Source organism: Haliotis rubra, unplaced genomic scaffold (assembly GCF_003918875.1).
Source record: "Haliotis rubra isolate DU_JTF1 unplaced genomic scaffold, ASM391887v1 Scf8, whole genome shotgun sequence".
NCBI lineage: Eukaryota > Metazoa > Mollusca > Gastropoda > Lepetellida > Haliotidae > Haliotis > Haliotis rubra.
In genome coordinates, this window is record NW_025767523.1 from 670,042 (window position 1) to 742,130 (window position 72,089).

Sequence of the window (72,089 nt, forward strand, 5' to 3'; positions counted from 1 at the left end):
ATTGATATTTCTAAGTCAGCATATTTAAATACCAGTGTGGACCTGAAAAGGGGAAGAGGGATTCTAGTTTGGGAAGTATGTGGGGGAGGGTGGAGAGCAAATCTTGTGGGTAAGGAGTTGGGGTGCGCTTTAGACTATTTATGAATGCAAATAATGCTTTAAGGACAATTGGCGTTTGGAAACTAAAAACTAGCCGAACAGTGTTAGAACTCAATTGCATGTTTGGACCCGTGAAGATCCGGGTTTAGTAACATGCGCGTCGTAAGAGGCGACTAACTGAATCGGTTGGTCAGTCTCGCTGACTTGGTTGATACATGTAATCGTATGTGTTGTTTAACGCCTCATTCAGCAATATTCCAGCTATATGGCGGCGGTCTGTAAGTAACTGCGCCTGGACCAGACAATCCAGTGATCAACAGCATGAGCATCGATATACGCATGTGTCAACCAAGCAAGCGAGCCTGACCACCCGACTGCGTTAGTCACCTCACACGACAGGACCAATTTTAACCATGATCTATACGGGTCGATTTACACAGTCCCCAGGCAATTGGTATACGATGACATGAATCAGTCAAGTCAGCGAGCCTGTACCGCTGTGCTTCTCCGATCAGGTACGACCGCCTCCGTGGTTAGTGGTTAGTGGTTAGTGGTTAGAGCGTCCGCCCGGAGAGCGGAAGGTCGTGGGTTCGATCCCCAAACGCGTCAAACCAAAATACCTTAAAATATGGTACTTGTTGGTCTCTGCCTGGCGCTCGGCATTAATGGGTACAACAAGGACTGGTCGGCTCGGAGTCAGTATAATGTGTCTGAGTGGGGTATTCATGCTTCACTGCGGCATGGTATCTCAGTGTGCTAGCACTATAAAACCAGCTTAAGTCTGGACTAGTACAAGCAGCCGCACATACACATACACACGCATGCACGTCGTCATATGAGTGAAATATTCTCAAGCACGACGTTAAACCCAATTTCACCTCACCTCACCGAGTAACAACAAACATGTGTTCCTGAAGACAGCAACAATGTTCGTTAATAAACACTCACTCACTCAGTTCAAGAAACACTGAAGCGGTCGATAAATATACATTTTAACATTTCGCACTAAGAATCCAATACAACTGAGGGCGGTGGGGTAGCCTAGTGGTTAAAGCGTTCGCTCGTCACGCCGAAGACCCGGGTTCAATTTCTTACATGGGTATAATGTGTGAAGCACATTTCTGGTATCCCCCGTCGTGATATTGCTGGAATATTGCTAAAAGCGGTGTAAAACAATACTCAGTCAGTCAGCCAATACAACCGTTAAAGTTTGACCAATGAGATAAGATAACGGACAGGTGACGCGGTGCTGGCGTACCTGGCTCAACTTGTCACCTTCACACTCCTATAGTTCCAGCTGGTCTCGCCACCATGGACTGCTCTTATCGAAGGTATGGCTGTTGTTTGTACACTGAGTTTTTGTCAATGTATAGTTTTTGATTATTCACTCAGTTTCATCGGAAATTGATGAGACAGGCTCAGACAGTCCCAGTCTACAACACACGTGATGTAACTGGTGCATAGACTCGTCGATCAATAACAAATTATTTTAAAACAACGCCACTTGATAAGTTTCGAATTGAACGATATGGTAACCCAATACATAGCGTATGTCACACACTATTATCGCTGTAAGTGTCAGTTAGTGACTTCATTGTTAGTGTATGTAATTTATCCTGAAACAGTTCGCGATGGTCAATTTGTTACTTGCTTTATCTAAGGGTCATGAGGCATTTGTATCTCATAAATAATGTTCTGTTTGCGAAACCTTACACAGATTCGTGACATATTTTGTTTGTATGTGAGTTGACGTCTACAGAAAACATGGACGATGGACGATATGAATAGGTAATGTCACATATACACAAGATAAACGAGGCGGTGGGGTAGCCTCGTGATTAAATTTCTGGTGTCCCCCGGCGTGATATTGCTGGAATATTGCTAAAAGCGGCGTAAAACCTTACTCACTTACTCACTCATTAGACATACTTTACCCATGATTTAGATATACTTTACCCATGATTTAGATATACTTTACCCATGATTTAGACATACTTTACCCATGATTTAGATATACTTTACCCATGATTTAGATATACTTTACCCATGATTTAGATATACTTTACCCATGATTTAGATATACTTTACCCATGATTTAGATATACTTTACCCATGATTTAGATATACTTTACCCATGATTTAGATATACTTTACCCATGATTTAGATATACTTTACCCATGATTTAGATATACTTTACCCATGATTTAGATATACTTTACCCATGATTTAGATATACTTTACCCATGATTTAGATATACTTTACCCATGATTTAGACATACTTTACCCATGATTTAGATATATTTTACCCATGATTTAGATATACTTTACCCATGATTTAGATATACTTTACCCATGATTTAGATATACTTTACCCATGATTTAGATATACTTTACCCATGATTTAGATATACTTTACCCATGATTTAGATATATTTTACCCATGATTTAGATATACTTTACCCATGATTTAGATATACTTTACCCATGATTTAGATATACTTTACCCATGATTTAGATATACTTTACCCATGATTTAGACATACTTTACCCATGATTTAGATATACTTTACCCATGATGCGAAATAGGGTAACTGTTTCATTAAGGACGATTGAATCTGAGCTGTTTCGTTCGGATTAACAGAGTATAACTGGACAAGAAAAGTCGTTGATTCGAAGTCCTGAAGACTGTCAACAAATATCAAGTTGAGGTTAATTGGAGTTGTGCTATATATACCTTATCTTCAATGAAAATTCTGAAGTAAGATAATAAGGGAAATAGTTTTATGCAATCTTTCGATTTAATATGAGCAAAATAAGAAAGAAATTGGAGAAATATGAAACGGGGTTTACTATTACTTTGATGAATCCTTGTATCTACATTAGCATAAATTAGTGACTCAAAGATGTTTCTTTTAAATATCACAAACACAAACAAATACTGTAACTATATCACAAACTTTCTGATAACACTGCTGTTCTTCATCCAATTACCTTTCCAGTTTGGTTTTGCTCGCCGTCACATTGTGTCTGTTTGGCCTACACTATGCCGTTTGCTCCATCGAAGACTCTGGTGAATATAATTGAATATCATTGGGATTTATGACAAAGGTGATTGCGTCCCTTATCCGTGTCAGGATCTGCCGGGTGTTGGCTGAAATCTCCTTGATTACGAAATTGATGGTCCCTGGGTTTCACAAAGCTTTAAGCAACATGGTAAAACAATTGGAAGAGCGTCCCTTTACTCCAGTTCTAGTTTTATTGGCGATTTCAAACATTTTTTCAGAACTGAGATGTTTGAGTTATTTTGGAAAAGTATTCCGTTGTGTGTTCTCGATGTGTGATTGAAACAGGAAGTGGTAAAGGCATTGGACGTTTTGGAATTTGTAAGTGGTGAAAATGAACAGCTCCATTACACTCTCCTCTGCATATACATTAAGGAGCCTCCACTCGCAAACGTATTGGTGAAGATCTAAGTTAGAATTGGTCTTAAGCAACCTATGCAAAGCCGTAAGAGGGGTCAGGCTCACTGACTTGATTGATCCCAATTGCTAAGATCGATGCTCATGATATCGATCACTGGATTATTTATAAATTGCCGTCATATGGCTTGAATACTGATGAGTACGGCGTTAAACAACAACATGACTTAAATCGGTGGTGTAAGTGTAGATATGACTTAAATTAGTAGTGTGAGGTCGATATGACTTAAACCAGTGGTCTAAGTGTAGATATGACGTAAATCAGAGATGTGAGGTAGATATGACTTAAATCAGAGGTGTGAAGTTAAAATGACTTAAATCAGTGGTCTTAGTGTAGATATGACTTAAATCAGTGGTGTGAGGTAGATATGACTGAAATCAGCGGTGTGAGGTAGATATGACATAAATCAGAGGTGTGAGGTCGATATGGCTTAAATCAGTGGTGTGAGGTCGATATGACTTAAATCAGTGGTTTAAGTGTGGATATGACTTAAAGCATTTGTGTGAGGTTGATATGACTTAAATCAGTGGTGTGAGGTCGATATGACTTATATCAGTGGTATAAATGTACAAATGTAGATATGACTTAAATCAGTGGTGTGTGGTCGATATAACTTAAATCAGTGGTGTGAGGTCGATATGACTTAAATCAGTGGTATGAGGTTGATATGACTTAAATCAGTGGTTTTAGGTCCATGTGACTTAAATCAGTGGTGTGAGGTCCATATGACTTAAATCAAAGCTGTGAGGTCGATATGACTTAAATCAGTGGTGCGAGGGGTGTGGGGTGTGGTTGTGTGTGTATGACTTAACTCGGTGTTGTGAGGTTGCTATGATGTATATCAATGGCCTAAGTGTAGATATGATACATATTAGATAATTCAAGAAATCTCAGTCTAACACCACGTAACTCTGTGGTGTGATGACCTGTCTTTAACAAGCGGTCCAGTCTTGTGGTTTCACAAGACATACACATTTAACCCGTGATGGTTCGGGTTAGAATCTTGATCTTCAGTGGCCCATGCTTGTCGTAAGAGGCGACTAACGGGATCGGGGGTCAAGTTTGCTGACTTGGTTGACACATTCATCGGTTCCCCAATGGCGCAGATCGATGCTCATGCTGTTGATCACTGGATTGTCTGGTTCAGACTCGTTTTTAACAGACCGCCGCCATATAGCTGGAATATTGCTGAGCGCGGCGTAAAACTAAACTCATTCACTCACTCATACACATTTAAACTCTACACTTAAATGTTTCGCTGTGATATCTAGCATTAAAATGAAACTAACACGTATATATTACGTTTATAGACTGAATATACAATACGTGTTTGAACCTTACACACTGGACTGATGAAGTCTTAAAACTGATTGCTTGCACTTACTGCAAACTGTTCCAGTTGATATATCTATTTTATTTTCAATAAATACGGTCACAGGATGGACTTGTCAAGTCGGTGGCAAGATTTACAAGGAAGGCGAAAATTTCACAACCTCTGTGGCAGGCCCATGTGTCATCTATAAGTGTTATGGTGGCATCGTTCAGCAGGTCAAGGCTGGTAAGTCAAATTTTCGTACACACCAGTGTGATAGGTGTCATGACATGATGATGACAAAATGGTACGTGAATATCAACGTTGTAAATGCAGTTTACAACACATTGCTGTTTTGCATTGCCCCCGTGTACACATGATACACCTTTCTTTCTCCGCCCATTCTATGTTTAAAGGTGACATATCACAGAAAACCTATATGGGTTTTTCTCGACATTTGTGCAGAACGAGAGGCAATACTCTGTTATAGTAATACGTTATTATATAAAATGAAATTATACCGAGATAATGTGAATACAGTGATGATATTTTTTCATAATTTTAAATACTATTTTTTATCATGTCATCATGTAATTGTGAAAGGTTTTGTTTGTTTTGTGTGAGTTAAACACTACGTTCAGAAATACTATTTCAAATTGCTTTCTTTACCGTCTCCTCAGTGGGCAGTATGACTGCAGTCTGTATTTTAACATGAACGAGTTCGGACCAATCAGCTCGGTGATTGACATCATGAGCACTTTTCCCAAGCTAATTATGGAGGCGACGTGTAAATATTCTAAATATTTTGGACCAGACATTTCAGAGATTTTATAAACGACGTTCCGCACAGTCATCAAAGTCTGACATGCAGATACATTGAGTCATCAACATCAGGATAGGTAGAGATCAATTCTATCGGAAGCAACAACATTCAGGCACCGCGTCTTCTTATGCTTCATCAACCTGAACGTTTGTATTTCAGGATGCAACCATAACGGTGTGTGCATGAACATTAACCAGACTTGGACCAGCGGGTGTTTCGCTTACCAATGCCAAATCAACAATGGCGCTATCGGAATCAGTCTGGTAAACGGAAGTACGTACTGGCTCTGAATAACTCTAGTGTTACATACATGTGTACTGCATGTTATACTCATTAAACAATAATTATTTCATTCAATAATATAATTATTAACTAATTTAGTAATTTGCAACTAGAACTTTTTATTCTTTGTAAGGATCTTCTTAATTCAAATCAAATCGATTAAAATACAGTCTATTTCACGTCAGGTCATTACATGGCATGACATAAAAATCAGTCAAACACAATTGTACCGAATTTTCATTTGTCGAACTTACGTTGTCTCGAAGAAAAGGCTTGACACCTTTGTATCCGTATTTAGTTATCAATTTGTGGTTGTGTCGAACATCGGAAACCTCGAAGCATTTATGCATGTCCCTTCAGCTTCGACACAACACTGTTGTACAAATTTTCTAACAAATTTTTGACACACGATGGGTGATGACGTGCTCATAGGGGTCATATGGACCTTCTGTTTGTTTGTTTAATGCGTAGCCAGTCATATTCCAGAGTAACATAAACAAATAAACAGCAACACCTATCAACCACGACAAATTCAGAGAAAGCAGTACCTTGAAGTTTAAAGTGAGTGAGTGAGTTTAGTTTTACGCCGCATTGAGCAATATTCCAGCAATATCACGGCGGGGGGACACCATAAATGGGCCCATGTCGAGAAATCGAACCCTGTCTTCGGCGTGACGAGCGTACGCTTCAACCACTAGGCTACCCCACGCCCCTTGCAGTTCAAAGAGTACCTAAACATTTGCATTAAGAGTGTTAAGTTAATGGACCCGTGATGTGATATTTCTGCATTAATTATCTCTTCAGGTTGTGAGATCGCCGGTACGTGTCTCGGGGTGAATGAGACCTTCCGTCAGGGCTGCTTCAACTACACCTGTGACCTACAGATGCATGGGCGACATCGATCTTACAGGGTGCTGCTGAAGGAATGGGGTATGGTCAAACTTAAATAACAGCAATATTCCTTCTTGATGACGGCGGTCTGTAAATAATATTGCCCTTCTTGTATGGTTGTTTTGTTTTCTTGTCTGTCAAAGACTGCGTATAACATTCACACATAATAATTGTGATGTTATCAGTATTAAAGTGAATAAGTGAATAATGTATTAGGCCGCAATCAATGATATTCCAGTTATACAACAAAATTCTTTGAATAACCGATTCTGGACCAGGGAATCCATTTATACTTTAATTTACTTCAGGACATATATACGGCAAATTACCTACAGTTACCTCTTATTATATTAAATATAATAAAAAAAGGACTTGTCCGCTCCGAGCAGTATAATGTGCCTGAGTGGGGTATAGACGCTGAACTGCGACATGATATCTCAGTGAGATAACACTTTAAAACCAGCTGATGTCTGGACTAGTACAAGCAGCAACACATAGACACGCATGCGCGTCGCCGTACGAGCAAAATAATCTCAAATACGACGTTAAACCCCATCTCACCTCTCCTTCACAATATCACTTCGCCAGCTCTGCCAATGATACAAAAGCCTTAAAAGAAGCAAGTCTAGATTGTCCTCGGGTTCACGTCGAATCTCCTATCTCACTGGGGCACCTGTTTGATTTAAATGTGTTCCTCTATTTCTGCAGACTAAGCGTTAGCTAACTGTACCCCTGTGTCTGTTACAGGCTGTAGCAATGGCGTCAGTTGCCTCCCCGCTAACTTCACGGAAACCTACAATTGTGTAACGAGGCGTTGTGAGGAGAGGAATGGCAGTGTGGGCATGTTTGAAATAAGTCAAGGTAAGATGCAGGACCAGTCTCTCAAATACCAAGCTGTTGCAATTGATACGACGGTTAACGGAGTCGTGCACTGGTGTGTTGATGATGTCCATCAACGAAGACCATTTGAAAATATACTTCCTGAAACATCCCATCGTTCCTTCCGGGATAAGGAATTTACTGTTTGTGTAAACAATTATTCTTGTTGAATGGGTTTCGGTATGTGATCACTTGGTTGTGAGTTATTAACTCATTATTACAACTGTGTATACGACGACTACTACTACTGCTGCTGCTTCTGATACTACTACTATTACTACTACTAGTACTATTACTGCTGCCGCCACAACCACCACCACCGCTGCTGCTGCTGCTGCTACTACTACTACTACTACTACTACTACTACTACTACTACTATTACAACTACTACAACTACTACCACAACCGCCGCCACAACAAGCGCCACTACTACTACCACTGCTATCACTACTACCACCACAACTACTACCTCCACCATCACCACCACTACTTTTACTACCACAACTACTACTTCGTATACCACCACCACCACCACTACTACACCATGCCGGATACATATACTACTCACACTTTGCTAAGGATCACAAAAAATTCCCACTTTTTACTTAAACATGGATTTATAATTTGAAACTGTATACATTTAAAACTGTATAAATAAGAATATATTAACCCTTTTTTAGGCAAACAACCACATTAATCTAACCGTATGCACTTGATACATGAGTAACCATAAAAATGGTTTTCATGGCACCAATCAACCATTTTGCAAATCATGGAACGAGTCATTTACAAGTACACAACACCTGTCACTTTCAGGTATGGGATCCACAAGATGAAATGACATATTGAAACCTAGGATCCATACTTACAATAAGCTTAGATATTTAAACCAAATTAGACCCGAAATCATTCTGTTGAATCAATGATTTGATCCTTAGCAAAGTGTGAAAAGCATACAATAAACTGGACGCTATGAAATGTTACTCCTTTAAAGTTACCTTTGTTTTCTCGTCTATGTGCCCTCATGCTCATGACCTTTACGTGAAAATCCATGTCTAATTAACAAGTACGAGTTATGTACACTGACATGATTCAAGTTGGATGCCAGAACACCAAGTGGTGTGCGGACGCCAGTAGAGGGGTTCGGTAGGGTAGAACAAGCAGTTACACCAGGTGCAGTAAGCTTTTAAAAAATCATATTAAATCAGTATCAACTGTTTGGCAAATCTTCAACAATAAAGCACGTGTAAGCATGTTTTTCTGTCGACATCTTACCTGGTATTGATGGAGGAGTATCAGCAAGGTCACTATGACCTTTTTGCGCCAGGTGATGTCTTAATATCTACTTCAGATTCGCCAAGGTCGATACGTGTAAGAGTTGTAATATGAAAGTCTCTATATCTACTTTAACTACGCAAAGGTCGATACGTATAAGAGTTATTAGATGAAAAATGTCCAAGTGTCGTAATATACCCTCAAGGAGAAGTCAACACAGACGGTCGACCTTTTCTGTTTGTATTTGTGTTTTTGTCAATATATCTTTCAAAATGTAAGGGTCCAATCTTCGGTGTAGAGTTATCTCCCTTTGGCGTGTCATAAATTCAAATCCTAGATTCTTTCTGATTATGTTTCCGGGTTTGTCTGCACCGTGTCCTCTGGTGTCATAAGCGTGGCCTAAAATCTGCTCCACTTCGTGCTTTTGTCCCGCAAGATGACACACTGTGACCCATTGTTCAAAGGTTTGTTTGAACCAAGCCTATTGCACATAAATATTAAACAAGGGTACGGGTGACGCTATAAGGTATGGGGGGATTCAAAGATGTGAGTTCGAATCCACAATTCGCTGTTTATGATATTCCTCGGCTCTGAAATTATACTTCCGTCTCACATAAAGACCCTAGAGCATAGATTCATTATATATTTTAAATAATATTTTAATTATACAGTCATCATTTCATTCCACTCACCTTTCCATTCCATTCTCTTACCCAATAAAGATGATACAATAACCAATGATTGTCGTAAGATGCACCTAACGGGATCGGGTCTTCGTGTCTCAAACTGAAGCTCACGATGACACAGTGGAATTATAATTGCCTAAAAGAGTGTCCAAATATCCTTTGCGATCTCTTTGAACTGATTTTTGACATATTTTAGTAAAAAATTACGTTTTGAATAAGTTCCAGCCTTCAATATTGACATCAGATATTGAGTTGCGTAATTGTCCCCAGCTGGTATGTTCAGGTATTTAATCATACACAACAATCCACAATTAAAGGGCTGTCACAGCCTCCTGGTCGATCTTCGACAAAGAGTTCTTGTTTGCCTGCCCATGGTAGGACACCACATGGTGCTCATTGAGATCTCGATTACAAATATTTTTTAAAATTAAAGTCAATATTTAAAAAATCTCAGATGATATCACATTAAATTCAAGTAATTTTATTTGTTTAAATCAAAATTTGGCCGTAACGTCACACTACGTACTTAAAAAGGAGATTAATTCGGTAATTCAATATGATACTTCAAATATTTGTTCAGCTGATTTAGAGATATCGCAATTATGTATGTATCATAATGTTGAAATAAAAAAACAGAGGTTGTCTACAAACTGATAAGTGAAACCATTAACAAACTGGAGACAATCGGATGATCAGTCTCGGCATAATGTTGTTCGGCTCTTGGCGAATGTCAGATATCAACGTAAACATAGAAACAATATATCAAATAAATGTTTATACAAAACCCCAACAATTAGATGCAAATACTTCCAAATGCACCTTAACATGAATGTTTTATGTGTTGCAAATGCACCTTAACATGAAGGATGTATATGCCCCAAATACACCTTAACATGACAGTCTTATGTGTTCCAAATGCATTAGCATGAAGGTTTTATGTGTTCAAATGCACCTTAACATGAGTTTTATGCCAAATGCACTTCCATGATGCTTATGTGTTCCAAATGCACCTTAACATGAAGCATGAAGGTTTTATGTGTTCCAAATGCACCTTAACATGAAGGTTTTATGTGTTGCACAAATGCACCTTAACATGAAGGTTTGGTATGTGCACCTTAACATGAAGGTTTTAAATACACCTTAACATGACAGTCTTATGTGTTCCAAATGCACCTTAACATGAAGGTTTTATGTGTTGCAAATGCACCTTAACATGAAGGATGTATAGGCCCCAAATACACCTTAACATGAAGGTTTTATGTGGTCCAAATGTTAACATGAAGGTTTTATGTGGTCCAAATGCACCTTAACATGACAGTCTTATGTGTTCCAAATGCACCTTAACATGAAGGTTTTATGTGTCATTATGTGTACACCTTAACATGAAGGTCTTATGTGTTCCAAATGCACCTTAACATGAAGGTTTTATGTGTTCCAAATGCACCTTAACATGAAGTCTTATGTGTTCCAAATGCACCTTAAATGCACCTTAACATGAGGTTTTATGTGTTCCAAATGCACCTTAACATGAAGGTTTTATGTGTTCCAAATACACCTTAACATGAAGGTTTTATGTGTTCCAAATGCACCTTGAAGGTTTTATGTGTTCAAATGAAACATGAAGTTTTATGTGTTCCAAATACACCTTAACATGACAGTCTTATGTGTTCCAAATACACCTTAACATGAAGGTTTATGTGTTCCAAATGCACCTTAGGTTTTATGAAGAAGTTTTATGTGTTCCAAATGCACCTTTAACATGACAACATGTTTTATGTGTTCCAAATACACCTTAACATGAAGGTTTTATGTGTTCCAAATACACCTTAACATGAAGGTTTTATGTGTTCCAAATACACCTTAACATGAAGGTTTTATGTGTTCCAAATGCACCTTAACATGAAGGTTTTATGTGTTCCAAATACACCTTAACATGACAGTCTTATGTGTTCCAAATACACCTTAACATGAAGGTTTTATGTGTTCCAAATGCACCTTAACATGAAGGTTTTATTTGTTGCAAATACACCTTAACATGAAGGTTTTATGTGTTCCAAATGCACCTTAACATGAAGGTTTTATGTGTTCCAAATACACCGTTGACATGTGAAGGTTTTATGTGTTCCAAATGCACCTTAACATGAAGGTTTTATGTGTTCCAAATGCACCTTAACATGAAGGTTTTATGTGTTCCAAATGCACCTTAACATGAAGGTTTTATGTGTTCCAAATGCACCTTAACATGAAGGTTTTATGTGTTCCAAATGCACCTTAACATGAAGGTTTTATGTGTTGCAAATGCACCTTAACATGAAGGATGTATAGGCCCCAAATACACCTTAACATGACAGTCTTATGTGTTCCAAATGCACCTTAACATGAAGGTTTTATGTGTTCCAAATGCACCTTAGCATGAAGGTTTTATGTGTTCCAAATGCACCTTAACATGACAGTCTTATGTGTTCCAAATGCACCTTAACATGAAGGTTTTATGTGTTCCAAATACACCTTAACATGAAGGTTTTATGTGTTCCAAATACACCTTAACATGAAGGTTTTATGTGTTCCAAATGCACCTTAACATGAAGGTTTTATGTGTTCCAAATACACCTTAACATGACAGTCTTATGTGTTCCAAATACACCTTAAGATGAAGGTTTTCATGTGTTCCACCTTAAATGAAGGTTTTATGTGGTCACACCTTAACATGAAGGTTTTATGTGTTCCAAATGCACCTTAACATGAAGGTTTTATGTGTTCCAAATACACCGTAACATGACAGTCTTTATGTGTTCCAAATACACCTTAACATGAAGGTTTTATGTGTTCCAAATGCAACATGACAGTTTTACATGAAGGTTTTATGTGTTCCAAATGCACCTTAACATGAAGGTTTTATGTGTTCCAAATGCACCTTAACATGAAGGTTTTATGTGTTCCAAATGCACCTTTAACATGAAGGTTTATGTGTTCCAAATACATTAACATGAAGGTTTTATGTGTTCCAAATGCACCTTTAGCATGAAGGTTTTATGTGTTCCAAATGCACCTTAACATGAAGGTTATGTGTTCCAAATGCACCTTAACATGAAGGTTTTATGTGGTCCAAATGCACCTTAACATAAAGGTTATGTGTTCCAAATGCACCTTAGCATGAAGGTTTTATATGTTCCAAATACACCTTAACATGAAGGTTTTATGTGTTCCAAATGCACCTTAACATGAAGGTTTTATATGTTCCAAATACACCTTAACATGAAGGTTTTATGTGTTCCAAATGCACCTTAACATGACAGTCTTATGTGTTCCAAATGCACCTTAACATGAAGGTTTTATGTGTTCCAAATGCACCGTAACATGAAGGTTTTATGTGTTCCAAATACACCTTAACATGAAGGTTTTATGTGTTCCAAATGCACCTTAACATGAAGGTTTTATGTGTTCCAAATGCACCTTAACATGAAGGTTTCATGTGTTCCAAATGCACCTTAACATGACAGTCTTATGTGTTCCAAATGCACCTTAACATGAAGGTTTTATGTGTTCCAAATACACCTTAACATGAAGGTTTTATGTGTTCCAAATGCACCTTAACATGAAGGTTTTATGTGTTCCAAATACACCTTAACATGAAGGTTTTATGTGTTCCAAATGCACCTTAACATGAAGGTTTTATGTGTTCCAAATGCACCTTAACATGAAGGTTTTATGTGTTCCAAATACACCTTAACATGAAGGTTTCATGTGTTCCAAATGCACCTTAACATGAAGGTTTTATGTGTTCCAAATACACCTTAACATGACAGTCTTATGTGTTCCAAATACACCTTAACATGAAGGTTTTATGTGTTCCACATGCACCTTAGCATGAAGGTTTTATGTGTTCAAATGCACCTTAACATGAAGGTTTTATGTGTTCCAAATGCACCTTAACATGAAGGTTATGTGTTCCAAATGCACCTTAACATGAAGGTTTTTATGTGTGACTTGGTATTTCTGTTCAAGCTTGCATTACACCTAGCCGCGAGTGCGTCAAACCAGGAGAAACATATGTCGACAAATGCCGCACGCACAAATGCAAACAGCAAGTACTCCTTGGGGTGAAACTCTTCTCATTGGAACCAACCACTGCATGTGAGTCATTCTTAGTTCAGTGTTGTCACATCGAGACCGAACATTCTCAAACCTAGTATCGATTATACGGAAAACTTTGTCTACTCACAGCATTTGATAACGCGGATAGGGTGATGCCTTGGTTTTAAAGTTGATGGTACACTCGTTCGTGGTTGCAGTTATATAGCTGGAATAACTGCGGTGTAAAATAATATTCACTCATCCCTAAAAACCTTGACCTGTATTCGGTGTAGAATATTCTGTGTTAGTTATGTGCAATGCAGAGCGGTGGAGTAGAAGAATGGTTACAGCATTCGCTTATTAAGCTATCGATCCGTGTTCGATTCTCATCACTGGTACAATGGGTGAAACCTTTTCCGTCATGTTGCTGGAATGTTGCTAAAGGTAGCGAAAACCATACTTCCCCTCACTTTATCGACTCGAGAGGTACATATGGGTAAAAACAATTTCACGGAGGTCATGAACATCATAGTTCGGCTTCACTTCGTACGTTCCTCCAAGAACTGTCTTCAGCAACCCATGCTTGTTGTAAGAGGCGACTAACGGGATCGGGTGGACTTGATTGATGCATGTCGTAGTACCCCAATTGCGTAGGTCGATGCTCATGATATCAATCACTGGCGTCTGGTCCAGACTCGATTATTTACAGACTGCCGTCATGGTGGGAGTGCGGCGTTAAAAAATAAATAAACAAACAAACAAACAAAAACACATCTGACACGCTGTTTCGTTACTGATAACTGGGACGGTGGGGGTAGTCTAGTGGTTACGGCGTTCGCTCGTCACGCCGAAGACCCGAGTTCGATTCCCTATATGGGCACAATGTGTGAAGCGCATTTCTGGTGTCCCCCGCCGTGATATTCCAGCTAAAAGCGGCGTAAAAAACATACTCACTCACTACTGATTACTGTTCAAAGTGGCTACTCACTCACTAAGTCACGTTATATTTCCAGTGTGCGAGGACGCTAACGGCAAATGTCATGGGGCAAACGACGTCTTCAGCGTCAGCATGAATAATCATCTCATGCACAACTGCACGTGTCAGCTGGCAGGCATCAACCCACACTACAAATGCAGTGATGCGGTGCCTTAAGGCAGAAACCAGGCAGAATGTTCTGTTTGGGTAATATCTTTGAATTGTAGTATCAGCAATAAAAATGTCTTGATGTTCGTTCGCATTGTTTCAAGGTTGTTTCAGGTTATTGGTCGACTTGCACGTGCAAATCATTGACATTAAGGGCAGGAAATTTCTATATTGACAATTTGAATAAAAAAAGTGCCATTTGTAACAGACTGTATCTGACGATAAAGAACGTAATAATGACAATTTCAACGGCCTGGTGTGTTTTTCCATACTGTTAAGGAAGTTACAATATTCAGTTGTATATGTATCAAACAAAAACGAAGATTAACTTTTAAGAAATAGAGTTACCAATAGCTTGCCCCTCATTAATAACGCGGAGTATATAGTATTATGGTGGAAAAGTCTACCTGATGGAGGGGAGAGAGGTAGTAATTAAAAAACATTTGACTGGAACAGGTTGTGTATTGGACGGGTTGTCACACTGGGAGTAGCCATAATAGAAGTGAACCAAAATACAGTATCGATGAATAACCATTTCTCTCATGCATTTAATTACTTATGGGTGTATACTTTCGTTGGTTCACGGATATCACAGTTCTATTTTAAACCATTGCGTTTGTAATCTCTCGGCGACCTTTCACGCAGGTTATATTTTGCCAAATGCAGGTTTTACAACGACCATTAATTATCCCGTGTGTATCATCACCATTCTGTTATCATATGTACCCTGGACCAAATCACCACCTTATATTCCTTGCAGATACGACATCAACCCTCTGTGCATCCTATCTCCAACTTATTGTAGAAAAGTTCTCCCCCTTGTACAGTAATGCCAAATTGTATTCTGTTATTTTATGAATTTCATAACTTTTTGTTACGCGTTCTTCTCAATCATGACAAAAAGACTCACTAGAGTTAGCCAGTGTTCCAAATCTGAACCTGTGTAATACACTGGAAATCGAATGTGCGGCATTGTGAAAACGTATAAAGTGTAAAGTATATATATTTTACGTAAAGCATTCTGTTGAGCATTTCATTCCGGGAATTGATGCAAAGTTTTCTGTCTCAGTTTTCTCAGTTCAAATCAATGTGCTTGTGTGATAAACAATTCCCTTGTACACGTTTAAAAACAGGTAAACTAAATCTTTCTTAACCTACATTAATTATAAACATGTTCCCGAAGCAAGGATAAATATTATTTATTAATATTATACAATTATAGACAGGTAATGAGGTCAATACCTGTTTTTATGGACCCGCGAAAAGCAATATTGACCGAGGGCGAAGGTATCGACCGAATTCATCAGTCCATAATTGTTTTATTATGTAATTACTTCTAAAAACCAAAACATGTCCATTTAGTCAAGAAAAGTAATTTTGTTTTCGCTACAAACCAATAACGTTGTGTCAACAATACTGTGACATGTAAACAATAGAATGACGTCATAGCTTGACGTCAAGGTCTACTTTTAGTAACTCAAGTCAATATGACTTTTGGTCGGACCTGGGTTGGAGTCAATATGCTTTCCTGTCGACGGTCACGTGACCGCCTCTAGACCAATCAGGTAGCCGGAAAAATATGCTTACATAGTAATATTTATCATTTAAGAATTGACTTCAGCATGTGTTGCGTTTATGGAGGTAAAAACGCCGGTATTTACGATTGTACCTCCATAAACAACATATATTGAAGCCAGTGTTCATGAATAAATATGACAACTTCACAAACTGCTTATTTAATCATTAACACAAAAAACAGGGATGGTTGAATGTAGGTATGTGCAACCCATTCTTCAATGAACCGAAAACATACACAGTCAATCCTTGAATACATTAAACTGTTGTCTGTAAATTATATTTTGAACGACAAATGTTTCTGCGTGTGACATAAATATATGTCAAAGAAATGGACACCTAAACGAAACTATTTCTCATCGGTTGCACATGCCATGTAATCGCTTGTAATATATTCCTTACCAAGTGATCGAACTTTTACAATTACACGAAATAAGTTAAATAATTAGTGAAAAGATCAGTTATTTCGTTATAAGGGCGTTCGTTATGAGTGAGTGACTTTAGGTTTACGCCGCACTCAGCAATATTCCACCTGTAAATAATCGAGTCCGGACCAGACAATCCAGTGATCAACAGCATGAGCATCGTTTTACGCAATTGGGATACGATTACATGTGTCAACCAAGTCAGCGAGCCTGACAATCCGATCCCGACAGTCGCCTCTTACGACAAGCATGAGTTACTGAAGATCAATTCTAACCTGGACCTTCACGGGATCGTTCTTTATGAACGTGGTGTACTGTACTTCTAGTTAACATAACCAGATTAATGACAGCAGAAAAAAAACACTTTGCGGAACTATCTCTTCATGTAAATGTGAGCGACAAAACCCTTTCATTGTCATAAGAAATATCTGCTTGAAACAGAGTGCATTGTACGATCATAACACAAGCGTGTGCTTTAAGTAGAGATTTCTTATGGAAGTGGAAGTGGGTTTTTGTCTTTTTCATTTATGAATATCTATGAAACCGTGGTGATAGCAGGTTTTCTTGCCCTACGTCACAGCGGCAACGTCACAGACACATGCAAAGGTAAGTCAATTGTACGCCTGTCATCACAGGGAATTTTGTCAGGCATATTTTGGGGGTTAAAGTCGCATCAAATTACACAAAATCCTCTACACGTTTACCAAAGAACCTTTTGAAAGATCTTGCTTTGACTATGAATATAAACCTGATCAATTTCGTTTTAAAAGAGTCGTGTCTTTTGTTTGTACTTTGTGGTAAGAGCGTGACCGATTTTGCCGCAAACGTTTCATTGAATCTCTTTTCTTTTCCCAGATGGGTAAATTAGATGACGGTAGTTGATGATTATTGAACAATATCAGATCATCGATAGTTTGGAAGCTTAAGGTAAATGGTTTTGCTTAATTCCCAGACTATGTGAAATCGAAAACATGGATAAAGAAACAACAGCAATGAAAGGGGCACAATTTACGGTTATGGGGATACATTCTTCTTGAACCAAATATCGATCTACAAATTTGACTCGGATGAATATGTCCCTTTAATGTTATTGACATGGTCATTTCCCTCGTAAATGGAGTTACCGCGACTGAGTAACGTTTTTACCTATACGTTGTCCTGACACCGAATGTTTTCTGTATTTTTTGCCCATTATAAAATCTCTGTCACATTTAATTATTTTGTTGCAACAACTTAATATGTTCACTAGAGAAGGGCAGGCCTGTTTGACTTCACTATTGATTACAAATATATATTGACCCAAATTTGGCCTTTGATCGGTTAGCACAACAATTTAGCCACCTGATTGTCCACAACATTGAACAACATTTCTTGGAAGAAATCCATTATTACTGTAACATATAGTCAACTATATTCTGGCCGGTATTGTAGCACATTGATCTTTACGCTGAGTTGGAAGCTATGCATCTACTGGCGACAGATGTCGCCCTTATTCTGATTGGTTGTAAACAGGCACGTGACGCATTTTGAAGACTGCACATAAGTTCTTTTCTGAACTTATCTGGATAGTAGACCCAATGCGGGTTGCACGTCGTATCCATGGAAAGGTAGGTAGATACGTATTTAAATACTTGTGCGTAAAAATAAGCTATGAATTAAACATTAATGGCAGTTTCTCTTGTTTAAAAAGTCATTCATGGGGTTAATGTTGATTAACAATGCGCTTAGTATAGTCGAGTGAATTTGATCATATGGTTCATTATTTTACATATTTTAGAGAATGGGTAATTCGTGTGGTATTTAGGTTATGGGGAATGCTAACACACACACACACACACACACACACACACACACACACACACACATTTATACATAGGGACAATACCGCACACATGGCAAAATACAGTTACACATACCACATTTTACGGTCTCTATAATTCCCCTTTCAAGGATAAACAATTTGGCTTCTTATAACTGAATACAGTTTCTGTACATTGACAGAAAATTGATCAAGGCCATAAAGTCAATATATGATAATGTCCAGTACAGAGTTTATACTCGATAGGGTTAACGATGTAACGAGTTTTCAATGAGAACGATGCCGATCATTTTTCACAGTAGGATTCTGACTATTTCAAAGCGTTTGTATTGCTAGCTTCCAAAAGTGATGTTTCCAGGCGTTTGAGTTGAGTGCATCTTGCCTCATTGGTCACAAACACACACAAAGGCATAAAATAGGAAATACATAGACCAACAACAATAACAAAAATTAACAACAACAACAACAACAAAAATCAACAACAAAATAAACAAACATACAGTTTCTAACTGATTCGCCAAATTACGAAAAGTCCTCCATATGTGTACAATTTAGTATTTTGAGTTTTGATGAGACTTTGAATGAAATCCTAAAATCATCACAGAAATCCTAATAGCAAGACAATGCTTTAATTTAGTTGGTGTATTTTGTAGACTGACGATGCTCTTCCTCGTGCCTCTCCTGGTAAACCTCATCGTGGTGAGCGGCCAGCGTAAGTATTTTACGTCGACGTTCACGACTTTGTAACTAAACTGCCTGGCAAAATACACCCATGTTTGATGATGGCGAAACACACAAAAATGAAGAAATGGCTATTCTGTTGTGGTCTATTCTATACCGACGTCATAGTGTTGTGGACGTTACGTTTGCAGTGCTGTTTTCGGCCTTTCCGTGACGTCTGTAGTTATTAAATTTTTAAGTGTATATATACTTTTTTAACTCACAGTATATACATTCGTAAAATGTGTATGCTTAGCGTTATGTTTGTGCTTTATCATTTAATTTTCATACTGTGAATCTTTCATTCGGAATCCCATAACTTGATATCCCAGAAGTTCCAGGACGTACATGTCTATGGTCACACTAGAAGACACTAGTGCGTTCGTACTGAAAAGGTTCCTCAAAATTGAAAACATTCAGTTTCTTTCTTGTCCATTTACTTTAAAAGATATTTAGAAAACTGGTTTTGAGAGCAATAAAAAAGCACAAAATTATAACATCGGCAAATAAAATGATGAAGCAATCATAAAGTTTTAGAGTAAAGACAATTTTATCTAAAACTGTAAATGATGTACATCATGGTACTCCATTCTAGTATGATAAATCCCCGGACTTTAATAACTGTTCTTTACTAATTTCTGCATTAGAATTATCAAAGTGTATTAATGGTACAAGCGGCGAAGTGACGAAGTGTGTTGAGGACGGCTTTGGTAAATACGTGTTGAACTACTATTTCCAAGAGACATTCAGTTCAGACTCGAGAAATATTTTCCTGTGTAAATAATGTCAATTGTGCAAATACATAATTATGGCGCAAAGATCGAGAATTGTTATTTTTCACACATTAAAATAGATATATGCAGCAAAGAGGCCTGGTAAGATGATGAAGATGATGATAATGAATAATAATAATGATGCTGATCTGGATAATCAAGGTAGCGGTGGTTCTCATGTTAATCATGGACTTGTTTGTTTAGAAGCGCCATGCAACATCAACGGAGTGGTGTACCAGCCCGGGGAGCGGTACGTGGCACCAGGAGGTATTCCATGTAAAATGGTAAAATGTGGAGATCCGGCCGACATCGAGTATGGTATGTATTCGATCCCACATGTTTAGTAGAAATCTTGAGTTGTGTCTTTTAAATCGCGGTTGGGTTTTACCGAAGATTACACAACACGAAATATGCTTGGAACAGCGTTGGTGTTTATGCACACACCATGCACAAATTGGAAATGCTCTGGAAATGCAAAAATATATACTCTCCCCAAAAACGCATAATGAAAATAGCAATTTCATGTAGCAATGAATTAAAACGTGATTCATTTTACAAAAAGGTTTTGCTCTGTTTATGAGTCCTATGGTGTTTATGTTTTGAAACATAACAACAAAACGCACCATCCGTAAAATACCCGTATTTAACAGCATGATTTTCAATTTCGGCGTGTAGTGTCACAGAATACACAATTCACATGCAATGCACGTGAAAGTTGGGGATCAGATAGTCTCAATGATGGGTATAAAAGGTTGATCGCCGTCTGTCGATTATTCACTGTATTTGGAATATTGTTGACGAACGCAAAATACCACGTCTAAGTGAATCCAACCGCCATTGGTTGGCTTGAAGCTGACCAGTCTCAACGTGTAGTTGCCCAACGCGTGAATGTTCACCAAAGCACCATTTCACGGCTCTGGGAGAGATATCGCCGGCAGAATGCGGTAGCAGATGCCCGCGGCGCAGGATCGCTACATCTGGGTACATCACCTGCTACGGCGACCAGTACCGCTCGACAAATACCCGGATTGAGGAGGCTTTCTGCACAGACCGTCAGGAACAGGTTGAGAGAGGCTGGTTTACGTGCAAGAAGACCTTATTTTGGCCCTGTGCTTCGACAACAACATCGTCGACATCGAGTTCAATGGTGCACGAACGTTCAGGCCTTGAAAACACCGAATTGGCGTAGAATCTGGTTCAGTGATGAATCATGATTTCTATTGGAACGACGCGATGGAAGAATGCGGGTGTACAGACGTCGACGTGAACGTTTCGCTGGCGCTTGCGTTCCGCAGGTGGACAGATTCGGCCGGGGAAGTGTTATGATGTAGGGAGCGATTACCTGCCGTAGGAGAAGTGATTTGGTGATGATCCAGGGCAACTTGACAGCTCAACGGTACTGTGACGAAATCCTCCGCCCACACCTCCTTCCAATCATTGATCGCCAGAGGGAGTTGTTTCAACAGGACAATGCCAGGCCCCACACAGCACACTAGAGACTTCCTCCAGAACCACAACATCAATGTGCTCCCCTGGCCCTCAAGATCACCGGACTTAAACCCGATCGAACATCTGTGGGATGCCCTGGACAGACGGGTGCGGCGCCGTCACCCTCAGCCCCAGACACTTCAGCAACTCGCACAGGCACTACAGGCAGAGTGGGCTGCGATTGGGCAACACAAAGCCCTCTTACCGGTACGACCTCGTAAAGCAGGTCGTAGACCACCTCTTACTTTTTTACCCTGTTTCACAAAGACCTCGTATATTTACACTGTGCCGTAAACAGCCCAAAATTTAGGACCCCGATTGACCTGTCGTAAATGCTTTAGGAGGTCGTAAACACTACAAAGTTGGCGTCAACGATTATGGCACTGCAAGTGATTAAAACGCGCTAACAAAGAAGACCTGAGAAATTTTGAGACAGGTCGAACGTGCTCGACACTCATGTTGTTTTCTAACTGTGCAGAAAGTTAGAGCCCCGACTGAACAAACCTACAAGGCGTTCACATGCTATTCCAACCTCCCTGCAAGTGTTGTGTACACAGAGGTATTTGGCAAAAGGGGTTTTCCTCAGTGAAATCGGGGATATCCATGGAGTATCCCGAGCTAGTGTGTCAAGAATACTCCGCGACACCGCTAGTGCTCTGGTCGTGTATCTGGACTTGATTAAAACCCCCTGGGTGCCACAGGGACATATGTCCTTCCTCTTCAACCCTCACTTTGAAGTCCAATAAAGTTCTAAATATGTCACGCACAAAAATATACTTCCCGTATTCAGCGGGAAATTCCCTGTTTCTTGATACCATCCACTAAAATCTCAACTGGATATTGGGTGTAAAAACAAACGCTGTGCTCTGAAGACTGCGCTACTGTAGTTTGAAATGTAAACAAAGAAAAATTTCGATTTATACTGCGTAGCAGCCGGCTATTCATTGCTTGCAATGGCTCAATACCCTTAGAATATGTATTGGAAAGAGTATCATAGCAAGAAAGAGGAAATTGAAAATAGATACAATGCAATGATTTGATACTTCATAAGAAATTGTCAAAGTTTCCGTGCAGCGTGACGTCATAACAGACGCAAAATCACGCAGAACGACAACGGTAATTATCAGAATTTCTGGCTTTTTCTCTTACTTACAAAGAAAATATATAACAATACACAGATAGTCAGAGTCACTCTGATAACTTACATTTCATATTTATGTACAAACGATCCCTGAATCAAGGGAAGAGTCCCCGCAAAATCCTGTGTACCCTTGTCAGCGAAGCCGCCATTTCGTAAGAAATCGGTCATCGGTTGTGATGTCACACGTCTGTTGTGCCCTTAAACGCACAATGGTCTTAAGTGCACAGAAATCATAAATAAACATGAGTGGGCGGAGCTTATGTGACCACGTCATACGTGTTTCGTACGCACTACTTATCTCTTGAACACGTTACAAAAGAAATGGACACATTTAGAGTATCACACCATATTTTAAACCTTTACACACGTGTTAGTAGATCAAGCGTAGCCATAACTGCAACATTGACTTTAGGTCATATAGTGTGCAATATTCAATACATTGGGACTAATATTGCAGTTTCATATGAACAAGTTAATGGACAGCGATTTAATTCAAACCTTATAAGTAAAACTGATAATATTAATGGAAATGATTTATACAATTTTATCTTGTAATTTTCAATGGAATTTAGTGAGAGAATCCGAAATAATTCATTTATTGATATTTTTTTACGATAAGATAACCTGTACATTGAATTAAAAACATAACATTTGCATTGTTATTCAAACTGTATTTCTATTTTGAAATACTTTGGGAATAACAAGATAAGAGGGTGCCCGTTCGGTCTCGCTTTATGCGTTGCTATGCAACAAAGTACCTCTTATACAATGTACGACATGGATTTAGGACCGCGTCGTACGACATGGATATGACGTCTTTGTGAAACGGTCGTAAAGGAGGTCGGAAGAGGGTCGTAAACAAGGTCGTATGGGCTACGACCTCCTAAATTTAGGAGGCTTTTGTGACTAATGAGCGTGATGGCTGAGTCTTAATTCATCTGACAAGACGCAATCCGATGCCCCAGGCAGAAGCTAATAGAGAGAGGGAGCCGACTCTCCATCAGTACCATCAGAAGGATGCGACTTGTCTGAGGGCGATTAGACGTCCCTTCCTCTAACACAGGCATAGGTAGGAATGTCTGGCGTGGTGCAGGGTCTTCGATAATTCCGCATCTTGAGGACATGATATTTCCTACCCGTCACCTTCGGTTGTTGTCGCGTATGGAGACGTCGTAATGAGGCCTATCGCCAGGAAATGATCCATGCAGCTGAACCCTTTGGTGGTGGCTCGGTGATGTAGTTGGGTTGCGTTTCCTGTGACTGCATGTTGGATCCCACTACAGTACTTGGGGCACGCCATAGTAGACGTTATCATCAGAAAGTACCAGATACCGCCGTCGTACCACATTTTGATAACCATCCTCTTGCCAGTCGTCCGATATATTGATGGATGACAACGCCAAACCTAATTTTCCTTGAGCTGTGGTCGCCCATTTGCAGACATTACCTTGGCCCCGATATGAACCCTTCGAACATCTTTGGGACTCTCTGGACGCAAAGTTCGAGCTTATGATCTTCCTGTTCACAATCTGCAGGAATCCACATAGGAACTCCACGAAGAATGGCAGAGGATTTCGATGCTGAGAATCTACGCTTGATTGCCAGCTTGAGGAGGAGACTCGCAGATTTTATCTGTGCGAGGGTTGGCTACACTGCTACAACTGATGTGATGGTGGTTCATACAATGACAGCAATAAAAAAAATTAAACTGTGTGACAATGAGTCCTGATGTTTCCGGCATTGTTGATTGTCAGGTTTTTATGTGTTCCACTCTGATTGCAAGTAAATTGTTACAAATTTCAATTTTTGTTTTGATTTTGCTTTTATCAGATTGAAATATGTCACAGTACCCATTTTACTTTTCAAAGCTTATACTGACTGACTGAGTTTGGTTTTACGCCGCCTTTAGCAATATTCCAGCAATATCACGGCGGGGGACACCAGAAATGGGCTTCACTCATTGTATCCATGTGGGGATTCGAACCCGGGTCTTCGGCGTGACGAGCCAACGCTTTAACCACTAGACCACCCCAGCCACCCCAGCCACCCCCCAAAGCTTATACAACAACATGAGTATTTGTGTACCTATCATATATAATAATTGGGTGGTACTTGATTAAGGCTCATATGTACATATACTCTGTGTTCCTCAGTCTGTATGTTACTTATTGGCTTTCTGCTTAGGTGAATAAATTTTAATTTCCATTTTAACAAAATGTTATTGAGGGAAATATAATTACGTGAACGGGATTTGCTTATTCATTTAAGCACCTCTTCTTCTGAAGTTACACATTTTCAATACACTCAAATGGTTTACAAACAAGAGGTGATATCTATTTTTAAGCTATCGCTGAATGTTTCAGTTTAGCCAAGGTAAATGTATTTAAATTAGTCATGCTAAATCACTTCAGTCCGTTTGGGTTCAAATGAGAACGATGAATGATTAAATAACTCGAAATAGGAATAAATGCACAAAACATAAAATAAGACGCATGGTCCTGAAACCTCTGTACCCATCAGCATCTGAAATCTGACGCTATATGATCAGAAACCATCATGTAACATTGGTCTATTTTCACTCTTCACACCAAGGGGTGACAGACGGCTGGTGGAACAGCACCGGCCGTATCCTGACTATTAGCAGGCTGTGCTGAGTTGCACCTGAAGTGCGTGCCGGCGCTGTTCCATCCCGGGTTCGATTCCCTACATGGGTACAATGTGTGAAGCCCATTTCTGGTGTTCCCCGCCGTGATATTGCTGGAATATTGCTAACAGCGGCGTAAAACTAAACTCACCCACTCAATCTTCAAATGAATGCGCATACCACATGTAGTGAAACCTGACGAGCTTTTCCTTATTACCAAAATTGGGTGAAAACACTACCAGTCTTAGGTTACCTCTGTTGCCTTGTGGGTACTACTGATATCGGTACATGTGTGGTAGCCATGGACCCGTGAAGATCCGGGTTAGAATTGATCTTCATGAACCCATGCTTGTCGTAAGAGGCGACTGACGGGATCGGGTGGTCAGGCTCGCTGACCTGGTTGACACATGTCCTCGTATCCCAGGTCCGTAGATCGATACTCAAGCTGTTGATCACTGGATTGTCTGATCCAGACTCGATTATATACAGACCGCCGCCATGCAGCTGTAATATTGCTGAGTGCGGCGTAAAACTAAACTCAATCAATCATTCTGGTAGCCATAACTCTGACTGCACGCCATGTTACCAGGTTGCAGGAGCCAGGTGAACGCCACCACATGTCTGAAGCCTAACGATGTGGAGGAGATGGACTGTGTGACCTACACGTGCACCTATCACAAGGATGTAGCGCACGGTGTGCTGACAAAGGATCCCGATCAGAAAACACGTGAGTTTGAAAGTCAAGAGTAGAATGAAAGAAGACATCAGTATCCCTTTCTGTAATATACCAACAGTCTGGTGTTCAGTGTATACGTGTCTGATGGCATCTTTATGTTTTGCGAACTGCCAAATACCCAGTCAAGATCTTGCATGACGACAATCTACTGTGTGACATTCAGATTGGGGACTGCACTTGGTTATCGGGCAATGCATGGTTTTGATTTTCTATCCTCACATGCAGACCCTTGTTTACCCCTCTTCTCTCAATTACTCCTTGATTATTACCACAATAATACCCCTTGATTATCTATCACCATGAACATATCTTTTGATTATCTCAGAGCATACAAATACCAATCTAATATCTACCCTTAGATTATGAATCATCACATTAATTACCCTAGATTATCTATCATCATAGACTAGCCCTTGATTCTTTGTCATTCTATGAATACCACTTGATTATCTATTTTCATATAAATGTCCCTCAGATTATCTTTCATCACATGAATACCCATAGATTAGTTCTCTTCACGTGAATAGCCCTTGATTATCTCACTTCATATAAATATCCCTTAGATTATCTTTCATCACATGAATACCCATAGATTATTTCTCTTCACGTGAATAGCCCTTGATTATCTCACTTCATATAAATATCCCTTAGATTATCTATTATCACATGAATACCCATAGATTATTTCTCTTCACCTGAATAGCCCTTGATTATCTCACTTCATATAAATATCCCTTAGATTATCTTTCATCACATGAATACCCATAGATTATTTCTCTTCACGTGAATAGCCCTTGATTATCTCACTTCATATAAATATCCCTTAGATTATCTTTCATCACATGAACACCCATAGATTATTTCTCTTCACGTGAATAGCCCTTGATTATCTCACTTCATATAAATATCCCTTATGATTATCTATTATCATATAAAACACGCCTGAGATTATCTATTATCATATGAATACCTCTTAGATTATCCATCATGACATGATTACCACTGGAGTATCTATTATCACAAGAATGCCCCGTGGTTATCTACCATCACACATTATCCCTTTGTTGATGACATGAAAACCCTTTGATTATTCATCATCACAGGAACACCCCTTGATTAATACAAACTATATCTATCTATAATATCTATTATCGCGAGACTACTGATTTTATAACATAAGATATCTTGCTCCCACAGAACTAAAACAGGATCAATGTTATTCACATTTTCAAAACACCGAATGTACACAATGAGTAAGTGTGTTGAATTTCATCACGTACATTATTTCCTCTCCCCATGGCTGATGATGTTGTGCATTAGGTTGCAGCATCGGGGGGAAGTGCTACAGCGCCGGCGATGGGCCCAATCTGTGCACCAAGTGCCAGAAGAATGAAGATAACACGACGGGCGTAATGGCAGGTACGAAACAAACATATTGATAGTGGCAATACTACAGGAGAACCTCGTTGCAGCGAGCCATGAAGGCAGGAGACATTGTCGGCAACGATTCAAATATGTGCAGGTGACGTTAGTTTTTAATTGACGTTTTTTGTGTGACGTGGCGACAATGGCTGATGCTGCTGCTGCTAATGATGATAGACTTCTATCCCTATTTTCATACGAGACAGGTGTAGCAATAACCTCAAATACAGAGTACAGAAAAATAACCTAATAATTTAAAAAACTTAAGTAATAAGCACCTCTCATTCGTGACGTAATGTTGAGAAATAATTCGTAATTTCAGTACAGTGAAACCATTGGAATCAGAACGGTAGCATTTCCCATGAAATTAACACACTATCAGACTGAAGAAATAGTATTACTAGGCATTGTCGCCTCGGTGTCATCTCTTTATGATGGCGTCCATTCATGTTATGTTCACCGCCATTTTGCCTTTACACCCATTGGAGTCTCTATCGAGAGACAATCAAATTTTGTTATAGTCTTCTGTTGACGTTATACGCAATCGTTATCAGTAATGAAGTCTCCGGATTAACATAATCCTGATTACCGAGGTCTCACTGTACTAAGTAACAGTATCTTAATCAGTGATGTCAAAATGCAGGCCAATGGGTTATATCCCACATCCATGCTCGATGTAATCAATTCGGAATCTAATAACGTCAAGGTATTTTGTGACATTATCGAAAACATGTTTTTAGGCACTGATGTACAATTGATAGTACAATTAATAGTTTATTGTACAGTAAACTTTCATTTATGTGATGACCTGTTGGCGGTATTCTGTACCATTCTGTACCTACAGGCTGTTTGCTCAGTGACGGAACGTGTGCGTCACCGGGGTCAGAGGTCCAGATCGGATGTGAGATCAAGGCCTGTGCAGTTCTGAACAATGTCGTGTCGATCCACACAGTCTCAACAACAGGTACGATGGTATACCATGGAATATGTTGGCACGTGTGCGTTTAAGATGCAAGATAAGTTTTTATTATTTTCTGTATAGGAGAGGAACACATTCTTCAAATACAACCGAACAAATGGGAAACCCAAACATAGCTGATGGCTAAATAGAGATTCATTAAAACAGACAGCCCTAAGATTGCAATCAACGCCGTGAAGGTGACGCAGCGCAAATATACACTGTAACTAGTATTTAGATTAGTATCACATGGCTAGGGAGGGATTGGAGGGAGAGAGGTATTTGAATCGTGTGTGGAACGATAACGCAGAATTTGTCCACAATGGATGAATGTGAGGTATATAAACTAAACTAAGCTCGTCAACATCTGGCTTTTATACGGAAGGTATTCTGATCAAAAGATACATACATATAAAAAAATGTAAACCTTGCACCTTCAACAATGCGTAGAGTTTCAAGTCATGCGTTTCTCTGTAGACATAAAGTCATGATCAGTAATGCTGCAACTACATATATCTTAATAACACCATTATTTAGAGATTTGGACTACCCGACTACACAAATGCAGCCCAAATACTTAGTAAGAAGGGAAACAAGGATAAGCTTCGACTTTGATGATGGGTCGAAGAGTGTCCTTGTCAGAAAATGCATTGGACCAAACTCAGTGTCAGTGTTTCCAATGGTTAATTGGCTATTCCGGGTTGATTAGAATGGGTCTTGGCCTAGATTTTTGAAGCTCTCTTAGGGCTAAGATAGTCGTAGGTTAATGTTAATGTATGGCACTAACGACTATCTTAGTGCTAAGAGAGCTTCGAAAATCTAGATTTTCGAAGCTCTCTTAGCGCTAAGATAGTCGTAAGTTAATGTTAATGTATGGCATTTACGACTATCTTAGTGCTAAGAGAGCTTCGAAAATCTAGGCCCTGGGCCCCGTTTCACAAAGCGATCGTAGCGCTAAGATGATCGTAACTCCCATACGTTAACATAGACTTACGACAGTCATAGCCCTACGATCGCTTTGTGGAACGGACCCCAGGATCGCAACCTTGTAGTAAGAGGCAACTAACGGGATCTGTGAGTGAGGCTTGCAGAAATGGTTGATGGATCTCATCGTATCCCGATTGAGTAGATCGATGCAATTATTAACAATCGCATGATATTTTTAACCCTTTTATTGTCAGTAGGACAGATGTACATGCACGGCCAGTATCTGGTCGATTCTATGAAAGACCGATTGCCAACAACATGAACGATGAGTTGGTCTCTATACGAGGAATACCGTGATCCTGTGATCGTGTGTTCGGATCCTATACTTGTTCTGATTATGATCCTTGGTTCGTGACTACCATAGCCGTGTTAGTGAGCTGGTGAGTGCGGTTTTACGCCGCTTTTAGCAATATTCCAGCAATACCACGACAGAGGACACCAGAAATTGGATTCACACATTATAGCTATGTGGGGAATCGAACCCGGGTCTTCGGCGAGATGAGCCAACGCTTTAACCACTAGGCTAACCACTAGGCTAGCCGTAGTAAAGAGTATAACTCACTCAGTCTGGTATGAGGTAGTGAGCGAGGTTTAAGCCGCCTTAGTAATATTGCAGTAAAATCACTACAGAGGACAACAGAGATTAGCTTTACACATTGTACTTATGTTGAAGATCGAACTCGTACTCTAACTAGTGAGTGAGTGAGTAGGGTTAGACGTCGCTTGTAGCAATATTCCACTAATATCACAACGGGGAACACCAGAAAGGGGCTTTACACGTAGTACCAAAGATAGGAATCGAAACCGGGTCTTCGGCGAGATGAGCGAATGCTTTAACCACTAGGCTACCCCGCAACCCGTACTCTAACTAAGGGCATCTATGCCTACTGTTTATACATACATATGTCCCAGTATATTATGTATTTGTCCGGACAACATGACAAAACTTTCTGTGCAGGATGTTCGTATCAGGGCCAGTGCTATGTGGAAGGCAGGGTGAAGTACAGTCTTGGATGCAATACATGCAAGCGAGACTCAAAGACGGGGATGCACTACTGGCACGCAGGTGATTCTGTTTCCATTTAGTATTTGTTTGTTTATGTATATATGTATATGAAACATAAACACTATCTTTTACATTCAAAGATTAAATTATGTTGAAGATGAAATTTTACTAAATTTATATTTAGTCTTTGAATATCTCTATCTATCTATCTGTCTGTCTGCTGTCTGTCTATCTACCTATCTTTCTATAGCTATCTATCTATCTCTATTTCTCTATATCTATCTATTATATATGTCCTATCTATCTATTTATGTAAAGAAAGTATACTGATTTTGTGTTTTATGAAAATTATAGTCTGTTGTTAGATTGCATTATGTTTGCTTAACAATCACACAAGTGTGACAGATAAGCGGGGGCTGGATTAGTAGAAAATAATGCCCAGTCACTAGACGCATATCGTAACTTTGTGTCAAGAAACCAAAGTTGATTTTCAAAGCTATCATTCTCAGATAACAATTAGCAGTTCTGTATTTATACAATACAAAATTTTAATCAAATTACGCTTAAAATATAAAACTACGTATAAGCATTCTTTTGGTGCTAACTAAGAGCTAGTGCAGGTAATGTCTTTGGATATATCGGTTCAAGAAAAGCAAATAATTTATGTCTCCAAAGTGGCACCATTGGGATTTCGTAATAAAGGACGTATTTTCAGGAAAACATGATTTCCTGGTTATGAGTACAGGAAATGGATAGAATACGCTCTAAGTAATTGAACCAATCGAGTTGAATACTGGTGATATCGCCAATTGTTTTAATCATGCAATACGAGTGTAATTTGATTGGTCTATAATGAATAATGGAAGAATCGAATATCGGAAGGTATCCGCTTTCGCTTAATTCCGCCCCTATGATTTTCATATACTGTTCAACTCACCCAACACTTTCTGTTGTCTTCAGAGTGTCTGGATGTCAGGAACTACCAATGTTTCAAGAAAGGCGCCGTACACGACTTCTTCTGTAACAGCTTCATCTGCTCCAACAGGGGCGCTGTGGGATGGTGGTATCATAACGCCAGTAAGTTAACAAGCGCTTAACTAGTATATTAACTGTGGACTTGAAGAATCCCTTAAATAATGCAGTGACTGTGAACTTGGACTCGAAAATTAATTATGCAAGAACACTTTGGTAATACGTTGTGTCTCCCAGACCATGGGGAATATGTTAAAAAGAAGACACACGAAAGAAAGAAAGAATAATGTAATTTGTTTCACAAATAAGGGTTACTCCGCGCTATTTCACTTGGCAAACTACTGAAATGTTATTTTAAATTTACCAATACACCTTATCGAGGACTCGCAAATGCGATACGTACAGAATAACGGGGTTTTAATTGACAAATACGCAACATCAATGAATCGCACATCCGATGCCTACAGAATAACGAGGTGTAAATTGACCAATACCCCTAAACAAGGACTTGCAAATCCGACCCGTACCGAATAACGGGGTGTAAATTGACCAATGCCCCTAAACAAGGACTTGCAAATCCAAACACGTGCAGAATAACGGGGTTTCAAACGCGCCTTATCAAAGACTCGCAAATCCGACATGTACAGAATAACGGGGTTTCAAATGACCAGTACGCCTTTTATAAAAACTCACTCATCTGATAGGTTTCATTGTCTATAGTTCCACTGATATTTTTAGGCGCAAATTAGGAGATAACCCAACTTTGTTTTAAAATATGAGGTAGTCTCACTGTAGATTATTTTAGCTGGCAACCGAGGTGTGTTTTCTAGGGGATTCTACGTGCGCTTCAGTATACCCAGCACTGACGTATAAATGTATGTCTGGGATACCAGAAAGCGACCTATTCGCTGCGCCAACCGATTTGGATTCTATATGAGACTGGTGTCATTTTGTTGAAAGGTGACCGGGAAGTATTTGGTTATATGTTTCTACATGGTTGTGCAGGCCTGTACCAAACCTCTGGATTCCGGAATGTTTTCAATGATCTATATTTAAAGACGCCAAAAGCAGTATCAATCCAACAGAGGGCTAACGGGCTAGAGGTGTAATTCCACAGCAGGTTCCATATACAGCGGTACACATATGCCGTTTTTACGCATTGTAAATATGGATATTAAGAAAATGAATAAAAGCAGGATGAATTTTACTCCAGAAATCTGAATACTTTTCATGATTAGTATTATGTTATGGGATTGGTATTCTTATGTTGTTCGATTACAGATTTGAGAGTGACTCGTACATTCACTCGTTACTTGATTTCAGATTTACCAGTGTTATTATATTACCGGAATAGTTGGCTGGTTCGAGCGCTAGACAAATGCAGTTTTCTCGTAAATATTTTCTAGTAACTACAAAATAAAGTAAATTACTGAATCCCCATGTTCGTTCTGCATTCACTGAATGCAATCCTGTGGCATCGTTCTAAGGAACGGGTCCTTTATTACGAGGGTCTGTGGGCCAGGGTATTTTCATGTATTAAACAATGAACATCATCATAATATTTTCGGGAGACCATTCCCATTCATGACCTTCAAGAAAATACTCTATTCAGAAGAAGTTTATAGTTTACGGTAAATTGTCAATTTTACTTCCACCTTCCTCGATTATGTGGATTATTTTGTATGACCCTCACCATAAGATGTTTTGATTCTCTCTGACCCACCCACACCTGTAATAAATGACCAGCCCTAGCTTTGTGTTTCCAGCCAGCTGCCAAGTGTCGGAGAAAGACTGTGTGGTCTATAACACGACGTCGGTGAGAGAAGGGTTCTGTTACTACTGTGACCATCAAACCGGAGGGCCGCCAAGCGTAGGTGAGCAGACACGGTGTCAAAAAGTCGCGTCAAGATTTGGGTTCGATACCCCACGGATGATTATTGGTATTCCCCATCGTGACATCAGTGCACTGTTGCTTAAGATGAGTAGAATCCGTACAGCTGCTGCACTCGTGAGACACAATGTGGGAATTTCGGAAAGGCTTCTTGGCACTTCAGACAGAAAACACGGGTTACCTTTACGTGTTACGAATTCGACATTAGGGATGCCACGATACATCGATACATCGATTTAACGATACTTTTTCTAAGACGATACAATTATCGATACATTCAAAACTGTATCGACATTTAGTTTTGAATGTATCGTTTTAAATATATTTATGTATCGTTTACATTTTGCAATTGTATCATGTTTTTTAAGGTTATGAGAGTTATAATTGATTATATTTCATGCACATAGATGGGAAATTAGAATTTTTTAATCTGAGAATAAAAATGTTGATCTTTTCATGGACAGTTATAAAATATGCAATATTAATGTTCCAAATGTAACTAAATTTACGCAATAATGCCGCGAAAATAGGTATCGTGATACGTATCGAATCGTGGCATGGGTATCGTGATACGTATCGATTAATGAAACTTATGTATCGTGACATCCCTATTCGACATGCAGATAAGACGAACTGGCATATTAAAATGTAAATGAGTTTCTGTAACTTGACTGCAGGGATAGTTTTAAACGAGATCAACATGCAGTAAAGTACGTTTTTAACGAAAAACGCGTACGGCGAACAGATTACGAGCTGCCTTTTCTGGGCACCTCCTGTATGTGGTAGTCGAAATGCGTATAATGGACGGAATTTAGTAGTTCCTTTATGTTCGTTATAACCATAGTTTACTGTATTGTATACTTAAGTGTCATCGTGTACGTGCATGTACCAGCACATTCTCTTCCCACAGAGGTTACTTGTCATATCTTCCTGCGAACCTCTGTTCTAATACGACCATATTTCCCGGTTCTCGTAAAATCCGCTAGCGGCAAAAAATCGCAACACGAATTACCTCCCTTCTTTCTATCCAATCAGAACACGTGTTACATCGATGCAAGTAAAAATGGGGCCACAACTATCCCTCTTCTCTGCCGGGGACTTGTGTTGACATTTAATGGCAAGCTTGTCCGTTGTCAACGAGGGCGATGGTGACGCCATTGACCCGCCATTACATGACTGAGTTCTGTCTAGAAGAAACGTTTGCGTATCGCGCAGGGGAAGAGGTTCCAGTTTTCTCGAAGCCTACGGAAATTACCGAGTCCTTGCGAATGATCACTTTCGAAACAACGTCGCTGATTGCACAACTAAAACTGATTGCAACCAATCACGAATCATGAACACTCGCACCATGAAAGGTTCGTATTAGAACAGAGGTTCGTAGGAAGATATGACAAGTAACCTCTGTGGGAAGATAATGGTATCAGCATTACTGGACAAAATCAGGTCTGATCCCCACACAACAATATCTGATTTCTGAGGTTCGACCCACTGGTCATTATAATCGCACGATTTCGTAGTTATTACAGGTACGATCAGTATACTGTGATCTTTCCGTGATCCCACCTTTCTGTATATCTGTACATTTGATAAGCCTGCTCTGCCACCCTGACTTACCAACTGTTTTCGGTGTATCTCCTTTAGCCTGTAACCAGTGTGGCAAGTGCGTGCGGCCCGGAGAGTCAGTCACCTGCGGTGATGGCAAGAAATACACCTGTCAGGAATCGACCACAGGCGCTTCTGAGAGTGAGTACTACTACTACTACTACTACTGCTGCTACTACTACTACTGCTACTACTACTACCTCTATTACCACCACTGCTACCCGTGAAGAGCCGGGTTAGAATTGATCTTCAGAAACCCATGCTTGTCGTAAGAGGCGACTAACGGGATCGGGGGGTCAGGCTCGCTGACTTGGGTGACACATGAATTGATCTTCAGAAACCCATGCTTGTCGTAAGAGGCGACTAACGGGATCGGGGGTCAGGCTCGCTTACTTGGTTGACACATGTCATCGTATCCCAATTGCGTAGATTGATATTCATACTTTTGATCACTGGATTGTCTGGTCCAGAGTCGATTATTTACAGACCGCCGCAATATAGCTGAAATATTGCTGATTGCGGCGTTAACCAACAACTGGCCCAGTGACTTAGTTGATTGCGTCCTATCGAACCCCGATCGAACATCACATGCTGATTGCGGCGTTTAACAACCAACCAACTACTACTACTACTGCAGCTACTACTACCACAACAACAACAACCACTACTACTACTACTAGTACCACCACCACTTTAACTTTGAGAACTACAACATTACTAAATGAGTTAAAGGACACCCATCTATAACTCCAAGTGCTTGTATTTTCGTTTCAGAGAAGGTCATCTGCAAAGTCAATGGCGTTTCGTTTGAGGAGGACACAAACAAAACTATCAACTGCAACACCTTCCAGTGCACCAAGTACGGCATCAGACAACTGACAGCACGTACGTACACTAAGTCCATGCTTTAGCAAACCATTACCCGTTTCCAGTGGATGGCATTGTGACTCCAGTTGGTATGTGCAATAACCGACGATTTGTTTACCCCGTTTCTTTTCATTTCGATCAAGATTACCTCAAGGAAAAGATGTGTGAGTTATAAGCTTTTCGAGCGCTTTATTTGCAGTTTGCACAGATATTCCACACATCTTATTGCCTGGTATAAGTGACTTGGTTGTTCACGGGTCACCGTACCCAGTTGAGGTGATCGTCGTTCATAATGTCAATCAATAGACTGGCGATATTCCATAAGTGTGGTGGTGAAATTGGGTTTTACGTCGTGCATGAGAATATTTCGCTCATATGACAACGTGCATGCGTGTGTATGTGTATGTGCGGCTGCTTGTACTAGCCCAGATTTAAGGTGGTTTTATAGTGCTAGCCCACTGAGAGTACCATGCCGCAGTGAAGCATGAATACCCCACTCAGACACATTATACTGTCTCCGAGCCAACCAGTCCTTGTTGTACCCATTAATGCCGAGCGCCAGGCAGGGACCAACAAGTACCATATTTTAACGTCTTTTGGTATGACGCGGCCGGGGATCGAACCCGTGACCTTCCGCTCTCCGGGCGGACGCTCTAACCACTACACCACGGAGGCGGTCTTTTCCATAGGCATACGTTTGACACTGCTACAGTACTTCGTGGCTTTCCAACATTGCCTGGGGCGGTGGGGTAGCCTAAAGGTTAAAGCGTTGGCTCGTCACTATGAAGACCCGGGTTCGAATCCCCACATGGTCACAATTTGTGAAGCCCATTTATGGTGTCCCCCGCCGTGATATTGCTGGATTATTGCTTAAAGCGGCGTAAAACCCAACTCACTCACTCACTCACTCCAACATTTCCTATATCATGTGCTGACATAAATTATGAGTATCAGTGACGGCCTAAATTATGTGTATCAGTGACGGCGTAAACTGTGTGTATCAGTGACGGCCTAAATTATGTGTATCAGTCACGGCCTAATTGCGTGTATCAGTGACGGCGTAAACTGTGTGTATCAGTGACGGTCTAAATTGTGTGAATCAAATTATGTTCTTCTGGAAACGATTAATTACATACTGAGCTTGATTTTGTTCCTATTTAGAATGTGGTCTTGAGGGCAAATGTTACAAAGCTGGCGAAATTGTCGATCAGAGTCGATGCCTCACCTGTGTTGCTGAGGGAAATGAAACTCGTCTTGAAGGAGGTAACGTTGCCATAGATTCGGCGTTGTAACGTTAAACTGCATCATGTAGTTTTCTTGGAAACGTAATTCTCAGTATAAACATTTGGATATATTCACAGACAATGTAATCGAAGCAATATGAGAATACAAATATCAGAAAACCATTTTGGATTTGAAACGTTCGTAAAATCAGTAGAATAGTCTCGCTCTCGCTCTCTCGATTAATTTTACGAATTTTTCGACCGATCGATCGATGATCACAAAGACATTGATAGAAAATAATGGATAATGACATAGCTCTACACATATATCTTCATATACAAATAAAGAGGCTAATGCAGGTTGTCCTGTTGACAGGCTGCAGACATCAGGGCAAGTGTTACAACGAGGGGAAGACAGTCCGTCTCAACTGCAAGACCATGCAGTGCGTCCGACAAGCCAACGTCATGAGGTTTATTGAAGCCGAAGACCAACCAACACGTTAGAAAACTCCATACGACCTCTCGTAGCAGTCTCTAGTTATTATCATTATTATTTTATTATTATAGTTGCAGAGCTCTTGGAGAAACTGAAGTCAGAGGTTTGCAATGAACTGTTGTTCTCTATTGTAGTCGCAGAATTGTAGCATTTAGACAACGCCGTTATCAACGTCACTTGAAATCACGCTTGGTTGTGAATATTTCGAAAATAGCCAGCGACCCAGAGGCATTACGGACTATTGGCATTCATTCGTTTTCCTGGTGATGAGGTTAATCTCAAAATTACTCATTTCCCTTCTAACAGATAGATGAAGGAACCGGTTATGAAGAAATGTCAGTACTACAGGGAAAATTTGCCGCCACATTGTGTTAACTTGACCTTATATTATAAAGTTTTGTGATGTCGTGATCATGAATATGTCACAGAGTATTATTCTCGTGGAGAAAGGTTATCGCTTCAGCTGACCAGACAACACCGAGAAGCACGAAAAGGTTGAAAAATTGAAAAGTTATTACATTAAATATGCAACCTGGGTGAATGAGTTGAGAAAACCCTGTATTCAAGTGTAGTACAGTATGAAGTATTAAACCCAAGGAAACACAATGCCTTCTGAAAAGTGGTCAAATGCAACATGCCTTCTCAAGTATAACAATTGTTGCATTAAACCTAAGGAGTCACTTAAGTACGATGCTAGACAATCGACATGTTCATAGCTGATAGTCTATCGTACTCCTTGAAGGTCTGTCCATAAACATCAGCCATCTTGTACACCCAATACTCATTACAATCGCTATTTACACATACATAGTATGCTAGAAATATCGAATGGGTGCAAAGAGCATCTTTAAAATAATGACGATACTTTGTATGAGTTGTAACATTGTGAGAGTATTTGGTTACTCTTTTCAATGCTGTTTTTAATTTATATCACTTCCATCTCCCTGATCCTTCATTAATGGTAATAAAAGCCACAAAACACTTTCCATATCCATCCAAAATCACAGGATCGCAGGTGGTAGCTATTACCACAGTGTTAAACCCCTCAAAACCAGGAATGGTAGTCACAGACCAAGGATCATAATAAGGCAGATCTGAGATTCGAACATTCGAATTCTTTGACCACAGCCCATCTACCTGGTCATTAGTACCACCACAAGTTTGTGATATCACACCAAAAGGAAACAAATAGGTAATATTTGAGTTGGAATAGGATTTACAATACAATCACTGATACTTTGGCAGCTCGACTCCTGAGAGTTTCTTGGACTTCTGTCCTGCCTCACAACGAGGCACACGTGACACATGTGGTCTCACCCTAGGCAAGTGAGTTTGTTCAAAATTGCCTCTGTTCACCAAACAGTGGGTACACGGTGGGATAAGTCATGTGGTTGTTAACTTTCTAGCGCTTTGCAGCAGTTTGGGTTAACCGGGTTAATAATGTCTTAGCGCTTTGGGCATGCACACGTGCGTGTATGCAGGCACTTTATGTGTGTCCATTATTATTATTACTTTGTTTCAGCTTGTCGTTGCCACAATGAATGCTACCCTCTCGGTCCATTCTCCTACTCCAATGACAAGATATGCGCCTATTGTTGGCCAAACGGGAAAATTGATTATTGTGAGTACCAGTGCGACAGCAGTGTGAATAATATGGTTCTTAGATGAATGTGTACCAAGTCTTTAATGGCCTATATTACGTTAAAGAAAGCGACAAAACGCATTTCCTCGATCATAGCAATCTAGCTAAAACCGCAGTCCTTTGTACGACTCCCGACTATATCATAAGCAGGTAGATACACTCTTCAAAACAAGAAACGCAGAAGCTATTTTTAGAAGAATTTATTGCGTTAGTTTAAGAGCAGTTATTTCATGTAATTTCAATTGTGAAAAGTTGGAATTCCACACCTCTATAGGCAAAGAGTTCGCCAACATACCAGCAGCCTGTATTGTTGTGTTTGTGTTTACTTGAGTCCATAAGATGGCAAGTCAGTACTTTGTACGATCAGCATTAGCAGCAATTACAGCTCGGCACCGGCTCGGCACAGACTGGATGAGCCGACGATGTCGCGCTTGCGGAATTCTTCCCCACTCTCCCTGCAATGCGGTGGCCAGTTGTGGAAGTGTCTGAGGCTGAGTTGTGGAAGTGTATCGAGTTCATCCCTTATGTATCGGGTTTAGATCTGGTGATCGGGAATGCCATGGCAAGGCATTGACGTTAGAATTGGCAAGGTAGCGGACCTTGACGCGTGCTGAATTTGAAGTAGGGTTGTCATGCTGGAACTACTCCAACGGAAGCATGTGACGTACAATGACTTCGTTGATGTACCGATGGTTTGCTGTCAAATCTCCTGTACCACCACTAAATCAGATCTTACTGTGCTGGATATCTCTCCCCACACCATGACACTTTCTCCACCGAATCTGTCGACCTCTCGAATGCATTTAGGGGCAAAACGTTCATTTCTCCGACGGTAATAACCAAAGTCTTCCATCTCGGTGAAGAAGAAATCGTGATTCATCACTGAACCAGACTCGTCTTTAGTTTCTAAGGTTCCAGTTCCGGACTCTACGACACCACAGCAAGCGATTGCGCCGATGGAAGTATCTCAAAACAGGGGCGACAACTGACCTTCTTGTTCGAATCCCCACTTCACGCAATCGATTCCTGACGATCCTTTTCGAAGCAAAAACGAATGACGAATAAACACAACGTTTGCCTTTTTATAGTGATGGATACCTCATGCTTTTCCGCTTACTTTGCACTTGCGATTTGTTTTGCGTGTTTTCTTGGTGGCGTTTTGCGAATATTTCTTCAAAAGTTAAAATCGCCGCGTTTTGGCACTGAAGCTGTTTACAATCACACAACACAAAGATGACGTTTTGGAAAGAAATAGTATATTTGTATTGTTTTTGCCGCAGCTACATGAGTCCAATATTCTCAAAATCACCTATGTAGTTTCCTTGGTAGATGGTAGGCATAAACGCATATTTAACCAATTTATCATATAAAAGTACCAAGTTCAATCACTAATTACTCCCTGCAACTTTGTAGAAAAAACAGCATTATTGAAATTCAAAGTCACAGTGAAGTTCCCTTTCAGTACACCACATAATTGTTAAAACGTCCAGTCAGTATTTACGAGATGAAAGCTCCTTGGCGCTTAAACATAGTACGATAATGTAAGCCTCGTTCGAGATTATGCCTCGCATGTAACGAACGTTCGATGTCTACCTTTAACTCGGGAATAATAGACCATATATTAAGGAATAGTGTGTGTTGTACCCCCCAGCGTGCAAGCTGTCCAATGGGGACTGTCTGAAGGTAAACGAGGAGGAACAGAGTCCTGTGTTAGGATGCTACAGGATGAAGTGTACCTACGAAAACAGCACCAGGACGCTGAAGATTGACAAGGCTCCAGGTCAACCTTTGCGTAAGTCCTTATGATGAATTTTATGATTACTTTAACTTTAACTTGTTTGTAGTTTAATGCTTCATTCATACATGTTCCAGCTGTATGGAGTTTGACTGTAAATAACCAAATCCAGACAAGACAACCATTTGATCTATATTGTGATACACGATTGGGATGCGATGGGACGCAATCAACCAAGCTACTGGGCCAGTTGTTGTTTAACGCCGCAATCAGCAATATTCCAGCTGTATTGCGGCGGTCTGTAAATAATCGAGTCTGGACCAGACAATCCAGTGATCAACAGCATGAGTATCAATCTACGCAACTGGGATACGTTGACATGTGTCAACCAAGTCAGCGAGCGTGACCACCTGATCCCGTTAGTCGCCTCTTACGACAAGCATAGGCTACTGAAGATCTATTCTACCCCGGATCTTCGCGGGTATCATGTATTTTGGAACGGTTGTAAACACTGAGATGGCGAAATGGTTCATTTTAAGAACAAAGGGAACAAACTCCGTTTTAGGCACAACGCGGAGAGGCTTGTTTACAAACGATAGAAGTATTCACTGCTTGGCAACCATCATTATTTTTTTAATATTGTACTCTCTTTCAAACAGAAGATTCGTTAAAAAAAGAAAGTTACCGACTGCATCAGATACTTTTCGAAACAGAATCCCAACGGCGAGGATGATACAAAATATAAAGCTATGCCGAACTTCCTGTATTTGATGTGGGACCATTTGCGAAACTTTCATTTGGCTACAGATAATGTTTTTAAAATTTTGTCGGTCACTTTCACAAACAATTTCCTAAAATGAATTATGTACAAAACCACATACGAACTGGGAGGACATATCATTTAATGATTTCAATATTCTGATTTCTTGACAACATGGAAACATATAAACGCATTGAATGTTTATCCAACAAATGTTCACTCTAAACTTTTTCAGTGGATTTAAACAAATTTATAGTTTTTCCGTTGTCCGTTGTCCAGATTTACTTATCTTCACCGTCTATAGATGTGTAAGGTTAAATCTAAGGGGATCGTAAACCAAGCTTTTTGTTCTTAAAGGAAGGGCTTAACCGCTAGGCCAGACATGTCTTGCTCACATCTCAGAGCGCGAGTGATTGTAGATCAACGGCTCACGTCATTGTGTGTGATGGTGGATCAACAGTTCACGTCATCGTTGGGCGCCAGGGCTCCATACAGCGACATTTAGCTGATCTATGTCGCGTTAGAATAACACTGACATTTTAAAAAGAACTTTCGAAAATATCACCTCTACTCACCCTGTGCACATGACATAAAAACTGGATTAAGCTGAAACCGTTGAGGATTTAGCATGTTGTCGTTTAAAATAATTTGATTTAGTGAAAAAGCAAAGGTATCCATTAAACTTAATGGAGTTGTCTCTGTGTACATTTCTTTTCTAATGTAAGATAGTTTTTAACGAAGATCGAACACACACACACGCACGCAGACATTTTATTCTTCCCAGCTCCTTTGAGAGTATACAGAACGAAGCAGTCCGCAAAGCGTATGAAAGTTATTGTAATCCATAAGTAATGGATTCACTACTGAGTGAACACAGACATATTTAAGTTCTTTTGTGAGTTTGTGTGTGAAAGTATGTAGTGATGTACATGGGGTTTTAATTTAATGATTAAATTATATCATTAAAAACAGATTTTTTGTTTTGTTTTAGAATGTCTCCTCCCGGACAGCACATGCATAAAGGAAGGCGAGAGGAAAGTGGTCGATGGTCACAATTACAGATGTACTGGAAAAGGTATGATATAAGTCGATATATACTCTTTCGAGAAACGTCATAGTTAGAAAGGAAGCCCGTGTTGATATTTCAGAGCGTGTGTGTGAGCGAGTAATATACACTGAGTGGATGAGTGATTGTGAGTAAGTCACTGTATGAGTAAGGTTTTACGCCGCATCTAGCAGTATCACAGCAATATCAGGGCTGGGGACACCAGATATTGGGTGAATGAGGGGAATCGAAAGCGGACATTTGTCGTGACGTGTGTACCAAGGTCTTGATTTTAAAGAGATTTGTGTTGTAAAAATTAAGACGTTAGTGATGATAATCGTTCATCCCTATGCATATCATGAAAAATGATTCTGTAATGCATACAGTATCAATTTAAAGATGTAATTTCATGAAGACACCAAAATGTATTAGATTACTACCATGTACGTGTTATTGTGTTTTAACCGAAACCGAAACATGAGTCTCATTAACCAATTCAGACAATGACCCACCTTTCAGCCGATTCGAATTTTCTTGGGTGAAAGTGAAAAGACACACTACAAACAACTATGGTTACAATAATTTCAAATTCCTTGTTTCATAAGAAAATGGTATTTACAAATTAATTTTAATTCTAAAGTTTTAAAAAAAATCGTATTTCTATATTTTATGTCGAGGTTTAAGCAGCATGTCGTTAACTAAGACGTCACAGACTGCCCCTGTTTGAAGAGGTCGTACAATGATTCACAATTCATCTGGCTCACTGGTTATGTGTTCATTGCGCTTTTTAAGTGTATTTTTGTAACGTACAATGTGATTGATATAATATTAAGTCCGTACCAGGCCGCCAAACTTTTCTAGCGGCCGTGCCTCGTTTTGAGATTTCCACGATTTCCAGATTTGTTTGTGAGAGCACACTGCGAGACGTGTTTGGAAGGATTAGAATGAGCGTAGTGTTGCAATATACAAGCGCTTAGATGTATCAAATAATACTGATTAATATTTATATATCCAGTTGAATGAGTTGATCTAAAAATTCATGACTGCTTAGTGTACTAAGCTGCGCAACAGGACAGAACCCAGGCAGCAGGAAACGAGACTGTTGTGTAATCAATGTTTTGACTTGGTACTGGATGCAACATCTCTATTATAGATATGTGCATTGTTGGGGACAAGGACCTTCCACTGGGTGACTCCATGCAGTACTACTGCCACGACGTGGTCTGCGAGGAGGAAATGGTCCAGGGACGCAAGACTCTTAAGACGTTCGTCAAGGAATATGGTCAGTAAAGATGCTATTTGAAGTTTTCCATGATATTTTAATCCTTAAAAGTGCAACGATTTCGCGTTCTCCAACCCACATTCCAAATGACAATGCATCACTTCATTATCATGAGTTTATTCCTTCATAACAAACTCGACCCATCTTCTATTATGCAGGGTATTTTACCTCCATGTTAATTTGGCAACAACCCGAGCCTCTTTCAGGATGTGATTTCAGCATCCCCTTTATCAGTGACAGCGCACATAATTTATCTCATGCTTGAGTTACTTAATTTCGGAAAATGAAACAGGCTACGTTTTCCAGGATAGAATAGTAGAATGGAAATAACACACCCTGGAATAGCGAGGATGAATCAACCCGTTATCTCAAGATCAGTAATTGAGAATCCAGTCCGTTACTATAATAGAGAAAGGTCTGTCTGAAAGATACATTTCATGTATTTCTATGGACATCATATAGAATACATTTGGTTTAAGTCAACAAAGACCTACAGCAATCACGTGCACCCTATCCGTTAAGTCGCCTCTAACGACACACACACACACACACGCACGCACGCACGCAAACGCACGCACGCACACACATCAATCCGGACAATCCAGAAAAAAACACACAAGCAAATGGCCAGATTGAGGAATCTTTGTCTCCTGGGCTAGTGTGTAGGGCTTATTGGGGTTTGATTCTTTATGTCATGTTTGATCAGGTTGCAAGGTTGGCGACAGCTGCAAGAAGCTGAATGAGACGTTTGACGTCAACTGTGACCAGTACGAATGTAAACTGGCACCCGGAGATACGTACGCCAAGGCTGTGAAGACTGAAGACAGTAAGTACAGTAAACTAGGCTTATAACGAACTGACGGATATAACGAACTTTTTCTTTCGGTCCCGGCTACTTGCATATATTTTATCTCGCACTGCGGTTATACCGAACTAACATCAGAATTCCCTGTGAGTTAGTTTACTGTACATCATCTCTTCTAGTTTTGTGTGTCAAAGCAAACAAATTTATTTCGTATTGTTTGCAAGGTAAAACAAGGGTAACAGTTGAAACAATGTATGGTTTAAACGATCTATCTTTTTATCAGTATGCCAAATGATATATCACTCGAAAGAAGTTATGAATCACCCAGTTTGTTCATATATTTAGCCCTCTTACGGCAAGTCAGGTGACTATCGTAATATGGAAGAATTAACATGCATTTGCAATAGCAGAGAAATTAATACAATTGAATGGGGTGATCCAAAACCTCTTTTCAGTCTATTGTTTGATCTACGTATCGTTTTGACAACAAAAAATGCACGATTGAATTATTTCGTTTATTATGTTTTTGATGTTTTTTTATTGCTATAAATGTTTTGTTGTTATTACCAGTGTGTTCATTCAATGGAAATTGCATAAAGAAGGGAACGAAGTTCATGAGCGACAACTGTGTCAACAGAGAATGCAACTCTGAGGCCAAGCTGGTGGTGAAAGACGTAGGCAAGTGATAAACTCTTACAATTTTATTTATTGTTATGTGACTATGGTACCTATTTTAATATACAACTATTTTCATGAATATCAAAGTTTTTCTGCATAGTCTTTTAAATATAAAAGCGAGAAAAATCCGTCGAAACAGATTCCATTATAACAAAGCAATGGTTATCTCAAGGTGCTTTTTAAACAAACCAACAAACAAACCTGTCTTTTTGTGAGTATTTTTTCACCGTAGACCCATCCGGCTGTGTTTAAATCATGTTTCTCATTGCGGGGTCTCCAATATTAATCGACCGTTGACATAGTGATTTTATTAAAAGTCCGCTGAAATAACAATGTCCTGTTGAAATAATGCTGCAGGACACAGCCCGATAAACGATAACGGCACAAATGGTCAATGTTGTTATCACTTACAAAATATTGTTTTTCGAATATCAAATCAAAGAATTTGGGAATATCACATCAACATTGAAATTGGATACACTTACTCTTTTTTAAACGAGGTTGAAGATAAAGATAAGATTTTTTACTTTCCCTAAATATTTACTGATATGAAAATACATGTCAAAACTAGTGTAATGAACACCCGAATAGAATAAAATATATTAATGTAAGGTATCAAGCCACAAGAACTGCACGCGGATCGTGCTGTCATTTAGAAATTCATCACTGTGAACTGTGAAGAGTATTAATGAACCACGAGCACACGGACAATAAAGGGCGTGTCCTGTACCATTAGAAGCACTCGCCAATGACACAAACAGACCCGCCTTTCACATAAAACGTGCCGTAACGTTTTAGAGGTTTAGAAAAATTTTGATGTGTGAATATTTTACTAGACTTTTGTTGATTTGGCTGTTTGAAAAGGTTGCAAATCCACATTGACCGGCGCCTGCTTGAAAGTTGGGGAATCTGTCACTGTTGGTAACAAGAGGGAGCAGTGTGGGACAAACAGCGACAGCAACAGCAACAGCAACAGCAACAGTAACAGTAACAGTAACAGCAACAGCCAATCTAGTTCAAGCTCTAGCTATGGTATGTATTGAGTCCAAGAAGTACCGATCCCTGTCTTCCCATTCGCATTATTCCTTATTATCACCACCGTTCTCTATTTCACCCTTCTGTATTTTACCATTCTTTGTTTTACCTTGACACCAACGCTTTCTGAGGCAATCAAATCCTTTCACCAAGAAGTAGTTACTCCTATGCCTTTCCATTTGCACAATTCGATATTTGGCGGCGGTGGGGTAGCCTACTGGTTAAAGCGTTCGCTCGTCACGTCGAAGACCCGGGTTCGATTCCCCACATGGGTACAATGTGTGAAGCCCATTTCTGGTGTCCCCCGCCGTGATATTGCTGGAATATTGCTAAAAGCGGCGTAAAACTAAACTCACTCACTCACTCATTCGATATTTTAACCCTTCTTTCTTTAACCTTCATTTTTACCGTTATTTGTTTTACCTTGACTCCAACGCTTCCTAAGGAAATCACTTTCGTTTACTATTTGTGCAAACATTTTACTAGAAACTTATTAGGGTTATAAACATATTACGACTCAAAAGAAAATAAGGACAACTAATTTTTTTATGAGTCATAACCAATTATGTACGGACATAAACAAATTCCCGAGTGTTCTTTAAGTTCTCGAGAGTAGTACATACATGTTTGTTACTTTGTTTGTCGTTCCGTCATGTTTTGTTTTCTCTACGTTGTATGAATTTTTTTGAAAGATCCGGTTAGAATTGGTCTTCAGCAACCCATGCTTGTCGTAAGAGGCGAGAAATGGGTTCGGGTGGTCAGGTTCGCTGACTCGTTTGACACGTCATCGTATCCCAATTGCGTAGATAGATGCTGATGTTGTTGATCACTGGATTGTCCGGTCCAGACTCGATTATTGGCAGACCTTAACGCTGGAACGTTTCTTAGGGAGCCTCTAAACAACAAAAACGTTGTATTAAAACAAACGAAATAATTTTCAGTTACGTACCTGATCTGAATGTAGGCATTCGTGAAAATTGATAGCGTTTCCAGTATATCTAGTATGATGTAATCGAGAAATTGGTAAGAAATACAATATTCATTAAAATAACGAATGGTCTCAATTTCAGTGTGTCGGCTGAGCACGGGCCAAAAGGTTGCTTACAACGAGACGATCCATATTTACTGCAACACCTACATATGCCAGACAAGGAACAGAGTCACAAACCTTTACATCCTCAGCAAACCTCGTAAGTGCAGTATTTTACTCATGGCACGGTCCTCGTGAAGATCCGGGTTAGAACTGATCTTCAACAACCCATGGTTGTCGTCAGAGATGAACCTCGGGATCGAGTGATACTTCTCGATGACTTATACCAGCTAGACGTGCACAACATCGCTGATATGAATCATTGGATTGTCTGGTCCAGACTCGATTATTTACCGATCAGTGTCATATGGCTGGAATATTGCTGAATGGGGCGGTAAACAACGGCAAACTTCGAAGAAAGAAATCACACCAAGATGAAGACAATGGCAAGAAAACCAGCTGTGTAATACTCGATTTTCCTCACTCTTGTTAAAGTCATATTCATTACCATATATTCCGATACGATACTTTTCTAACAGTTCGTCACGGTTGCATATCGAATGAAGTATCTTATCACCGTCGATGCTTCTAAATTGTCGGGACGAGAAAAGAGACAAATTTAGGATTTTGTACGTTAAAACCGTTCATAAACGGACAGCTTCAAATGGAAAAATAACTCCACACTATATAACTGTTGATAGGCCAATTTCGCCTGGTCATAGTGTGAACATAAAAACCCGTGCACTATTGAGGAAGCTATTGTGGTCGACGCATCGGCCCGTTAAGATCCCAGTAAGATGTGATCTTCAGTAACCCATGCTTGTCATAAGAGGCGACTTACGGGATCGGATGGCCAGGCTCACTGACTTGGTTGACACATGTTATCGCATCCCAATTACGTAGCCCGATGCTCATGCTGTTGACCACTGGATTGAATGGTCCAAGCTGAATTATTTACAGACCGTCGTTATATGTATTGAACATTATTGGGTCATGCGTTAAAGGACGGACAGAAAACCCGCTTCACTGAGTGTTTCAGTTAAATTGTAAACGTCAACGATTCAAGTCACTTAGATTTATACATCGCAGTCACAAATAATCAGCGGTTCATGATTAAAACCACGTGTGTAACCAGCTTATTTCACATTCCACATACACTTCCAGAATGTCAACTCACGATGAACGGCAAGAAGGAATGTTTCGACGCCGGAACATCCAAACACTGCGTCAAGTGCATATTCAACCACGTCTCACAAAGCGTCAGCTTTGAACAAAGTAAGTGTAACCACAGTGTAGGTTTATATATATGTTTTTTGACAGTTAATCAATTGGTTTTCTTCACAGAACGTAACGATTGGCATTAAGTTTAAGAATGCACCGTGATATAAAGATGTCCCATTTATATCGTATACCCATGGTATTGGCGACCTGTATTGTCGAATTGAGACTGAACGTCGTTTTCAAGATGTTTAGCTCTTTCTGTGGCTACTTGTACTTATTCAGGTGGGGGGAGTGGAAGGCGTAGGGGTGGGTGGGGGTGGGATGGGAGGTGTGTGTGTGTGTGTGTGTGTGTGTGTGTGTGTGTGTGTGTGTGTGTTTAGCCTAGTGGTTAAAGCGTGTGACTTCACGCCCAAGAACCAGGTTCAATTCCTCTCATGGGTACAATGTGTGATGCCTATTTTCTTTTGTCCCCCGCCGTGATATTGCTGAAATATTGTACCGTAAAACCCAACTCGCTCACTCATTCACTAATCGGGAGTTTAGAGTCCTATCCCACTGAGATACCATGCTGTATTTGAATATGGATACCCTGATAGACACCCTACTGAATCCGACCGATCCTAGTCAAACCTTACCCTTAATGCAGAATGTCACGCACGGTAAAATGCTACCAACGAGCGCACAATCTCACGTCTTTTTGTATGACATGACCTGGATCAACTTCCCCTTCCCGACTATACCCTGCCACTTTACCACATTGTCTACATTAAAATGACACGCCTTCTATTTCGTATAATTACTTGAATTAGGCAAGTACGTTTCTTATGGTCCCAAATTGGAAGAACTCGTGAAGATCCATGTTAGAATTGGTCTTCAGGAAACCTTGCTTGTCGTAAGAGGCGATCGGGATCGGGTAGTTGGACCCGATTATTTGGTTGACACATGTCATCGTATCCCAATTGCGTATATCGATGCTCATGCTGTTGAACACTGGATTCCCTGGTCCAGATTCAATAATTTACAGACCGCCGCCATTTGGCTGGAATATTGCTGTTTGAGGCGTTTAACAAAAAACAAACAAAATATACTAATCAAATGGGAAGAATTCAACTCACTGAAACAGGTGTATATTAGTTTGAGATTTGTTTTATCGCTTTCTTCCCGTCTCGTAAAAATAACACCTGACTACATCGCCAAAGAATCAATTCCTTGCCTTTACGAGGACACAATGAGCCTAGAATTATCGTCCTGTCAGCAATAACAGGAACCTATCTCCGGGGTAGGACATTTGTACGTCTGGAACCATTGTCCGTAGAACATGGGTTCCTGGTGAGTGAGAATACTTTTACACTGGCGTCTGTTAAATGTCCAGCGCCTGACATAGAAAAGCTTGTAATCAATACTTTCTGTTATACCAGTTGACAAGCTCAAGGCAAACTCATTGTAAAACATTCTGTAATATGTTCAGTGTGTCGTTATAGGGTTATAAATCTTTAACGCTTGAGACATGAGGGAAATCAATTGGGATATTTCTTTTTCGAGCAAAGCCTAAATAATAGCAGCAGTCATCACATCCAAGGTACGCACAAATCGCGATGTATTTCTCATGAATACTTCTTCTGAGGATGATAACGAATAAGCCAAAGGTGAGAAGATATGAAATGACATTTCCCACGAGGTGAGCACATGGTATAATGGTGTTCTAGATCTGTTCCAAATAGGGCCGTTGGTGGCTTTAACGTCAGACGGAAACCTTTGAAAGACACTCATCACGTCTGTTTCGAACTGAGTCGATGGTTTTACTTGTTTTAGGGCTCAGTAGACACCCTGTTTGGAAAAAGCCCTACAAAGCATTCGATGGCGATTGTATTAAAAATGTATGCAGAATTTAAAGACCAGTTTGGGGCCAGAAATTTGCATTAAGTTTTACGACTTCCCGAACAGTCAAATTAGGCATAATCTAAGGACAGGATCGGGGGTGACAGTGCCCGGGGTGATTCCTTCATAAACACTGGGTAATGTATGGACCTGTCTGTTACTCTGCCAGTCACACTGTCATGAGAATAGGTTTATGCAGATTTGATTTTCTCGACGTTTTATAGTTTACATTAATTGCATCATAACGCCGTATGGTAATTGGATGTAAAAACAGACACAATGTCATTCATTCCGTAGTGACATTAACAAATAGTAAAACCAATTTGCATTAAGAAACAGTGGCATAATCTAAGGACAGGATCGGGGTGTTTCACACCTGTTTTACTCTGTTCATGAGAATAGGTTTATGCAAATAATGTAAAAACAGACACAATGTCATGGTGACATTAACACCATTAATAGTAAAACCATGAATGGATTACGTGTGAAACGCACGTAAAATCAAGATCGATGCTGGAAGCTTGTGAGGGGAATTGCATTAACGTTATTTTCATGATTTATCTGGCAACGTATAGGCACATGTGAGTGTGTGTATGCGTGCGTGTGTATGTATGCACTGGTGTGTGTAAAAGTAAGGTGTGCGTGTTAGAGCGTATACTTGAGTGCATGCAATGTGTCAGTATTTGCGTAAATATTATATGATATTTATATATAGCGCACATATCCAGGCAACTAGTGCTTGCTCAAGGCGCTGGTATTTTTCCCCTCGATCATTGGATGTCAGTCTCAACGGCACATCGTGTTATCAATCTCAACTCCATGGGGATCATACAACTCTTGCAGCCACTAGGCGCACCGAGTTATTATGGCCTTCTCATCCTAACCAGGTACCCATTCACAGCTGGGTGGACTGGGACACATAGTCACAGTACTTTGTCCAAGTTCACGTGTATTCATGTGGCCACCATCTGGTCATATACCAACGGATTCGTGGCATCATCCATTCTCACAAAATCTCAATCCAAACATATTTTGCCGTGTTTAGTCATTGAGCAGACTCTTGGGTATTCTGTCATTACGCTGATATACTGACATACGTTTTTATTATCCCCCAGCATGCATTGCTGATAACGGAGACTGCGTGTTGCCAGGGGCAACAGCCCCTTACAACTGTGGAACGGCTGTCTGCAACAAGGAAACCTACAGAATGGACATTGTGGAGAAGAAACGTACGTTATATCTACCATGGGGATGTTTGTTTGTTTGTTCGTTCGTTTTACGCCACAATCTTCCAGCTATATGACGGCGGTCTGTAAACAATGGAATCTGGACAGTGGTTGACACTATGAGCACCGATCTACGCAGTTGGGTAGGGTGACATACATCAACCATCTCAGCGGGTCTGATCTCTCAGGAAATATAAGGTCACAACACATTGATAGACCTTGATAGATTGATAAAATTAGCTACTCTCATTTAATTTAACTGGCCCAGAAAACGTAGCACTGAAAGGTAATGTTTTCGGTGTTTAACGTGATTGACATATAACTGTGATATGCGCGGGTGTCACTGCTGCTGCTGCTGATGATGATGATGACTATGATTATTATAGATTAGCCAGCAACATAAACATGCTCGTGAGTTTTATCAAAGTAGTCATCGGCACTTCGGATTTTGTCTACAACTGTGTGAGCTGATCAATGTGTTGTTGACAGGCCGTATAACAGAATTACTGTTAAATCTACCATGAACTAACACTCACTCTGACATATTTCAGTTCATATGTAATTATTGTTGAAAACCCGTGACGATCCGGGTTAGAATTGATCTTAAGCAGCCCCTGCTTGTGGTAAGGTTAGGTCCCATACTGCCTACAGTTCCAAACTGCCTACATCCCAAACTGCCAACAAAAATATTGTAGGCAGCGTGGGAAATGATTTTTTTGCCCTGTAGAATAATGGAACAGCTCAATTATCAATGAAGAAGGGGTGTAGTAGTACACTTATTAAGAAATGAGGGCAACAAAAAAATATATTTTGAAAGAGTGGTGTTACTAAACCTCCCCCCCCCCCCCCAACAACAATTGAGTGTTAAGGGAATTTGAATGGGATGCCGAATAAAAAATGTAACAAAAATTATGAAATAGGTAAAGAGTATTGGAGATTTTGAATTTAATATAGATGTGTTGTAGTAAATGGTTATTGTATTTTTTAACCAGCTCAAGTTTAAAAACATATTTATTAAGTGAATAATGATAAATAAATGGTTGAAAACTTGATAAAAAGAACTGATTTAAAAAGTTAAAAGAACATAATATACATATTTATAACAATTTTTAAAATGGTAAAACTTGGTATTATTGTTTTTCGTTGCTAGATTGTTTGGTATAATTTTGTGTGAATGAGATATTTAGTGAGTGGTTTAATTAATTTGGTATTTGTTAGAATGTGCTTGAAATCAGAAGCGTACTACTGGTTTTGGTATCTACATACCCCCAAAAAGCCTTAAACAATCCTATAATCTCTCGGCAAACTCCAGTATCTTCACATCAGAACTCGCTGCCATAGTTCAGGCCTTGCAAACAGCATCTGACCAAACAAACACTACCATCTGCATTTTTACAGATTCCTCCATACAAGCTCTCAAAAATTACTCTTCAACAAAAAGACTAGATCTAATAAATAACATATATAGATGAATACTATACCTCAAAACAAAAATAATCAAATACATTTTATCTGGGTCCCGTCACATATCGGAGTCCATGGCAACGAAATGGACATCCTTGTCAGTTGTGTGTCATTGTGAAACCAGTAAAGGTTACCGTTCATTAACCAAGTAACTGGTCAAGTTCATTTTAGCAGGGGTAGAACAGGTCAGATCGGTGTATTCCGATTAACTTCACTTCTTGATCACTGGACCGTATCATGTTTTAACCTGTAGGCAGTTTGGAACTGTAGGCAGTATGGGAATACTCCTGTGGTAAGAGGCGACTAACGGGGCCAAGTGGTCAGGCTCGCTGACTTGGTTGACACCCAATTGTGTTGATCGATGCTCATGATCACCGGATTGTCTGGTAAAGACTAAATTATTTACAGACCATCGACAAATAGCTGGAATATTGGAGAGTGTTAAGCAACAACCAAACACTATTCATGAACGATAGTTTTAACATGCAGTTTTCATATTACGTACGAAAATGCCCAAATGTGCATATATAACAATATACTTAAAAAATAGAATAAAACACTCATATGTTGTGGCCTGAAGCATCATTAGTAATTATACGCAAGCGCGTGTGCAATAATTGGGTAATTCCTTCATCGGATGTAACTACACCCTGTTTCCGTGAAAAACGGTTGGGGTTACAGCGTTATATTATGTTGTGTCAAGGGAGGCAAGTTCCGTTATCGATTGCTGTCGGTGTAGGTCGAGATGTACACGGTGATTAAGGCCTAGTTAGCGATCGCCTTACAACACCAACCGGCGATGTTCTGCGCCGTCGGACGTTTAGTTAGCACAGTGATTTTAGACATAGACCCAGGTTAGATTTAAAAATACCTGCAATGTGTAAATCCTATCTCGTGTAACACAGAGCTAAAAAACGCCGAAAACTACACACTGCACTGTGTAAGGTCATGTTTACAAGCCGTACGGCTTATGTGTTTGAAGAACAGTACAACCCCCTTAACCCGGCAAACTCCCAATGAAACCGGGTGAACTAAAGTGTGATTTAACGAGAATCTTTAGTTCGGAGTTGTATTTCAAAACGATTCATCTACCGATGCCGGGAGTTCGGATTAAAGGGTTCCAGAATAACGAAGTTTCACTTTGAGTTGAAACGTACTTCCGATCATAGCTAACAGAGGTTCACTATAGGCATAAATAGTTGTAAACATGTAGCATCAGTGTGAAACATGCCAGTAGAGTGATCTCCCCTGTCTGCTGTGTAATGGCCACCATGCTGACGACATGGTGTCCGAATAAAGGACATTTTAAACCGAAGTCCTTGTTTCAATACAAGTCCTAGGACTATTACACACTCTAAACAATGACTTCTCTTATTTATTCCAGAATGTGCTTTCAGACAAGGAAATGATGTCAAGTGTGTACCTACAGATGGGTTTACCCAGATCGTTAGCGGTGGGAGAACTTACGACAAATGCAAATGCAAAACCCCTGAGACAAACTCTGTGAAATGTTACGCTTGAAGAGGCAAGCTTAACCGTTAACGTAGTGTTAACGAGTCTCCGATATTTCGAAACCAACCAGAAGAGTATATTTCCAGAATTCTTTAACATGTTTCTGCCTCATTGACATTTCGCAGTGTTTTTTGCTGACAGTGATAGAAAATTCAACAAAAACCACAAAACATAAAGGTCAATATTGCTTTATAATTATCAATAATAACTGTTGGGAAGGGTTCAGAATTGGGTCTTCGTTGTATAAACACAGAACAATAAACACGGTATCGGGATGTGTGGCGTCAGTGTTTCTTATTTAAGGCTGCAGTTTACATTATATCAGCTTTACCAAGGCGACAGTGAAATCGAGTCTCGACAATGGTTGATATGAATAGAATACACGTGTATTCTAGCAAACAGGGGCTGTCAAACCTACATTTACAACCAGAAGAAAGACTATACCTTGTACTTGTAGATAGCCAGCTAAATTTAACAACCAGACAATTCGATAGAAAATCGGTTGGAAACGGTAAAATAGCCCAAGCTTGCCATGTAAACCGATATATGTGTACGACATTACTGGTTGTGTGACATCGACAGCTCTAGTGGTTGCTTATGCTATCAACCATTGGCGTTCCTCCCCCAGACTCAGTTATTTACAAGCTTCCGACATCGCCCTGGAATCAGGTTGTCATGGAATTTTACCATTCGTGAAACCCATAATGATAGGTATGGTGCAGATATACGAAAATAATCATGTCTAACCAGGATACCAACCCATGGTCATAGGATTCTGGTACGGTAAAGGGGAACAACTTGTGGTGCCTTTGAAGAATGGACCGCCAGTGCTCGAACCAAACCAGGAAACTAAGATACGTTAAAATAAGGTATTTTTGCAACCATAGCCTTTTTGAAAGAAAAAGAATTCTGCCCTGCCATGTACTCATAAATCTGCACAAACGTCGTACGGGGGATCATGGACTGGCTGCTGCGTGGCTTTCTCAATCCATTTAGAACATTTTAATGGTCAATTGAAATGTGGGAAACGCCTACCAGACGCAATACATCAGAAGGATGCACATACGGCCACAGAGATTGGCTCCTAAATCGAATCAGGTAGAGAAAAATCGGATTTAGATTTGTTTTGCCGGCGCGAAACTGAAGTAATTGCGATCAGGTATTTTTCATGATTTATCTAGCTGTGAAGAAGGTCGAGATCTAAATATTGACTCACATCTGTTTTGCAATGGAAGCAGACATTTACTCCCACTAATGCGCGCCAGTGGAATACTTGTTTTTTGAAATAAATGTAACAGTTTCTATTGATGCAGGATCTTTCCTTGTTGATCGGTAAGAGTGCCTATACATGTATTTGTAGTTTGGCTACTAACTAGTAAAACTCATCGACACATGTATTTATCAATATGGTTGAAGAAATGGACGCTTATAAAATCTATTCGAAACACTGTGGGATTTGGTGTAAAATGACGTCACACATTAACATCATATTTAACATCATTTAACAACACCTAAGGAGTTCATAGAGATCACCTAACTTCATCTAACCCCCAAGATCACCCTCATCATAATAATGTTCCCATCAATTACTGCCCTGATCACCCAATATCTGTGAGGAGTACATTCTCCATAATGTCATTCTAACAAAACGAAATTTCAAATAATACCGCTGAATACTTACAGCAATGTATATCTATCAAAGGGGAATTCTTATATAGATTCTGGAGAAGAAATTAATGTAACAAGCGATATATACTCATCGAAACAAATAAGGGAACACAAGTACAAGAAATAAATAAAGAAACACTTGTACTTTCATGTGTTCCCTTATTTGTTTCTATGAGTATATTAACAATGTTCATAGTAAGGTCCTCACATGGGTACAATGTGTGAAGCCCATTTCTGGTGTCCCCGGCCGTGATATTGCTGGAATATTGTTAAAAGCGGCGTAAAACCAAACTTACTCATAGTAAGGTATTTCTAAACAGGAAACAGGGATACAAAAGGCGTGTACTGCAAAGTCAATAGGTAGACAGGGGACAAAGTATATTGGCGGCGCACAGAATATCACTCCACAGAAAGGGTAACAATTGAAAAATACAGGAGCTGGCTCTTCCATGCTCACATCACCTACATTGAAAACGCCAGGCGCAGTAAACCCAGATAACCTAATTACTTGTACATTCTTGGAGGTAGAAATAAATGGCTGTTCTCCCACTTTCAGCTGAGATCGTGTAATATAACTGGAATACATTTAACCTCAAAGCAGACTTAAACACATTTCACTAACACAGTGTTCGTGTAATGCAATTACACCCAAACACCCTTGTGTCGAAGTTGATGGACAAATGTAAATACTTCGAGGTACTCCTTGTTCGATACAAATAATTACTAAGGAATATGCAGGGACCAAGCTTTTAAAATTGAGACGACCATACGTTCGACACAACGGTTGCAGCAGATGATGACATCGTAGTCTGTCAAATATTTTTTGCGGAACACAAATACCAATATTGCTGAAATTCGGATGTAGTTGATGACGTGACGGAATGACGTCACGGTATCACTAGTGATGTTGTTTGGACGGGTTATGGATAACCAAATACTGCGGATAATTATCAGTTAATAAGAATATTAAGAAAATTAACATACGTATATATCATGAATTAGTTTTGGTTTTCGATACTGTTGTCAACGTTAATTATGCTTATGAGAGTCACGTTGACGATTTTTCACCAAAATATGGCTTAGAAGTCCAAAAAGAAAGCTTGCAGACGTATAGCACCTTGTTTCCAAATTAGGTTAGCAGTTCGCACAAACGCAACATCTGTGGCCCAAATTTTTATGTTTTAAAATGGAGCCTGGAAGACATATTATAACTATTTGGAGTATCCACTGTTTTCTCTAAAATCTATATTTCCATCAACTCCTGATATCAAATTACAGTTAATTATGTCAAATTTAACAATTTAACTTCATCACAACATTTTGGGAATATGGAGTATTGATCGTCGGAGCCAATCACTCGATATATCTGTATGTAAGTGGGAGTTTCTTCTCTGGGTCTCGTTGCATAAGGCGACAACAGCACTATGATGACCCCCGCTTTTATCACGAATTTACGACTTGGTGGACTCAAGTTATGAATATCAATTTTCATCTCTCGAGAATAATTGAATGTTTACATTGATTCTGGCATTTCTTTTAGAAGTATGTACGTATTCTAGGGCAGAAATCCTCTGAATATGGTTATTGAGCTGACGGATTAATTTGTACATACATCGTTGTGTCGAACTTTGATGTGAAATCTTGCGCCATTACCTTTGCATCGTTGTAATTACAAGTTAAAGTTAACGGAACACACGACGTTGAGGTGTAGATGTTAAATATATGTAACGTCAGAGATTCTGCCAAACCATAATGGTACTGTGGGGTTTAGAACGTAACCTTCCACAACTTGCTCCATTTTCTCCAGGGTGTGCACTTCATGTGAGTGAGTGAGTAAGTATGGTTTTACGACGCTTTTACCAATATTCCAGCAATATCACGGCGGGTGACACCAGAAATGGGCTTCACACATTGTACCCATGTGGGGAATCGAACCCGGGCCTTCGGCGTGACGAGCGAACGATTTAACCACGGGCTACCCCACCGCCCCAACTTCATGTAAACCCTACAATCACAATTTAATCCAGCTGAACACAATTGTGTCAAACATACGGTTGCCTAAAAGTACGAGCTTGGTCCTACATTTTGCGGATGTATCGAACATAAATCGAAGTATTTTCGTAGGGTCCATCAACATCGTTACACTGTATGGACGTATCGAACGTTTGTAAAAAAAAGGTTTTTTATATCATTATGCAAAGCGACGTAGTGTATTGGAAAGCGCTCAATGTATTAATTTACCTACACAAAGATAAGCCTTAACCTACTTTGTCATGGTAACATGGAGATAGGCTAATGAGTTTGTTTTCAGTCTGGTGATTTGACCCGTAGATTTGTCGGTGCTTGATTAAACATTTATATAGTTACGATTCAATTGGAAATCAGGACAGTCTGCAGGTAATACAGCTCTTCATTGAAAGCACAGTGTGTCTTCCCTAAATTCTCCCATTCCTGGCACCTTGGAAGCATGAAACCATACAGCAAGAATGAAAATGTTCCTGTCAGTAATTATGCCTTTATTGATGGGACACATATGGAATGGCTGATGGTAGTTAGAGAGTTAAATTATACACAGGATTTAGGAATATTCCAACAACATCACGACGAGCGATACTTGAATCTGGCTACACACATTTACTTAGTTGGGACCTGAATTCTGGCCTTCGGCATGACGATCAGACGCTCCAGCCTCTACACTCACGTAGGCAAATGGCAGGATATTGGAAACGTTTATGTATAGGAAAAGTTTCTTGTTGACAGAAGACGTTGAACATAAAGGGCTTCATCCTGGAATAGTTTGCCGTTGTTCAATGGATAATATGTACATTTTTCAGAAATATACATTATTTTGCCATTATTCTAAAACAACTATTTCATATGGCTATAAAGGGAAGTCATATTCTACACTTTTCAGTACATCATGAATTTGTTCCATGAAATTTGCATAAATGCACATTACATCAAAGCGTACTAATCCTGACGGAGCAAGTAATGAACATACTCCCATAACCTTCAGTTGACAGCTTATCTTCACATAAGAACCGCTGCATGAATAAAGAATGGATGTGTAAAGAGGTTAGTAAGTTTGGCTTTGCCTTGTTTGTTGAAAAATATATCTTGCTCTGGGCACTAACGACAAAGAATAATATTTACAGCTCCAACTCCCTGTTGGTTTGACGGAGTCATTGTCTCCTGAATACGACGCGACAAGTGACAATTCGTTATCGGGAGAGAAATTTCCTGGTCTCGAAAACAATGGGATGCAGGGTACCTTTATATACAGACAATGCACTATCACCAGCTCAATGACGTTTTGTATGGAAACAATGCGACGAAAACTAATCACATGAAATTCCCAAATGTGCAATATCATGAGCACGAGTTTATGATTCATTAACGGTCTTGCTTCAAGTCATTCGTGACAAATAAACGTAACCTGCCGAACCAGAGCGCATGTCATGTCACAAACACATGCATGACCAAGTCATTTGTTCATCTCGAACAACACATGAATATATGGTACAAGACAAAATATAGAATCGAATCGGACTGCATTTGTCCCTGATGCGTCAATACAATTTGGAAATGTCCGCATGTGATAGCTTTGCTGAGGTCGTGAGTATTGTGACCCTGATGAAAGAACGTTTGAGCAAGAGTTGCATGGTGCTCTTTGAACACCATACGCAATAGTACCTAAAACGTAGTGGAATGCAGACAAGTAAAACTGGGACTGATGAAATACTTCTCGAAACAGGGTAACTTGACTATTGGAATGTTGAAGTCATCCTTCTTGTCATACGGTCAAATTTGATCACTTAAATATTTTGAACTGATCTAAATATGAAACGGAAGATTAGATTTCACAGAAACCTAATCGTCCATGCAAGTGGTTAAATCAGTTGAAATGAATGGACAAATCCGAACAAAAAATATCCGATCCATTTGTTTAAAAACAGATCACAGTAAAGGTGACGACACCTGTTCCCATGAGGATGTCTGCCTCATTTCCAAATGTCTTCCTCAAAGCACGTGCAGCACGATTTACTCTGAATGTAGTGGAGTAGTGTCTGGAGTAGATTAAATGGGATATGATCAACACAATTGACGATCTCTCATTGGACACCGGCTGTGTTTAATAGTTCATAGTCTACACAGCTTAGACAGCAATCAACATGTGTACATTTGTGACGCTCTTAAAAGTAAGTAAGTGTAAAAGGCACGAAGGTAACTGCAGGTGTACCTTGCACTCACCTCCAATAGTGACGTTGATGGATGTATACATACAGATTCTGAAGAGGCTGGCATGTACCTGCGGTGGGCAATTCATCCGTCCAAAGCTGCCTCCATTACGAATCGGTCTGGCGCGAATATACTAGATTGATATGCTAGACGGTTTCAAATCTAGGGAGATTTATCCCAAAGGTCAGCCAGGAAACGAAGGAAATTTTCAGTACGTTCAGGTTCCCGCAATCACGCTGTGACTTATTCATATCCATTTACTTTCATATACCACGCTCATATGTTTCTATTGGAAGACCACATGGGTACACTGGAATATTGCCAAAAGGGACGTAAAACTAAACTCACTCACTCTACTGGAAGACTGCGCCATGTTATAATAACCAGGTGTAAAAGGTTCCTATGTTCCCAAAGTTCCTATTTTAGTCCATATATTACGTCAAGTGATACTTACCAAATCGTCATCTTATGGTCTTTGAAACATTGATATGGTACTGCCCTCGTTTTATGACATTTAAACTTATTCACTAACCATTATTGATAATGAAATATCCGTGAAGGTCCGGGTTAGAATGTACCTTCAGTAACCCATGCTTGTCGTAAGAGGCGACTAACGAGATCGGCTGGTCAGGCTCACTGACTTGGTTGACACATGTCATCGGTTCCCAATTGCGTAGATCGATGCTCATGCTGTTGATGACTGGATTGTCTGGTCCAGACTCGATTATTTACAGACCGCCGCCATACAGCTGGAATATTGCTGAGTGCGGCGTAAAACTAAACTCACTCACTCACTGATAATGAAAACAGACCTGACATATGGATTTCCACTGTTTTATGCTCTCAGTGATACCTTTCGGTTCAGAGGCTGGTATCTGTATCCTTGCGAGACACTTGAGAATCGTGTCAACTCTGGCTTCATTGATTCTATAACTTCTAAATGCCATCTTAAGACAGTAATTAGCGTCAATGGAATTGTAGAGAGTTCTATAATTATTCATCATTGCAGGTCTTTGTTCTGTAACACACATCCACGTAAAGGAAACAAACAGGAAACATCTTAACTAAGCTTCGTAATTAGCTCAGTGGGCATTAGTTGTAGACCAGGATGTGTATTCATAAAGTACATTTAGGTTCGGCGACCGAATGGTTAATACGTTTCGTCTTCAAGTACATACAAATGGCTTAAACGATTAGGAATTTAGGTCGTTTTGCGAACTGCAAGACAATATATAACAATGAGCAGGTTTGTGACCAACGATGAATGCTTACCATATGTTTGTACTGTCTATCTATTTACGTCTCATGAAAATGCAAGTACAGACTTTCAAAACGTGTTCTCCGTCATCATTTATTAATGTATAGAGACCAAAATGGTCGTTATCATTATGCTTTGTCCTTTAGTCATTTGATTGCAGATGACCCTGGTCGAGTTCCCCGTAATCACGGTTACGCGAAAAACAGGAAAGGAAATTATGTGTGTATTCGAATACTGTTGAGTTCAGGAAACTGTACAAAAGTAATATGTAGAAATGACTTTGGGCAGCAGCGGTGTTTTGAGTGAGCAAAACATAGTTTTAATTGAATGTTCAATAACTATACTCATGCCAATAATGGTTGTCACCCCCTTCAATTTATTTAATTGGAGAGGGTGTTTGGTGGGTGGGATGTGTGAGGTGTGTGTGGGGTTGGGGTGGGGAGGGGGGTGACAACCATTATTGGCATGAGTATATTTTCAGTCATAATGAAAAAAATATTGATTTCAGTATCAGAGACGGTGACGAGACAGCATTTTTATAAATACTTAACACAATCATCGGCGTATAGAGAAGGCTTGTCTTGAGATATTTTGAATTCCGCCTCAAGAAATGTCTTCTTCTGTTCATATAGTTTCCCATTATTTTTAGTATTATTGTTAGATAACGGATCGACTTACATTCCGTTATACAGAATTCTACAGTTATAGTGTAATAGATACCCTGAACTTGCAGGAAGATTCTGAATCAGATTTGAAATACGTTCAACTCTGTCCATTAAAACTACCCCGTAAGCAAGAGCATATTGAGATCACTTCCGGTGGTCGTCAACGGAAGAAGAGTATTTTTCACAAAGGAAATATAAGACATGGCATACTCGAGGATGACTGTATACCAGAACTATATTTTCGAAGGAAATGAAGCGAAGTTTGCAAAATCTGGAAACTTAACATGTATAACGTTCTTGCAAAGATCTGAAACATGCAAGATCTGCAGTAACCCCACGAAACAACTCCACACACCACTATTACGATGCAAGATAAAACTCCACGCACCACTATTTAATGCACAACGCCCATGCAAGATCTGCAGTAACTCCACGCACCACTATTATGATGCACAACGTTCATGCAAGATCTGCAGTAACTCCACGCACCACTATTTTGATGCACAACGTTCATGCAAGATCTGCAGTAACTCCACGCACCACTATTTTGATGTAAAACGTTCATGCAAGATCTGCAGTAACTCCACGCACCACTATTTTGATGCACAACGTTCATGCAAGATCTGCAGTAACTCCACGCACCACTATTTTGATGCACAACGTTCATGCAAGATCTGCAGTAACTCCACTCACAACTATTTGATGTGAAACGTTCATTATAACGTTGCAGCCAACGATCGATTCTTCTTTTTATTCCTCTTCCCTCACATGCTTCAACAATTTATGGAAACTTTTCATGAAAATTAAACAAAGATATAGATCACTATTTCAACATTGATTGAGTAGAAGTGCTTTCCTGTATGCGTGACTCATAGCTCGATGTCGCCGCAAAGTCGGCGATTTCAATAGGAGGTTGTTATTAAGAATTGAAACCTCTGACCGAATAATAACAAGCGATGATTTCTCAAAATTTCGAGGAATATGTAATACATTCGATACTTAAAGTTATTCTTTTGTGTTGGAGTTATTTCTGTATGACCTGTTTGAAACAATTAACAAATGCCATAAATGCACAGTGCGTTGTATGATGTCATCAGGGTTTTTAAATAGTATGGGCCGTTAATCCTGAGTGTTATGTAGACATCAGGTTGCAAATCGCGAGGGAGGAGAATTGCACGTTAATTAAAAGATTAGATGTTAATATTTTATCATTGCCACGTTAAGTACCCTTAAAATCACCTTGAGGTACAGGCACTTATGAACTGCAAATTACTTCCCCGTCTACCTTATATGATAGATTACAAACAACCTTTGCGTGCAGATCGATTATGTTTTGATTGCATTTTGATCGTATCAGTTACATGGAGACAGACATATCCATTCAAAATTACACCAGACATGTTAATGAATGTTCGGGGATTTGAAACTTACATTCATCGTTGAGCAGGGGATATGACTTAATAATTATTTAACAATTTGGCAATGTTAGGAAGTGTAATTATGTGACGTTCTAAATCAGTCTCTTAAATGTGCTGAAGTCTTATGAAAAGACATTTACCATTGCCGGAAATGTATTGCCTTCTTGTCGACTAACGACACATTTTCATTTGGATACAGTTAAACGTAACGCGATCTGATTGATTATTCGGATTGCTGAACGGAATCAAAGATATTATGCATTGTCAAACGTTACCAACGATTGTATCAATACGATTCCTATTTGTAGGTTGGTGATGAGGACATACTGACCTATATGATCACAGGACCGACTGATGGAATTTCTGCAGGTCTTCCGAGTATATAAAGACTATACCGTGTTCTTATCCAAACTGCATCCGTGAAGATCCGTGTTAATTTTGGTCTTCAGCAACCCGTGCTTGTCGTTAGACGCAACTAACGAGATCTGGCGATTAGGCTCGCTGACTTGGTTGATGAATGTAATCGTATTAGAATTTGCCTTGAGCGATCCTCGTGATGTCAATCACCGGACTGTTTGGTCAAGACTCGATTATTTACAGACTGCCGTCATAAAGTTCGAATCGTAGTGCGGCGTTCAACAACAGCAAATTCAAATCTGAACTCTTAGAAAAAAACAAAAGACAAAAAAAACCCCAAAAAGCAAAAAACAAAACCAACAAAACCAACAACACAAAATCACTCGCACAGCAAAAGTATTAATGAAGTATCTCCCTACAATTAGGAGTCCAGCATACTCACTGATACCATTGTTATCCCTATTTCATTCTGCCAAAGTGACTTTAAATTTTAACTCGCTCACTCACTCACCTATTTCATTCATTCTTTCGTACTTGTTGGTGACAGAAACATATACATGTAGTTGGTAAATATATCAAAATTATACACATACGCACTCCCATGTTATACACATGGGTTGTTTTCCATTTAATGATACAATATTTCCTGATGTTCGATGTCCATGCAGCAATCATACAATCGATATCTTATTACATACGTGGGTGTGTGAGGGAACACTGTTGGCTGAAGCCTTCCAGTCGGGACGTGGGACGGATGATGGTAAGGAAGAACAGGAGCACTAGATATCGCCTCTTAAAAATTATTATTAGCAAAATAGCAAATGATTGATATGCATCATAGCATCTGGCGTCTGTTCGCTACACTAAACAAATTCTACGTATTTTTAGGGATATAGTTTTTCTTGTAGGGTTACACAATTATATTCCTCGGGTTCACTCGGATTATTACGTCCCCGTCATGTCATCTCGGGCCCAAGTTTATGGCTTTTGCATATTTCGTAACCATTACAGATAGATACCTTATATATAGTTCGCATAGCCAAATGGTCAATTTTGAAAACCGTAAATTACAGAGAGTAGGTCTGCGTTGTATAAATGTATATGAACGTTGTTGGAGGAAGGAAGAGAGGGTTAGTTTGCAGATATGGGTCATAACGTAACTGCGATAAAACGATGATGAAGAAGAAGATGATGATGATGATGACGATGATGAAGCTGCTGCTGGTGATGATGACGACGACGACGACGACGACGATGATGATAATGATGATGACGACGACGACGACGAAGACTGTGGCATCAGGCTTTATGGTATTTCCAATACCTACTGTACCAATTCTTACTTTAGAATTGATTTATGCCACCGAGGGCTGTGGGGCAGTCTAGTGGTTAAAGCGGTCGCTCGTCACGCCGCGTTCAATTCACCACGTGGGTACAATGTGTGAAGCCCATTTCTGGTGTTCCGCGCCGCGATATTGCTGGAATATTGCTAAAAGCGGCGTAAAGTGGAACTCACAAACTCACTCACGTTAAGTAGCCAAATTGTCTAAGGTGCCGCAAAGACAAGTTCTAAGTTATGTTCCTTATCAGTGCCAGGATCCGCTCAAGTTCGAATCTCAGGCTAACTATAATCCTTGTTCTGTCAGCACATTGCTGGTACCACGTCAGTGAATGACACAAGCCGTTGGATGTATATTTCTCTGCAGGGACATTTAGGGTGTCCGCAAATGTCCGTTCCTTTGTCCGCATTTCATAAACAGGTATGACACGTGCCGACACTGATTCCTTATGGTATCCAGTTATCGTACTCTGAAAATGCTAAGAAATCATATCTCATGATTTCATAAACATGTTTTTTAACACAGTGACATCTCTTAACGGTATTTCGCACAAGCTGAACAACCTGTTTTTTCAAAAGTGGTATTTTAAAATTAATGATCAAGAAATATATTCATAGGCTATGGAAAAGAAATAAACTTCCGTAATCCAATCTCATTTAACGACGTTTTTAAATCAATCTTCTTGCAAAACACCACCCAATTTATCCTACATTTTAAATTTATATCATACCGTCCTGAGCGACCTAGCAATACATATATACATACCAATATAAAATAATATTGAAGCTGAAACTATATAAATATTTATATTCGTTTCAATAACTTATAGAACGAATTCCCCTAAAGAATCAGATTAGTACTGCTACGCTAAACAGTATTAACTCACATACTAGATTATGCTGAATAAAATGTCGCTTTATCACAAGAATTCTCTCTTGGCTGAAGTCAGTAAACGCCCAAGTCAGAAGGATTCATTACTAATCGTTATGCGAAATGCTACTCAATTGGCATTCTTTAAATGTTAAACTACAAAGCCCCGGAATTAACTGATAAAACCGGATCTAAAACAGACATCAAGAAGACTCTTACCGTCGGAGTGTCTGTTTCCGGAATTGATCCGAAGATGTTAGGAAGATGCTGAAGTGATTGCCACCAGTAGCTTGTCCCTTCATAATTAGCAACAGAGAAACGACTCAAAGACTTCAAATTGAATAATTGAACAGACAGGCTCCTGGCCAGATGTGAAGAAAGGGGCGGACAGTAAATCAACACTAACCATATTATCTAACGGTGAATTACCATTGTGTAGCTTTCCAGTAAGGTGACAATGTCGCAGTGAAATGATCAAATGAAAAAAATCTATTGTAACTATTTACATTTGTAATAAAGCCCCAAATCCATTCCAACAATTATTGCTTATAAATAACTTAATCACTTATAATCGCTTAAATCATTAAGTTAAGTTGACTCTGATTCCCGAAAGTAACACATCCTCACATTACTTCAGATATAAGTAGATTGATGCTCATGATGTTGATCACTGGATTGTCTGGTCCAGACTCGATTAGTTACAGACCGACGCCATATAGCTGCCATATTGCTGAGTGAGGTGTTAAACAACAAACCAACCAACCAATCTTCAGATATATGACATGTCAATATATATATATGTATATTTTCTATCGAATTTTCCATCTACCCTATATATAAATATAGAGTCATTTGCACCATACAGATATATATTACATAATATATAAAGAGATCCACAAAATAATGTAACAACACGACTTTCCCTCTTACGCGTTTCAAGTTTATCTTCAGGGACTCAGACGTATTTGTGTATATACATATTATATCAACTTGCAACTACATGGGAAAAACTGCAGAACGTTCTGTCGTGCCTGTCATCTAACACGATCAATCAACATTAACATAACCCATATAACCCTGAACTCTCAATGGCTAGTATCAAATGGTACAGCATACATACCAGGTGGGCTCACATACAAGCACCCATCCCATACACTTAATTAACATTACCTTAAGGAGACTCTCTATCCTTCAGTCAGCGTACACGACCCCCACTCATTTGGATACAATACACAGGCTGATATTGATTGACACCAGTGAAAGCTAAGTCTTCACGCCGACAAGTAGCACAGCGGCCTCCGTCACTGATATGTAACCACTGGATCCGTATTCCGCTTCATTTGCATTCCACATTTTAGTATGAGTAAAAGAGGAGGCAAGGCTCATCACATAGTTTCCAACTTTTAACAATGTGAGGATTTCAATTTCGAAGATGGAAGTAAACTTGGGAAATGGTTCTTTGAGAATGAATGGTAATGTTACTAACGAAGTGGTTGCTGGATTGGAAACCAGTGCCAGGGCCACGTTAATCTGTCTTTATAGTGTGGTGTGTGTAACGGCTGTGGTTGGAAATACAGCTGTATGTTACCTTGTGTTTGTTGTACGGCGAATGAGGACCGTCACCAATTTCTTTATAGCTAGTTTGGCTGTCAGCGACATGCTTATGGCATTGCTCTGCATCCCATTCACCTTTGTTGCAAATGTTCTCCTGGACCATTGGCCTTTCGGATACGCATTCTGTCCACTTGTGACATACCTGCAAGCTGTGGTAGTGTTTCAGAATGCATATACACTTTTATCCATGAGCATGGAGCGATATATTGCAATAATGTACCCCTTCAGACAGCGACTTGGTAAGAGGAACTGTTTATACGTCATCGTCGCGTGTTGGGTGATGGCATTTTTTACGCCGTTGCCGACGGCGGTGACGTCCCATGTTGTCGCTAGTACCAGCAATGACTCCAATCAGACTCTGTATCTGTGTAGGGAAGAATGGTCCGACACACAGAGGTTCTCCTACACGCTCACCATCATGGTACTGCAATACTTTGTCCCACTTCTTGTGCTTCTGTACACGTACATTAGGATTGTCCACGTGGTGTGGCTCAAGGATATCCCGGCGCTCGAGTCAAGGGAAGGACTACAGGACCCTAGAAAGAAGGTAAGCTGTCTTTCTGTTCGGTGGTTTGCCATAGCTTTGTCGTGGAAGTCATCACAATTCCCCTTCAACGTTGAATCTCGTAACAATGAAAGATTCGGTTCGTGGTTCGAATTCCAAAATCTACCTTATTATTATCCTTTCTTACATTCAAGGCCTCACGATAGCTTGCAAAAAAGTTTGATGATAGACATGTAAAGGAAATTTCAAAAGTTGACACATCAGTTACAAAATATGATGTCCGGTGGTATTCCCTATTTTGACTTTTACCACACGTTCCTGAATCTTCAAGTGAATAATTGTCTAGCCTTTACATTTGTTTATAACCGGCGCCACCGATGGAACAGGATACGCTCACCTTTTCGCGAACACCTGGTATGGCTGATTTATAGTGATTCATAAACACGTAGTCATGATACAGTCAGAACTGTACAATTGATGCCCGAAGCGCCGTTAAACCAATACCACTCAACATGTTCTTTTAACTTGATTCTGGTGTTATTACCTGAGTTTTTGTTTATCAAACTGAATATCAATCGTTGAAAAATACCGAACCCGTATATCTCAATTCAATTCGCACTTGAGTACGCATTATGCCTCTACGTTGTATTTTCAGACCTTCGTGGCATCTTAGTCTTCTTTGTCTTGGTTTTGACGACGGCATAGAATTAGGACAAAGGCTGTGTTCCGTTTTGAAATATAGCACATTTCTACTTGTTGGCATGGAAACATGCAAAAGTATAAATCATTCTATTGCAGTGATGCTCATCTGAAAGCGGAGATTTTCAATAAATCATTAATTAGCTTAGAATGGTTAAACTGATGTCCTTGTTCTCACTGATGGTGCTGTGGTATATACAGACCTATAGACCTTCATTCTAATGAACTTGACTTTATATCATTGTTATATTAATCAGTGCGTTAAACACAGGCCCTAGCACGACTTTCTGGTGTGAAAAGATCCATTTCTCTCTCATTCCATATCCACGTTCCAGAACTCTAACTCTGACAATTGTATGATTGCTTCTCGATAGACTTTGACGTGCACGGGGCGAGCATCTAATCAATAGTCATGAAAATAATACTTCCTTTCTCCAAACTGATTTTGCTTCTGTCATGCTTTAAAACGAAATAAATCACCCAGAGGCGAAAATAAAAGACCCGGGTGACGCTTTGGCGAGATATTGACATATTATGAATGATCACTATTTTGTGAAAATGCATATGTCAGCGATCAATGGGGGATAATACAGTCGCCTCTTCGGACATATTGACCAACAAATTTGCTTTGTGGCTGATGAATTGTGGCCTGTAGATTTTCTCATGGTAGGTCACCTTTCCACAAATAGGATAATTGATGATGGATGCTCACATCACGTTTGATAGCGGAGAGCAATAAGTTGATGTATTTTACAAAACGTATGCTAAATTTCAATCGTAAGATATCCAAAACATGCAAACTTAAAACGCATTCCCCCACATAGTACTGGTGCATATTTCCATTGCGTGTGCCCATTACATTACCGTATTCTGTCTTTAAAACGAGACATAATATATGTTCAACTCATATACCATAGATCAAATTAGTAATTTAAAATTTATCTTTTAATTTAGTTGCTTTGCTGTTTCCATCAATACATGGAATCGATTTGAATTTTCGATATGTTTCCCTGTTCCATAGGCGGATCCAGAGGGGGTGGTGGTGCAGGGGTGCGCACCCCCCCCCCCCCTTTTGTCCTGAAAGTGTATTAAATGACCATTGAAATTAGGGTGAAAATGAAGTGTGCACCCCTCCTTTTCTCAATAGTGTGCATCCCCCCTTTCTCAAAAGCTGTATCTGCCCCTGTGTCCTCAATACGGTTGCCCTAATTATGTGTATAATCATGTCTCTTGATGGGTAAAACGGTTATAGTGTTTTTTCTCTCATCTGTGTATTCATATTTTATCCTCACTTTATGTGTGTGTATTATTTTGGTTGGTCCAATGTGTTTAATCCTTAAAGTTTGCTTGCTGTAAATATGGTTTTCTTCGACATGTGAAATCTTATAATACCTTGCAAAAACCGTATAGTGACAGTTTTGCCTCTTGTCTGATTGTCAAATTCAAGACACATCAATTCAACCAGTATAAAGGCCTCAATTGATTCATATTTACACCTATGCAAAAAGATTTAGAATGGCAATAAAGTCTCCACCTTATTATATAGCAAGATGGATTAGGTTTTAGTAAGGTCCTACCAAGGTCCAAGCAGTTCCTGCCCTTGGCGTCTAAATGTCATAACGTGTGCCATACATGACCAAACTAATGGAAAATACAATCCCGTTCATTGAATTATAGACTTTAAAACATCTTCAGGTATGGCTTCGCATACATGTAAATGATGGGGAAACGAACACTTTCCATATCCCGAACTGATAGTGTTTCATAATCATACGCTTAGTATACAGCCGCATCGTACACAGGACTCGTTTGCAGAAGTTTCTTGACTTTGCAATGATATTGTCTAAGTTTGTCAAATGAAATCGTTTCCAGATTTGGGTTTAATGGGTATAAGGAATCCTTACTTCAAGAAATACCTGTAATTATTATGTATTTTCATTTAAATATATGTAATTATTGTGTTTTTTTTCAAAAATATATTCTCCTATCAATTTTTGTACTTTAATTCACAGTGTGCGTAATCCTTGTCCCTTAGAGTGTGCAAATCAGTATTTCATGTTACCGAGGGGCGGAGGGGTAGCATAGTGGTTAAAGCGTTCGATCGTTCCGGGTTCGATTCCCTATATGGGTACAATGTGTGGAGCCCATTTCTGGTGTTACCCGCCGTGGTATTGCTGGAATATTGCTAAAAGCTGCGTAAAACTAAACTCACTCACTCATTATGTAACTCATTATGTAGGCCTAAAGATTTGTGTAATTGGATTGGTATGGTAACGTAACCAAGCCGGTAGAGCTATCAAACCTATTGGTTTTGGGCCACACAAAACCATGATGTTTGTCCTTTATTGCGACGGAGATACGAATATATATAATTCTATGAATTTGGTATCTGAATCAGAAGAATGTACGAGTGAATGAAACAAGCCATGTTGTCAGACTTGAGTTACAGT

General features: G+C 39.6%; 2 protein-coding genes across 2 annotated transcripts; both read left to right on the plus strand.

Moving 5' to 3' along the window:
* The first annotated feature begins 1,367 nt into the window (after window positions 1-1,367).
* On the plus strand, window positions 1,368-15,034 carry LOC124261481. Its single transcript, XM_046695802.1, has 8 exons — window positions 1,368-1,430; window positions 3,101-3,171; window positions 5,020-5,139; window positions 5,876-5,989; window positions 6,803-6,928; window positions 7,637-7,750; window positions 13,736-13,864; window positions 14,818-15,034. Exons 1-8 carry the CDS (start codon window positions 1,411-1,413, stop codon window positions 14,955-14,957), a joined length of 834 nt encoding a protein of 277 aa, XP_046551758.1. The 5' UTR covers window positions 1,368-1,410; the 3' UTR covers window positions 14,958-15,034.
* A 3,469-nt stretch (window positions 15,035-18,503) lies between these two features.
* Window positions 18,504-55,281, plus strand: LOC124261458. Its single transcript, XM_046695773.1, has 24 exons — window positions 18,504-18,555; window positions 19,421-19,479; window positions 20,465-20,578; window positions 26,123-26,260; window positions 27,590-27,688; window positions 28,536-28,655; window positions 30,595-30,702; window positions 31,603-31,719; window positions 33,381-33,488; window positions 35,147-35,248; window positions 35,882-35,992; window positions 37,136-37,237; window positions 37,574-37,696; window positions 39,216-39,314; window positions 40,987-41,127; window positions 42,822-42,905; window positions 44,029-44,157; window positions 44,864-44,983; window positions 45,533-45,640; window positions 46,505-46,672; window positions 47,746-47,865; window positions 48,870-48,980; window positions 51,920-52,033; window positions 54,879-55,281. The coding sequence occupies exons 1-24, from the start codon at window positions 18,548-18,550 to the stop codon at window positions 55,013-55,015; spliced, it is 2,640 nt and encodes an 879-aa protein (XP_046551729.1). The 5' UTR covers window positions 18,504-18,547; the 3' UTR covers window positions 55,016-55,281.
* The last annotated feature ends 16,808 nt before the right edge of the window (window positions 55,282-72,089 follow it).

Bases quoted from the DNA above. Each gene is read 5' to 3' on its own strand.
- LOC124261458 (XM_046695773.1), top strand. The intron at 44,984-45,532 runs GTAAGTACAGTA...TGTTATTACCAG, and splicing joins GGCTGTGAAGACTGAAGACA to TGTGTTCATTCAATGGAAAT. The intron at 46,673-47,745 runs GTATGTATTGAG...TCTCAATTTCAG, and splicing joins TAGTTCAAGCTCTAGCTATG to TGTGTCGGCTGAGCACGGGC.
- LOC124261481 (XM_046695802.1), top strand. From the start codon at position 1,411: ATGGACTGCTCTTATCGAAG. The intron at 5,140-5,875 runs GTAAGTCAAATT...TTTGTATTTCAG, and splicing joins CGTTCAGCAGGTCAAGGCTG to GATGCAACCATAACGGTGTG. The intron at 5,990-6,802 runs GTACGTACTGGC...TTATCTCTTCAG, and splicing joins AATCAGTCTGGTAAACGGAA to GTTGTGAGATCGCCGGTACG.